Genomic DNA, 71,255 nt, shown 5'->3' with positions numbered 1-71,255 from the left:
AGGCAAGATGGGCTCAAAGCAAATCGATTTTTCTAGAAGTCAGGCTTTGGTAAGTATTGGGGTTTACAGGGAAAGGAGAAAGGAAAAAGGTCCCAAATCAGGCGTAAAGTAGCCTGTTTAGGGTCCACAAGTTTTGGGCAACCTACAGAGGCAGCATAAAACTTTGATCTTTGGTCCTCCATATGAAGTTTTCCATAAAGCAGGACAGAAATGTCAACATAAGCAGCCTTCTTGTGGCCCACCATGGGGCTTTTACAGGGTTGTAATGATGGGAGATCATTTCGGTATGAGGGTCCGTCCTACTTGCTGCTGAGGAAGGTGTTGCATGTAGCACACACAAACACAGTCTCTCTCTGGGCATCAGGTGCTGAAAAATCAGAGAAGTAGAAAACAGGTGTGTAAACATGCTCAAAACTTTATTTGTACTTTTTTTTTTTTTTTTTAAATCAAACGTTGTGCTTTTCCCACCTGTGGCTCCCATAGTGGACCGGAACACTTTATAAGAGCAACAGCGGGAACAGAAGCTGACACCACAGTTACTGCAGTTTCTCTGGATGAAATAAAACAATCAACAGTGATTACACATGACTGGAACGGAAAAGCACATGTTGAATAAAGATTAGAAGCCGTACCCTTTTCTTTAAAACAGAAAATGCTGAATTACACTGGAAACAGTTTCCTGTGGAGGAAGAAAGAGGAAATGTGGTTATAAATACAAGAATAAACAGAGGGATATGTAGAAAACGAATAGGATAAAGAGATCTAAAGTGACCGGTGTTGTTGGAAGGAACCCGCTTGCGTAGTTTCTCGGTGAGTTTGGACACTTTACTGCGGATGGGCTCGTTTCGACTCAACAGTCCATTATCAGAGACAGTGTCAAACTCAGGAACACCCGAAGACACGTCCTCGTCATCCTACCAGAGAAAAACACATAGAAACAGAGAGAGAAAGAGATTTTAACAATCAGATTCACTGTGACACTAACAAAAGGAGAGGTCAGAGGTGACAAAGCTCAAATCACATAAAGAAACCGCCACACAACCCTTGTTTTACCCCAATTAAATCATTCTGAGGTTCTGCATTTTCCACATTTATATATGGGCCAATGATGTTTTGAGAGTTTGATTTTTTTTGTATGACATGGCAAGGTTGGTCGTCAAATGGTATAACCCAAGAAAACGACATGATATTCGTACTTCAAGATATATTTACATACTTTTTACCTTTAAAAATACTGTATGTTTGAAAACTTGAACATAAAATCAATTCAGATGTGTGCACTCAAATATAGTCAATGTGCAAGGAACATATGGTATTACTTTTTACTTGGTTACACCACTTGACATTTTTATTAAAACTTTTGTTTAAAATATTTTATAAAACCAACACAAGTACAAAGATTAACTTTCTAAGGACTTACCACATGCATTGTGAATAACGCTGTCGATTTAACACGTTAATTCCGTGCAATTAATTATTGTTTTAAATAACACTTTAAAAAATGCAACCGTAATAAGGAAGTTGATTTAATGCATTTATTCAGTGCGATTAATTATATCCAAAATAATATCATGTAAAGAAATTATGCAATTAATTACGCCACACTTTTAAGGTATTTTTCTGCAAACGGAAAGTGTTGCCTCTATATTTTTACGAGTCTCAGTCAGCAGGAGGCGGTAAGCGCAACTCCAGCTGTACAGACAACAGACAGCTGATCAAAGACATGTTTTTAATGCGTTTTTGATGCTTAAGGTTTCAAACTACATTCAACTTGACAGAGCGTCCTAAAAGCGTGACGTTTATGGCTAGAGAAGCTGAACAAGTGAAACACGATGCAACCGCGGTTGTTCAATGATATGGAAGTAAACCAAACAATATACTGCCTTCAAAGCCTCCTTTTGTATTGTCTTATCATTGCTTTACTCATCTGAAACAATAATGTAATATCTTTGAATGATCTGAATTATTATATCATTACACTGATCAGTATTTTTGATTATTAAATACTGAATGATCTTTATTTGGATGCCTTTTCAGCAAATATTGATACATCTGATTAATTTAATTATTTAAGCAGCATAACATGTAATCTTTTAATCGATTGACAGCCCTAATTGTAAAATTGATTCTTTTCAACATCTTGGATGTTCTTTTTTGCCATTGACCCATATACAAAATTCTTTACAAAAGTCATTTTACTGGTTATCTTGTCATTTAGCTGTAAAGAAGGACACATTGTGAAGGTGTGTGAAGGTTTTCTCTGTGCAGTCTGTGTTCAGCTGTGTATGTGGAGGGCTTTGAGTTTAATGGGTCTTAAATTCTGAAGTTATCAGAAACAAGAAGCCTGTGGGACACGTGTGACTTCCATCAGTGAATCTGAGCCCATGTTTGTTGTGCTGAGCTCGAATCATTTCCTGCTTTCATTTGATGACTGTTAAAATGTTCTCAGATTTCTGTGCATAATCCAACTAGAAGCCCTCTAAATACAGGCTTTAGTGAAGGATGGACACAATTCAAATCAATTCTTCAATTCAGAGTACAAATTGCTACTTTCAACCAAAAATGAAAATTCTGTCAACAAAGACCACCAAGGACATTTAGCAAAACATCCCAATTTGTGTTCCACAGAACAAATAAAGTCATATGGTTTGGAACGACATGAGGATGAGTAAATGATGTCAGAGTTTTCATTTTTGGGTGAACTATTCCTTCAAATGTACAAGAAAGAGTTGAATGCAGCCCATGTCTTCACTACACCTCAAACACATGGAAGTCAACCTTCCCAATCCTTTTTCACAATGAGTTTGAAGTTAAATCATGGCCTCATAAAAAGAAATAGATTGACAACTGACCCTGAGCTTGAGGAAGTGTTACCAAGCAACCAATTTCTGTGACATTACTGTTAATAGAAACCACCCAAATGAGGAAAGGCATGAGGGGTCATGGTTAGAACACCCAGAGATCATGATTGACAGTTTATGTGGGCACCTTACTCACTCTCCGTCTCCACTGAATCTTTCTTAGCAAATAGGCTACAGGCCACACCTACATTCAAAACATGGGCCGGACAGTTTTACAACAGTCATACCCATTATAACATAAGACATTGTTATTATTATTATCATTAAATTTGGTCTTAATCTGTTTGTCCCCGATTAACAGTATTGCTGTTTATGAGCTAAATGCATCTGAATTTATATTCAAACAGACTGAAACCTGCACTCAAGGACCAGATATACAGGTGAATATCATGAAACATGTCAAGAACATGTCCTGATCATATTTCAGCCCAAAAACTTAATTTGTGCAAAACATATGAATGTTTCTACTAATCAGTTTCATTTCCTTCTTGAATTTTTTCCAATTGCTACTGGGCCAGAATATGACCCAACATGTTCTTATGCCGTTTCTTGACATTCAGTCTTGAGATTCAAAGGCAGACAATCCAGTGATCAAACACACATTTTCACATCCTCAAAGCATTCCATTACATTAATGCAAAAAAGCACACATGCACGTACGCACACACAAAAAGATAAACAGTTCAGGCCAGGACATTTCTTTACTCATTTACATTTGGAGAACATTTACTCAAACATAACATGCTCCTGGTTACTCAATTACTCACCACTAAAACCAGATGAGGTTCCTTGGAGTGCAGAGTAGAGGTCAGACATCAGAAACTTACATACATATTACACAATTCTCTACTCAACTCAAACTATTTCTGATCAAAGGTGCTCAGTGAGACTGATATCAACACACACACACACACAGACACACACACAGACACACACACACAGACACTCACACTCACACACACTCACACACACTCACACACACTCACACACACACACACACACACTCACACACAGACACACACAGACACACACACTCACACACAGACAAACTCACACACTTTATTTGTACACCTTATTTCTATTCTAATGTTAATGCCATTTGTCTCCACTCCACTAGAGGGAGCTACTTACCGGCATCACCAGTTGAGTCTCCTTAAGTAAGCGAACAGCAGAAGTAGGAGAACATGTCAGAACAATGCAGAGAAAACAGAGAGACAGAACAACCGATAGACAGACAGAATAATTTTTCTGACCTCTATGGCGTCTTTAAACTCATCATCAGGCTCCGCCTCCTCCGCTTCTTCAACATTGCCAGGAGAAAGATCCTAAGCAGAAATACAATTCATACAGTCAATTATAAAGCTCTTCAGATTGTAGTCCAAAAATCTGGAAGACAATTAACATTTTCGAGCCAGGGGTTCACTCAGGAATTTCCTATTGGTTTTTATAATGGCAGCTTTAGATTTATGAGTAAAATAAGGTCTGTGGTGACAATTATTTCAAGACTTTCACATTTTGTTCTAGAACATAAATAACACACAGTCATACTTCAAACGTAGATTTTGGAGCTACAGTGTTTTAAAAAAAATGCATTTTGCTATAAGAATGCTAATTAAGGACTACAACTACCATCAGCATGCAAGCTACATGCTTGACAAAATGGACGAAAGTTGTAGTCCTTATTTAGCGACGGGTTAGCAATGGCTTCAAAATCCACATTTGAGGTATGACTGTGTGTAATTTATGTTCTAGAACAAAATGTAATGTTTCTTCAATTAATTTTCACCAATTCTCTTTAAAAAAACACACACAGGAAATTCTTAAGGAAACCCATGGTGAATTAGCCTTCCGGGTTGGCCTACAAATTGACGTCATGGCTGAACAGCTCTATTCTCTTCCATTTTTCATCATATGGCTCCTGCCCTCTCTTTCTTGTCTCTTCACACAAGAGGAATTCTTGACAAAATACCTCCGTCTTCTGTCTAGATATGTTTTATAGTGGTAGCAAGTGTGTACATTTGTTTGCTTGAAATTCTCAGAAGTTTTCACAAAAGACATAATGATAAAGAATTCTCAGCGATTCTCACTCACCTCCACACTGGTCGGGGTGGGCGTGCGGTCCAGCAGGTTTCCCTGATCCGGGTCATTTGGTTCAGTTTCCTCTACAGGCTGGACTTGACACGGGCGAACAAACTCCTTTAACTCCAAAAGAACTAGAGAGAGACAAAGAAGAGAAATCAGGTGAGAACAGTATCAAAATCAGCAGCAAAACTGAGTCTGGTAGTTTGAAAAAATGAGGTTTGAATATCTGTATGTGTGTTAATTGTGTTTGCTATTTACAGGTGTGTGTGTGTACTGACCTCTGCAGAAGTCTTTGTTACACAGGAAGAGGGCACTGTTGAGCATAGACAGACTCAAACCCACAGGGGCCGTATAAAGTAAACAAACCAAGGCCAGGAGAGAACCATAAAACCTACACACACACACACACACACACACACACACTATTCCATTACCATCATCTCCCATCATCACCATCATCTAATTCAAAGTTAAAAATAAACAAAACAAAATTAAGCTAGATAAAGTGCAACGAATGGAACACAATGAAGTGTCTCAAGTCGCGTTCTTAAAAGCTGAACTTGACAAGACACAACAGACAATGTCCATCTAACGCATGTTTACATAGATAAACTATTTAAAAACTGCACAGGAGCATGCAAAAACATGTTTGGTGTGAACAGCCCCTTAGGGTCATTTTCAAAATCTACGAACAGCCTTGACAATATATATATATATATATATATATATATATATATATATATATATATATATATATATATATATATATATATAGCACACATTGTCTGCTTTAAAAACATTTGTGATATTTCAATAAATATTGCTGCAAAAAAAGTTAATTGCGCATTTCTGTGCACATCTCAGATATAAAATCAAGATATATATTATGCGGGGCCTGGGTATCTCAGCGAGTATTGATGCTGACTATCACCCCTGGAGTCGTGAGTTTGAATCCAGGGCGTGCTGAGTGACTCCAGTCAGGTCTCCTAAGCAACCAAATTGGCCCGGTTGCTAGGGAGGGTAGAGTCACATGGGGTAACCTCCTCGTGGTCGCTATAATGTGTTTCTTGCTATCGGTGGGGCGCGTGGTGAGTTGTGCGTGGATGCCGCGGAGAATAGCGTGAAGCCTCCACATGCGCTATGTCTCCGCGGTAACACACTCAACAAGCCACGTGATAAGATGCACGGATTGACGGTCTCAGACGTGGAGGCAACTGAGATTCGTCCTCCGCCACCCGGACTGAGGTGAGTCACTGCGCCACCACGAGGACTTAGAGCGCATTGGGAATTGGGCATTCCAAATTGGGGAGAAAAAATAAAAGGATATATATTATGCAGTGATCAGCAATAGCCATTAAAAACACACTGATCATTAGGAAGTGACGTTTGTGTTTTTGTGTGTGTGACACTCACATGGAAGACACTGCGTGACTCTCCCAGTATAAAACCTTATACACAGACTCTGCATACAAACATGCTTGCATCAAGAGGTCATCTATGCGTTTCAGCCTGTAACACACACACAGGTTATCTCAGTCTCAGTGATGATGTCATCATTCAAATGTAACAGTTTTGTCAACTCACATGCCCTTGACCTCCAGCAGGGCTTCCTGTTTGCTCATGTGGACCGTCTGCAAGTCTCGCCGCTGAACCGCATAGTGTTTCTTCTTCTGTACTGCCATTTCGCTGGCACCGCCCTGGCAACGGTCTCCAAGGTAACCCAGCACAGCCGGAGCCGAGAGCCCAAGCAGGAGCAGAGAGACCCACGCGCCTATGAACAGAACAATAATTGTGTCTTTTTCACACGATCCACTGGAAATCTTGATTGTGATTGGACAATCGCAGCATTCTGCGGTCAAATATTAGTGTATAATGGCCAGTGTTGGGTAAGTTACTCAAAAAAAAAAAAAAAACAGTAACTAATTACTTTTTAATCAAATTACACCCAACACTGGTAATGACGGAATTGTAAAAATAATGTTTTGTTTACAATAATGTATTAAAATTAAGAAATAATTATGTTTTCAAAAACGTTTTCTGAACACTCCTCACATCTTTCATTGGTTGGAAAAACAAATAGTGTTTAGGTTGGTCAGGAAGCTCAAACAAACTAACCAATGTTTTGACAGTGCCACAAAGCCAAAAAGTTGAAGGAAATCAACCTACAAATGGCTACTTACCAAATAAGTAAATAAATAAACATGAAATATCCATTAAAGTGTCATTTTTGGGATGTTAAAATACTTTCTGCTTTTCCAGCATTTATGTACCTGTTTGTTTTCAGCTTGAAAAGTACATGTACATTTATTCATTTGGCAGACGCTTTTATCCAAAGCAACTTACAAAGAAGGAATAATACATCATTAGTGATTCACCTTAAGGAGACGGTTGTTCGAATGGTAGTACAAGTTTTGCAATAATGACCGAAAAGTATTTTAACATCCCAAAAAATTACACTTTAAATGGATATTTCAAGTCTTTTTATTTATACTTATTGGGTAAGTAGCTGAATAATAAGCAGGATAATGTACAGTGCATTCAGAAAGTATTCAGACCCCTTCAATTTTTTTTCACATTTTGTTATGTTGCAGCCTTATGCTAAAATGCTTTAATTATTTATTTTTTTCACATCAGTCTACACTCTATACCCCATAATGACAAAGCAAAAACCAGACTGTTGATAACATTGCAAATTTATTAAAAAGGAAAAACTGAAATATCACGTTGACATAAGTATTCAGACCCTTTGCTATGACACGTGAAATTTAGCTCAGGTGCATCCCATTTCTCTGAATCATCTTTGAGATGTTTCTATACTTTGATTGGAGTCCATCTGTGGAAACTTCAATTGATTGGACATGATTTGGAAAAGCACACACCTGTCTATATAAGGTCTCACAGCTGAAAATGCATATCAGAGCAAAAACCAAGCCATGAGGTCAAAGGAACTGCCTGCAGAGCTCAGAGACAGAATTGTGTCAAGGCACAGATCTGGGGAAGGTTACAAAAAAATGTCAGCTGCATTGAAGGTTCCCCAGAGTACAGTGGCCTCCATAATTCTTAAATGGAAGAAGTTTGGAACAACCAGGAATTTCCTAGAGCTGGCCGCCCGGCCAAACTGAGCAATCGGGGGAGAAGGGCCTTTGGTAAGAGAGGTGACCAAGAACCTGATGGTCACTCTGGTTGAGCTCCAGAGATCATGTGTGAAGATGGGAGAAACTTGCAGAAGGACAACCATCACTGCAACACTCCACCAATCTGGGCTTTATGGCAGAGTGGTCAGATGGAGATCTAAAGGGCTCTCAGACTGTGAGAAACAAGATTCTCTGGTCTAATTAAACGAAGATTGAACTCTTTGGCCCCAATTCTAATTGTCATGTCTGGAGGAAACCAGGCACCGCTCATCACCTGCGCAATACCATCCCAACGGTGAAGCATAGTGAAGACAGCATCATGCTGTGGGGATGTTTTTCAGTGGCAGGGACTGGGGGACTGGTCAGGGTTGAAGGAAAGCTGAACACAGACAAATACAGAGATATCCTTAATGAAAACCTGGCCCAGAGCACTCAGGACCTCAGACTGGGCCAAAGTTTCACCTTCCAACAGGACAATGACCCGATGCACACAGACAAGACAACGCAAGAGTGGCTTAAGGACAACTCTGTGAATGTCCTTGAGTGGCCCAGCCAGAGCCCGGACTTGAACCCAATCGCACATCTCTGGAGAGACCTGAAAATGGCTGTCCACCGACAGTGTCCATCCAACCTGACAGAGCTTGAGAGGATCTGCAGAGAAGAATGGCAGAAAATCCCCAAATCCAGGTGTGCAAAGCTTGTCGCATCATACCCAAATAGACTTGAGGCTGTAATCGCTGCCAAAGGTGCTTCAAATAAGTACTGAGTTAAGGGTCTGAATATTTATGTCAAAGTGATATTTCAGTTTTTTATTTTTAATAAATGTTATCACAAATCTGGTTTTTGTTTTTTCATTATGGGGTATGGAGTGTGTAGAATGATGTGAAAAAAATAATAATTTAAAGCATTTTAGCAAAAGGCTGCAACATAACAACATGCGAAAAAAAAGAAAACGAAGGGGTTTTGAATACTTTATGAATGCACCGTACATACAGCTGGTTATTGTAATAAAATAAACTTCTTTCAGTTTCATGTCGGGGTCCTGAACACTCTGTCGGTGATTTTTAGCAATAATGACTGGCTGTGTCTAAATTATCCCTTGCATCATGTTCCATCTGTCTGTCCCGTTTCTGCATTAAGGATATATAGACATGTCCTTTAAAACCATCTTATTGTCTCTCACCTTCGCTCAGCATGAAGAAGAGGATGTTGAGCAGGACACAACACAACAGAGAGCACAGCGGCATCCTCCATCTAAAAACAGACACACAAGTGTGAGAGCTGTATACATGCAAATTATCCTGCAGCATAAATAATTCAAAGATGTGTTTAGTAACTGACTGAGATAAACAAAAGCCTTCTCATGAGTCACATGATACAATCACCAACAAAAAAGATTTTTAAGCAGCCTGAATATTCTGCCAAACATCTCCTTTTGTGTTCCCCAGACTAAAACTCATGTGGGAACAACATCAGGAGGAATAAATGATGACTAAATTTTCATATTTAGGTGAACCATCCCTTTAACAGCACTTTCTGCTCACGTGCAGCTCTTTATGTAGTCAGTGTGTGGTTATTATGGGATGTTTGAGGTCAGGCTCTCACCCAAGCAGAAAGCGCAGCACCTCCACTGTGTCTGTGACGGGCTCCAGGTAGATCGCCATCCGTTTGAAGGAGATCACCATGTTCAACAGGTCAAAGGTCAGCGCTTTGGGGCTGCTCAGCTCAGAGGTGCTGTTGTCCACTGATGAGGGATCCTTCGTAGGCAGCTGGGTCAGTTCAGCCCGATCTCCGCTCGCCTGTGGGGTCTCATGAGGAGAAGAAGCAGCGCTCTGCATGCTGAGAGATCACAGAACTTCACTGTAAATGATCGGGTGTGTTTAACTCTACACACCAGGGGCAGGGCCAGAAGGGTGGCACGGGATGGCAGCTGCCACCCTAAACATTAGCTTTGTCATCCCACTTGCCACCCCAACTCGGACCCTGCTCTCGTCCTGGAGACGGAGACACCCCTTACTCAACTCTTGCCACCCCTGGCAAAAAATCCTGGACACGCCCCTGCTACACACAGGTGACTACTCAGACTTTTTTTGTGTGTGTGTGTGGAGATCCTACATAACTTAAAAGCAATTTAACACGTCAAATTCAGAATTCATCTGGGATACCTGCATAAATACTGCAAAAAAAAAAAAAAAAAAAAAAAAAACATGCATTATAAAATCAAAACAAATATTTTAAAAGCACATGAGCAGCAACTGAACAGTAATTTCACTAGATATTAAATGAATAGACATTAAAACACATCTGATGCATATGTTTAAAACAAGAATATTAATTTCGTAATGAGGACCGTAATAAAACGTTAATAAATGTTATTACACATACACACACACACACACACACACAGCATAATGTGGAATAAACAAAAGGCATTTAAACAGAAGACTTCAACATACCTTTAATCCTTAAACTAGCGTTTTACACCCGATCATTAAATTGTGACTAAAGATCGCTGAATATCAAGTTAATCTTTTATAAATTATTCGATGTATTCGACCTTCTCTTCCGGTATTCTCAGGCTGACGTGTTGACGTCAGAGCGCGATGATAGCGCGTCAGGTACAAAAGTAGAGCGCCGATCACATCGATGTGTTTGACGTTCAACACATTCATCCTGATTCTGAGAGGCTCGTTTTAAAAATGTAACACTGCAATATTTAACTTTATTTGGAAAAATAAGCATCACTATATCAACAAAAATGATTTAGTTCATAGTTACGAAGAAGGCGGATTAAATGTTATTGACTTAGAGATAATGAATAGTGTTTTAAAAACTCAATGGTTAAGATAATTTCTTTGTAATACAAACAGCCTATGGTTTACGGTCTCCTCTTCAATATTTGGGAAAGTAGGTGGCTTGGAATTTTTTATTAAATGTGACTTTGAGTTGTCCAAATTGCCTCTTAAATTATCTGCATTCCATCAGCAGGTTCTCCTTTATTGGAAATTAGCATTTTCTCACAATTTTAGTCCACATAAAACTTGTATTTGGAACAATCGTTTTATTGTACACCATAACAAGTCTTTATTTTATGAAAACTGGGTTCAATATAATATTTATTCCCTGTTGGATATGATGGACAATTATGGTAATGTGTTCAATTACAATGATTTTTGTTCAAAACATGGATTTATATGTCACCCTAAAGAATTTTATACAGTGATAAATGCCATACCAAAAAACATGATACTACTGATAAAAGGGATTCTTTCACACTATTCTGTGACATTCGCTCTCCCGTCTCTTTGTCTGGGTAATTTGTCTATTAGAGATCATAAGTGTAACAACAAATATATTAGAAGTATTTTCATTGGTAGATTTAATCCAAATCGAATTAAACGTCACCATATTTTCAAAGATATTAACCCGAAAGAGATGAAGGAAATGAGACTGAATTATCTTACTTTTCCAAGTCTCCCTAAAGTGAAAGAACTTCATTTCAAAATAATGAATGACATATACCCATCTAAAGAATTCCTTAAATCAAAGTTTGATATTGGAGAAAACACTTGTCAATTTTGTGAAACTGATATTGAAACCACTAAGCATATCTTTTTGATTGTAATTACTCCAAGCGATTTTGGTCCCAATTATATAGTAAAATGTCATGTATTATTACATGTGTAAATCCTCTTGAATACAAACAAATTAAATTAAGTTTGGTGTACTTAAGAAAGATTGTTCACAACACTATTTGATGAATAACATTTTTGAACTTGCTAAATACTTCATTCACAAATGCAGATTTTTAAAAACCCCTCCTTCCTTTCCTTACTTTGTTAATGAACTTAAAGCAGTTGCCACATCTCTTGGTACCCTTTCAAATGAAAAAGCTATTACAGTAGCCAACTTTTTCAACGAGTTAAGTACCCTATAGCTTTTTGATACCCCTTTGCAAAAATGTATCTCAATATGTTTTTTTTTTTACTTTATATTTAATTTAAACATTGCTGTCACGTATTATAATTGTTAACTATGTCTGCCTTTTGAGAACTGTAAATGGTTAACATTGTTTGTTAATGCCTTTTTTGTTTGTAAATTTGTTATTCTTTTCAATAAAAATAAATAAATAAATAAATAAATAAAAAGTTATCTGATACTTGAGATTTGAACTAAAACATGAGTTGTGGCTTTTTTTGACTCCATTGTGTTTTTTGGTTGTGTCAAGGACAGTGTCATATTTTTTATGAAAATAAAATGTGAATTTTTTTAATGTTGGCGTTTTTTATTTTTTATTTATTTTTATATATGATGTTGCTTCAATATGGCTTCAAAATCTACGTTTGGGGTATGACTGTGTGTAATTGATGTTGTAAAACAAAACGTCCACGTATCATCAAGTAATGTTTACCACAGACCTTATTTTACTCATAAGTTAAAAAAAATAAAAAAACACTATAAAAGCCCCATAGGAAAATCCAGAGGAAACCCATCGTGAATTATCTTCTGTGTTTGTGGACTACAAGCTTTACAGCTCAAACAAACTTGGAAATTAAATTGTTAAAGGTATTTATAAACACAAAATGAAACAAAGTGGCAGATTTCTCTCTCTATCTCTCTTTCACTTGACAGTTTCACATACTGGCAGGTGTGACGAGCAGTGACGTCAATGAAGGATACACATTTCTCAGTTACACACACACACACACGTTGGTTTAGCTATCCTTCTGAGGACTCTCCATAGACATAATGATTTTTATACTGTACGAACTATAGATTCTATACCCTAAACCTAACCCTCACAGAAACCTTTTTGCATTTTTACATTTTCAAAAAAACTTAATTTAATATGCCATTTCCCTTGTGGGGACCACTGGCTGGTACCCACAATGTAGGTGATCTCAGGTTTTACTATCCTTGTGGGGACATTTGGTCCCCACAATGGAGGTTAAACCTGTACACACTGTCTCTCACACACACACAGACACAAACACATACACACACACTGTCACACACACACAGACACACTGTACTGTCCATACCACACGCACACACACACACTGTACTGTCCATACTACACGACACACACAGACACACTGTACTGTCCATACCACACAACACACACAGACACACTGTACTGTCCATACCACATGACACACACACTGTACTGTCCATACTACACGACACACACAGACACACTGTACTGTCCATACCACACAACACACAGACACGCAATGTCACACACAGACACACACTGTCACACACAGACACACAGATACAGACACGTGTGTGTGTGTATGTGTGTGTGTTGTTTAGAACATTCAACACACTTCTCTGTCCTCCCCCTCCACCACCTGACACATCACTGACAGCAGATGTTTTCGCCACATTTTTTTACTAATAAGGTTACAGCCATCAGCAATACATTCTCAGCACCACATCCTGTCAAACACTCACCTCCTGTATGCAGCTCTTCTGTCTCTATGTTCTCTCCTCTGACTGACACTGAGGTCTCTAAACTCCTCCTCTCCAACCACCCCACCACCTGTCCCATTGACCTTGTTTTCCTTCCCACCTTCTCCAGGCCAGGTGTCTCCATCCAGCCTACCTGCACTCACACACATAATTAACACATCTCTACTTACAGGCATTTTTCCCACTACATTTAAGCAGGCTCGAGTAACCCCACTGCTGAAGAAACCTGCATTTAACCCCACACAAATAGAACACTACAGACCAGTCTCTCTCATTTTATTCATGGCAAAAACACTTGAAAGGGCAGTTTTAAATCAGATCTCTGCTTATCTCTCACAGAACAAGCTGCTGGATGACAATCAGTCAGGGTTCAAATGTGGACACTCCACTGAGACTGCCCTGCTGTCTGTCACTGAGTCGCTGAGACAGACAAGAGCTGGATCCAGATAATCCATCCTGATTCTGCTGGACCTTCCTACAGCCTTTGACACAGTCAACCATCAGATCTTACTCTCTACCCTCTCCTCGCTGGGCATCATAGGAACTGTGCTATACTGGTTCAATTCCTATCTCTCAGGTAGGTCCTTCAAGGTAGCCTGGAGAGGTGAGGTGTCCAAGCCACATCAGCTACTTACTGGGGTACCTCAGGGATCAGTGCTTGGGCCACTTCTCTTCTCTATATACACAGCATCACTAGGACCCATCATTCAGGCACATGGGTTCTCTTATCACTGCTACGCTGATGACATGCAACTCTACATGTCTTTCCAGCCCAACAACACCACGGTGACTGCTCGAATTTCTGCCTGCCTGGCGGACATCTCGGCCTGGATGAAGGAACACCACCTGCAACTCAACCCGGCCAAGACTGAACTCCTCGTCTTTCCAGCCAACCCTGCTGTTGAACACAACATCTCCGTGCAACTACAGTAACGCCTTCCAAAATGGTCAGAAATCTAGAGGTAACCATCGATAACCATCTCAATTTCACAGACCACATCTCAAAGACAGCACGATCATGTAGATTTACACTCTACAATATCAGGAAAATAAGACCCTTCATCTCGGAACATGCCACACAACTTCTTCAGTCACTTGTCATAACTAGACTGGACTACTGTAACGCTCTCATTGCAGGCCTCCCTGCATGCGCAATTAGACCCCTGCAAATGATCCAGAATGCAGCAGCACATCTGGTCTATAATGAACCAAAGAGAGCACATGTTACACCACTCCTCGTCTCTCTCCACTGGCTGCCGGTTGATGCACGTATCAAATTCAAGTCTCTGTTGCTGGCATACAGAACAGTCACTGGGTCTGCTCCAGCATACCTAAAATCATTTCTGCAGAGCTACGCGCCCACTAGAAGCCTGCGGTCGGCTAAGGAACATCGCCTTGTTGTACCAACACAAAGAGGCTCCAAAACACTTTCCCGAACTTTCGGTTTCATCGTACCACATTGGTGGAATGACCTTCCCAACTCCATACGTGAAGCTGACTCACTTTCTGTCTTCAAAAAATGACAAAAAAACACATCTTTTCCACGAGCACTTAACCAGTTTCTTAAAAAAAAAAAAAAAAAAAAACTTTGCACTTGTTGCACTTTAATCTGTTTTGAATACTATTCTGACGCTACTGAAACTTTGTACTGCAGCGCTTTTCGTACCACTGTCTCCTTAAGATGATTCGCTTATAATGTATTCCTCTTTTGTAAGTCGCTTTGGATAAAAGCGTCCGCCAAATGAATAAATGTACATGTAAATATGATTGGCTATCAGGGGTTTGAAGGCGGGGCTAAACGGTTGTTTCCAGTCCTTTCATTGGTCAGAGCGGGACAGTAAGTGACACGTTCCGCGCGCTTGACACAGACACAGACAGCCAGCCAGGCTGTTTACTACGCCTGTATATCGCTTTATCTAAAGCAACTCCAAATATTCAACATGCACATGATACCAAGACACTAGTTCACAGAAAAGGTGAGTGGAGTTCTGTATTTGTGCTTTATTTTTATTTTATTTCAGACTGCTCTGTTTTTTTCCCTGAAGGACAACAAAGCGATCCCCGAACCCTTCATATCGTCATTGATAAGCGACCATTTATTCTTAAGCTTTTAGTCTTTTGTTATTTGCTATAATTGATCATTTATAGATGTGTCTGGAAATGTATATTTAGTCGCGTTTTTGCTGTCACTGTGGACGTCATGCGCTCGTGCGTCACTGCATGTCGTGACGTCACGTGACATAACGTGTCGCAAACAAAAAATGAACCAAACCAAGAACCAAAAGTCAGTCATCATTGCTGATGTGAAGAAAATCAAGCAGTATATCTAAACAACACCTAGCGAGCACAACGACACTGTAAAACTGTTTTAATATTCCATACAGAAATCTGATATATATGGCAATATATGCAGAACACACATATGAAATATGTTTATATGTAGTTTTCACTAATATAAAAATATTAGTACATAAATGCAACATATATTTCAAAATGGTCCCTTTTAATACATGCGATGTGACATGTTTTTTCCAAATAGTGGAATGTGAATAAACATGTAAGCTCAAATATATAAATTATAATTTTATAAATATGTTCATATGTAGCCTTATATCAGATTTATGTACCCCTGTACTTCATACGACAGATGTAGGGGCATTTTAATGTATAGAAATTTGCATTTTCACCGCGTTATGAGATTGTTACTACATTTGCTGTTGTCAAAATAGACCAGTTGTTCAAAGTAATCCGTTAACTGATAACATTACAGTATTAGTAGTAGAAAGATAGAGATAACGTTCAAATATGAGACTGCAGTGTTGTCTTTTTATATTTCTTTATCATGATTCGCCATTCTGAATGAAAATTAGGCCAGTCATTTACATGAAATCTGAATAACCTGCATTTTTAGCACTTAGTGGTGTTTTTATTTAAATTACGGCTTACATCATTCGTATATGCTATTTTTCTTTTTTTTAATCCACTTTTCTCCCAATGTTGGAATGCCCAGTTCCCACTACTTAGTAGGTCCTCATGGGGTGGCACGGTTACTCACCTCAATCCGAGTGGTGGAGGACAAGTCTCAGTTGCCTCCGCTTCTGAGACCGTCAATCCACGCCTCTTATCACGTGACTCATTGTGCATGACACCGCGGAGACTCACAGCATGTGGAGGCTCATGCTACTCTCCGCGATCCACACACAACTTACCACAAGCCCCATTGAGAGCGAGAACCACTAATCGCGACCACGAGGAGGTTACCCCATGTGACTCTACCCTCCCTAGCAACCGGACCAATTTGGTTGCTTAGGAGATCTGGCTGGAGTCACTCAGCACACCCTGGATTCGAACTCGCGACTCCAGGGGTGGTAGTATTTTTCATATTTAAAAAAAAAGTTATTGGTATTATTTTTCATGGCGTAAAGGTTACCCTCAGAAAACATGCCTCCAGTCAGACCCGGGTTTGCGCGCTTATCAAATCAGTTTAACGTTTGTTGCGCGAGCGACGAGAAATGTCTTGTGCGCTTCAAGCATTTCTTACTTTTCATAAAGTTGAAATTACACGAATTCTCACCATTTGTTTAAGTGAATGTCTGGAAGTTGTGGTAAATTTCACAATGTAAAGGATGGGCAAGGAGGAGGCGGGAACTGGCTGAACAGTAAATATAAAGTTTTAATGTCAAACGTAAAACAAACGTGCACAAACACAGACACGAATGCAGTGCGGCCACGTGCGTCTCTCTCTCTCTCGTACTGGCGTCTCCGGCTCCCCTTTATCTCGCTTTCCCGCTGATCAGCTGATTCAGCGCCGGCCATGCATCATCACGGCCCGGCCACACCCTCCTCCTCATCACACACAACAGTTTACATTTTATGTGTGGTATAAAAATAAATCCTGCAGCATTCCCACATTGACTGCAGATTGTCTTAATAACTGGCAGTGGTGACTCAGTGGCACTAATAGCCTTTAGCTGCTCTTTCCAGGTTAAATACTCTGGCAGCATGTGGAGGTCAGTAGGCTTATGTCTGAACCTGCAGGGCTTTTTAAATACTCTTTTTCCATTGACGTACCCATTCAAAGCTCTCTTAGACTTGAAAATGATACGTGAAACAAATACATGAAAATGACTTATTCACACTTGGACTCATCCTTGCAGTTCGTCGATCTGCTGCATAGAATGTAGAAAAAGTAGACTGGGTTGTATTTTATCTTGCATAGATTTGTTAATGGTTTTCGAGGATGAGTACATGTTACGCAACTTGTCTGTGTTGGCATCTGTCTAATTAGCAAGCTTCTACAATGTTACAGATGAATTCATGCCAAAACAGCTAAATTGAACGGATGCACAACCATTGACTTCCACAACAAAAGATATTGGATATGTTTTCTCCTCGCTTTTAAAAGCTGAAAATCCTCTTTATTTTGATATCCTAATTGTGCACAATTAAATAGTTATTTGCAATTTGTGACTATTCTTTTTTTTTTTTTTTCGGTCACGACCCACCAGTTGAAAACTGGTGCTTTAGAAAATCTTAGAGTAGTCATACTGCCAATATTTATACAACAATCACTTATCGATGTCTCAAAACTCCTACATTGCATATATATATAACTAGATAGGAAAAGACAAACAAGCCAAACTTTGATATTGGCTTGGCAAAGACTTGTCTTAAAGTTAAAGATAATTTTAAAAGTTTATTGTTTATACAGACATTACAGTAAGACATACAGCCAGCTAGACAGATAGTCAGACAGACTGTAAGATAGATGGATGGATGGATAGAGCAACTTTAAGGGTTAGTTCACTCAAAAATGAAAATCCTCATGATTTACTCACCTTTAAGCCATCTCAGATGTGTATGTCTTTCTTTCTTCAGCAGAACCAAAGTGAAGATTTTTATCTGCAGATTTCATCTCTGTTTGTTCATACAATGCAAGTAAATGGGTGCCATCAGTCTGTTGGCTGTTTGACGGTCCTAAAGTCATATTTAGGCAACATAAAAGTAATCCACATGACTCCAGTTGATCAATAAATGTCTTCTGAAGCAAATCAAAAGGTTTGTGTAAGAAACAAATCGATAATTAAAACGCTTTTAACAGTCTAATGGCATCCATTTGCTTGCATTGTATGAACAAACAGAGCTGAAATGTGCTGATAAAAATCTTCACTTCGGTTCTGCCTAAGAAGGAAAGTCATACACATCTGGGATGGCTTAAAGGTAAGTAAATCATGAGGGAATTCTCATTTTTGGGTGAACTAGCCCTTTAAACCAGATTAAAGGCTGTGTGTGTGTGTGTGTTTAGATTTAAAGTTTTGAGTTGGAGTGTCAATTCACGAACATTCCATTGGCTTGTTTGGACATTCCGTCAGTTTATATCTATGGGAGTTTTCCCATTTTTGATCCAATCAGTTTTAAAAGACAGCACATTAAGTTAGAACAGTCTGAAAGTCTGTTTGATGTAGCTTGACATAATGACCCCTTTGTACTTTTTTTCTCCTCTTGATCCATAGATGGAGGACGTGGCCTCAGCCCCTGTTCTCGCAGACCCGTCCCAGCCTGCATTTTCCCACCCATCAGTCTCCTTGTGTCGCAACCGCAAGTCTGGAACAGCCAACATCTTTCAGGGGGTGAACCTGAGGCAGCTCAGACGGCTCTTCCACGCAGCTGGGGAACCGGATGCTGACCAGAAAGCTCGGATGGTGTGGGGGAACCGGAGAGTAGGGGCCAGTGAGGATGGGGTGGACGGGGAAGAAGAGGATGGAGGGATGACGGAGGTAGAGACGGGGCTGGCACAGGCGTTGGTGGGACTAAGGGTTCGAGCTCGGAACAGAAGTGGACTCAGGGTGGAGTCTCATAAGGACACTGCAGGAACGAGATGGGTCCGAGCATTTGGTCATCTCAGGTGAGAGAAAAAGAGTGAAGAGGCTGACAAAAAGTAAAGTAAATAATAAATTAGTTTTATTAGCTATTTACTGGAATTTAAACATGTATATTAACTTTACTGATTGTTTTCAAACAAGCATATTTATGGGTGAATATCACAAAACATGTCAAGAACATGTCTAGTTCACTTTTCGTCCCAGAAAAAAAGATTGGAATATACTTCAGTACCTTGCACAATAATATTAATAACAGTATTAATTAAATTGAATGCATTTGCATTTAAATAAATGCATTATGTTAGGTGAATTTTGAATTTTTTTACATCTACTTATTCATGCGATTATCTAATTAGCCATATGTGTGTCAGCAGTGTTATCTGTAAAATCATGCAGATACGGGTCAGGAGCTTCAGTTAATGTTCACATCAACCATCAGAATGGGAAAAAAATGTGATCTCAGTGATTTTGACCGTGGCATGATTGTTGGTGCCAGATGGGCTGGTTTGAGTATTTCTGTAACTGCTGATCTCCTGGGATTTTCACACACAACAGTCTCTAGAATTTACTCCGAATGGTGCCAAAAACAAAAAAACATCCAGTGAGCGGCAGTTCTGTGGACGTAAACGCCTTGTTGATGAGAGAGGTCAACAGTATATATACTGTACATTTTCTTTTATTATTATTATTATTTATGGAATGAAATGTTACATGGACATGCTTTGATGAGATTCACCCTTATTGACTGACTTTGAAGTCTAAATAATGCTGAATTCTGATGCAAATGGCAACTATACACAACCTTTCTTTACACTGTGTTTGTGTTAATGGAAACATGCTAATCTGAACAAATGTAGGTCATGAGAAAGATTACCCACAAACTCACCGACAGGAATATCCAAGCACAGGTCACACACAAACATAGTCACAACATTTGTGTACATAATATTCAAGCACAGGATTGTGAATGAGAATATAGATCAAGATTATAATTGCATGCATTATTTTTTAATGTTTCATAAGAATCAACGAGGGGTCACTAGGCCAATCGTCTGATGTCATAACCAGAGAAGGTGATGATGATGCATCTGCTTTGGGAGCCTGTGGAGGGCCGGGCACGTTTGAGGCTGGATCATGTGACCAAGCTGACTTCCTGCCCCCAGACGAAGAGACTCAGGGGGCGTCTGGTGGTCCCAGATGGAGTTGGAATGCTGTTCAGCAGAAAGACCCAGAACGCTACCTGCACCGGATCCGACACTGATACCGCTAGCGGAAAATGGAACCGTGCGGGATTAACACTAATTTAAAGCATGGAATTAAATTACTGCCCAGAATAAGATGTTAGGCAGAATTTTAGTCTCAGTCACCATTCGCTTTTATTGTATGGAAAAAGGATGCATTGAAAGTAGATGGTGACTGAGACTAAAATTCTGCCTAACATCTTATTCTAGTGTTCCACAGAAAAAAGTAATACGGGTTTGGAACGAGTCAGAATTGTCATTTTTGAGTGAACTACTCCTTTAAACGAGCAATGAACAACACTACAGCCCTGCGTGGCTGGGAACGGACATGAACAATAATCCCACAGGATGTGAGTTCTGTTATACCTGGGAATTGAGGCACAGAGTTGTTGGGAAATCCTCAAACTCTACAGATTTGTGCCATTCTCACGACCTCTTACCTCAAGCACACTACCAGATCACACAACAGCAGTGGAACACTATTAAAGGGATAGTTCGCACAAAATGACACTTCTTTGATCATTTATGCACACTAATATCGTTTCAAACCCGTAAAACTTTCTTCTGTTGAACACAAAATGTTAGACAGAATATCCAAGTTGTTCTATTACATACAATGAAAGCGAATGGGGACTAATGACTAAAAGCATCATAAATGTAATTGTATGACTTCAGAAGTCATGGTATTTGGCACACGAGTTGTATGGACTTCTTTTATGGTGCTTTTTGGAGCTTAACTGCTAAAGTCACCATTTACTTTCATTGTATGAAAAAGAGTAGTCTGAACATTCTGCTAAATTGACATGAGTGGTGAGTAAATGATAACAGAACTAGGATTTTTGTGAACTATTCCTCCAATTTTAAACACAACAGTGACTCAAATCTCATTGAAGCTTCCAGAGCCCTGCCTCTTTTTCTTCTTTTCTAGAATGAATGTATGGGGGCTGGAAATTGATGGTTTTCTATTATTTAATGTTATGTGCTGTAGTCCTTCTTCAGGGAGAGTTCTGACTCCGGGTGGTGTTTAATAGTCAATATATATAATGTGTGTTCGCATTTACTGCAACAGTGCAGTTCTCTTCTAATCATTAGTGTGGATTTAGATACTGTCTGTGGTAATATGTAAATTATGCATTAGCATTATGCACCAGTAGGTGACGTTATATGGAGATATGCTGGACACTAATCATTCTTACTAATCATTTAATGTCTTCTTCTGTCACATAGACAGACATTTAGAAGCAATACGGCTTGACTAATCAAATGTAGCTAAATGTAGTCTTTATGAAGCCTCAGAAATCAACTGTTGGCATTTTGCATAAAGGTGGTTTGAAAGTGAGAACACTAAATGTGCAAGAGGAGTTGTTATTTTTCACATTGTCTTTAAGTTGGAACTTCCGATTAAAATGTTTTTGAAGTAAAACTCAAGTCTGTTCTTTTATTGAGTACTGCACTGTTATAGTCTTAACATCTTTCATTAAATACATTACATACAAATTATACAGTCCATTTTCATGTTTTAAGGTCAGTTTTGTTGACACCGGTAAAAAAAAAAAAAAAAAAATTGCAATATATTTTGATTTTCAAAATCAAACAAAAAGAATGTCACTGTGAGATTGGAACGTTCCAGTGTTTCCGCACATTACGCACTGGGTTATGAATGTCAGACGTGCGTGTAAAGATAAAAAGTAGAAAAATATTATAATTAAAAAAAACAATCATATGGCAGATACAATATGTGTGATATTCTGACTAAAATGTCTTTGATGTGAGAAATAATTAACAAAAAGCGAGGCAAGAAAACCCTAAAACAAGGAAATAGTGAATTATAGTTCATCCGTGATTAAATGTGAACAGCATCCGGTGCCTTGTCGTTCTTCTTCCAGACTGCTGGCGAGGGCGCTAAAGCAGACAAGCATAGAGGTTTTACTGCAGAAGAAAGTCTCTCATGCAAGTCGCTGTGAATGTAGTTTGTGTGTGTCCATACAGTGTTTTTTACAAGGCAATGCTTTCTTTCAGAGTTTTAAAAAACACTGTTTTCCAATAATGATTCCATTACATCATTTTCTCATTTGATTCATTTCTGCTTTGTTGCTTCTTGTCATTCATTCATCCACCCCTTCCTACTCCGTTGTTCTCAGAATTGGTGTCCTGATGCCGATAAACTAAAAACAAAACAAGGGAATGAGTTTAAAATCAGACCGTACATGCACACGCACACTCTCATAAAAGCTCCCGTCACCACCAGGTGAAGAACGGCCTTCTGCTTTGGAAGCTTTGCGTGTAAGATTCGCTGTTGGCACGCTGCGGCGCCCGGGCCGTCTCCACGATAACCGGTGCCATTTGCACCAGCTGCAACGGGGATTTTTCATCCTTCAGCGCCTGACTGAGATTCAGGATCTAATGGGACACAGCACAGGAAATGGGCTGAGGACAGAATGATGACACTGCAAAGCAAAACCTTTCAACCTTCCATCTTTTTCAAGATATGATTAATGCTTTGAATGATTTGGCCAAAATCCTAAAAGGCACGAAGGGGACACCATCAAGTTATTAGTAGTAAAAATAATAATAATAATAATAATAATACAATATTTATTACACCTTTGCTGAAAGACTATCAAAAACGCTATGGCAAGCCGAACTGACATTTAATCAAGTAGAGGCTTTTTATAGATGTGTAATTCAATCTTCACTAGTTAAAAATGCTACTTCTTGACATCAGTAATGAAATTACTACTAGTAAAAATGCTAATTTATGATATTAGTAATTAGGTTTGCACTAGTAAAAACATTAATTCTTCATTGAAAAAAATGACATTATTACTCGAGGAAATACTTTTGATTCTTGAGATCCAAAATGGAATTTCAACTAGTAAAAATATAATTATTATATCTGCATTTTTACTAGTAGAATTTTACAATGATTTCTCATTCACTCCTGTTCAAAACATCACAAATATCTATATTAACTTATTGATATTCCTCACACATATCGGCTGTGCACTAAATAGTAAAAATGATCATTTTTTAAAACTATATTGTTGCTTGTACAGATATCAATTCCTTAGATCAACAATTGGTATCAACATATTAAAAAAAGTTCTTACTAGCTACAATCACATTTCACTACTGAAAACCAAATTACCGATATCAACAATGAGCATTTTTACTAGTTGTAATTTCAATGGTTTCAGAATGGACGTTTTCACTAGTAACAATGTGATTATTGATATCAAAAATATTTTTTTCCTTGTAAGTAGTACATCGCCGATGTGAAATTTGAATTTTAACTTAACTACAGATATCTGTAATTGCATTTTGAACACAATTTAATAACAGATCATTGTGGAATTCTACTAGTGAAAATGCTATTTTGTTTTTCCATTAATAATTATGTTTTTTCCTAGTTGAAAGTCAATTTGTTATATCAAGAATGGGTATCCCCGTAAGTTATAATGTCATTTTTGAACATTTTACTTGTGCAAACCTAATTACTGACATAAAAATGAGCACAATCACTCATAGTAATTCCACTGCTGATATCAAGAATGAGCATTTTAACTAGTAAAAACTATGATTCATATCCTGCACGATTAAATGTTGAAATGTTAATGTCATAGTGGGAAAACATGCATCATATATATATATATATATATATATATATATATATATATTGATGTTTTCGAAATCATGAAAAAAATCTATATTTATAACGTTAATAAATAAAAGAATAAAAATGCACAAAATATTTAAAGAGTATTTCATTTTCAGAATATTTAAACACAATTAAAATCTAGTGACTGTTAATGACTCACCTGCCCCCTCATTACTGATATCTGTTTTTTAAACTGTCCTCTGTCGAAACCCGGGTCTTTCTGTGAATGAAAAAAGAAGAAGCACCGAGCACTAATTTCCAATGTTTCAAAATATTTTGGTAATTTCCACTCTACTGTTTTAAGCTTCGTCTCAGAGTTATCTATAAGTGAAATTCAAATAAAACTCCAGGTCTCTCACCTTAAAAAGCTCATACAGATCTTCTTCGAGGTCTTTGACGAAGTTCGGGTCAGATAATTTGGGCAGAACTAAATCTCGGATCTCTTGAGAGAACAGCACTTTAGCCTGTGGCAGCCACGCCCAATAAAAAGGGTCTAAAAGAAATAAAAATCAACCAAAAGACAACCGAATTAATACATTACAAGAGTATACAAAACTAGCAATCAACACTGCTGAAAAACTAGAATATGACTGGTTAGTGGTTGGTCATGTGTTCATGAGGTGGATGGTGACTGGCTTACAGGCTCTCCATGAGTCTGGGTGTTTAAGAGGGAATGCTAATCCGTTATCAATGGCTGCCAGTTTAATGATGGGGTCCTTCACTACTACCCAGTCAGAGTCCTGGATGAGAAAACAAACAATTCGATTAAAAAAAGCCCACGCTATAGAAAAATAAACAAGATAGGTTAAGTCTGTCAAGACGATCTTTGATGTTGGTTTGACAAAGCCAACATAATAAGTGTCAATAAGCAAAATGTACAATCACTCACCCTGTTGCTTGGCGTATCCATCGGATAGTCATATTTTAGAAGCCAGTTGTCATTTCCTCGATCTACAAATCCCCACAAAAATAACACTTATAAAAGCAATTGTTTAACAACATTGAAATAACTATATTACAATATTGTAAATGGATTTGAAATGTTGACCTTTACACCATTTATGAGTTTCCGTGGTTACCTGTGTTTCTGATGATGTAATCCAACACCACCAGTCTCTCGAACTGCAGCTGGAGTTGGCGATTGGTGTTTTCGGGTAAAGGCTCTGCTTCAAACCGCCGCAGCCAGAAATCTGCATCTTTATATCCGTCTACAAAGAGCTGGAATGAGCCGATCTACAAAAGCCAGTAGAGACGAGTTTATAGACCTACACCAGATGCCCTCTCTACATAAGAAACAAGATGGAGCAATATGCTGTGCTCGCATGCGAGCTGCGGGTCTGGTTTAATACTGTTTTTTATAGCTCCATAATTCAATAACAGCCTGTTTGAGAGGTCTGCATTACTTTGGGACAAATTCACATCCAATAAATGAGACACATAAACTCTTAAGATCAGACAGAAATGATCAGTGATCATATAAAAAAGAAACTTTTGCCGCTCATTTCTAAAATTGGGAAAATGCAGAACAATATGCGGTGAATATAAGTGTTGTTGTGCGTTAATGAAGTCAGAAATTGCATTTTGCATTAGTTTTGAAAGTTACATTAAACTCTTATCTCATCAAGGATCGTTTGATTCATCATGATATGACCTATTCGTATTACTCCAGGCAGATACGTGACACAATCTTAAACCACACTTACCTTAGGTGGCAAGCCAATCCGGTGAAAGCGCTGGCCCACTTTGGGCACCTTTTCTAGAGCTAACCTCTTCCCTCTGGACTTTACACGATCAATAGCGCTGTAATTAAACGTCTCACTTGCTAAATGCACGACCTAAGAGAAAGAGAAATGTATGCAATCTCTTCATATCTGAAATGTCTTCTACATCAATAGTCAGCTAGAATGACAGCAGACTGCTGACTGTGTATATGTAAGTAGGTGTTGTGTTTAGGTGTGTGTGGTTGAATGTTTGTTTTCATGCATACGAGCAACAGGAAGTGAAAGGGGTTGACTATCAAATATGAAACCATCACAACTACCACTCTGCTTTCTCACGTCCTCATTAATCTTGGTTTTGGTTTCACATTACTGAGCTAACATTCACACAAATACACAAACTGTTGTGTGTGTGTGCAGTGTCACTTGTCTGAACACAGTTAAAGGGATAGTTCACCCAAAAATGAAAACTGACAGCTGCTGTTGTTTGGGGAAAAAAACAGCATGAAGATTCTTCAAACACTCTCCTTCTGTATTCCTTGGAAACAACCACATATTGGTTTGGAACAACATGACGATGAGTAAATATAGAACTACTATTTTGGGTGAACTACTCCTTAAAAGTTTGTTCAGACTTCACATGTGAAAATACACGAGTGTGTGTGTTGATCTCGTACTTTGGTACGTGGTACGATGTTGAGTTCTAGTTTCTGGTCCACTAAACTGGCCCCAGCCTCTGACAGGTAACCCTGATTCAGAACCAGACAGTCCCTGCCGAAACAGCACGGACAGCAGAGCTTCTGCAGCCATTTGGTCCACTTTGGGTTCAGCTGTCCGTACGGTTCCTCGTTCTTTGGTTTAAAGACCCCGATGATCTTCTGTTGGAACGGAGAGGAGAGATACATGCTTAGCACCTGCTAACATCACACTCATTTGGAATCAACTGTTTGTGTTTATGGAATCAAATTGTTGGCTTAGCAACATGCTAACATAAAACTACTGAAAGCAACTGCATTTGTGCTTATAAGACTACATAAGAGTTAGCTTAGCAACATGGTAACATCAAGCTCTATTGGAATCAACTGTGTGTTTATTACAGTATCAAATTGTTAGTTTAACAACATGTTAATATCAAACTTGATTGTAATCTACGGTGTTTGTGTTTATTATAGTATCAAATTGTTAGCTTAGCAACATGCTAACATGAAGCTCCATTGGAATCAACTTTATTATAGTATCAAACTTTATCTGAGCAACATGCTAATATCAAGTTCAATTGAAATTTATTCAATTAAATTTTTTTATTAAATTTAAGTTTTTAGAGTAACACGGTAACATCAACTTCTATTGGAATAAGCTGCATTTTTGCTTAGACTAGAATTGTTAGCTTAGCAGCTTGCTAACATAACGCTCCATTGGAATCACCTTTATTAAAGTATCAAACTTTTAACTTAGCAACATGCTAAAATCAAGTTAAATTGGAATTAACTGCATTTTTGCTTATTAGACTGTATTATTGTTAGCTTAGCAACAACATGCTAATATCAAGTTCAACTGGAATTTATTACATGTAAAATTTGTATTAAATTAAGTTTTTAGAATAACACGATAACATCAAGCTCTATTGGAATCAGCTGCATTTTTGCTTAGACTAGAATTGTTAGCATAGCAACATGCTAACAACAGACTCTATTGGAATCAACTGTTTGTTATAGAATGAATATTGTTTGTTTAACAACATGTTAATATCAAACTCAATTGTAATCTATGGTGTTTGTGTTTATTATAATATCAAATTGTTAGCTTAGCAACATGCTAACAAAGCTTCATTGGAATCACCTTTAAGTATCAAACTTTTAACTTAGCAACATGCTAAAATCAAGTTAAATTGGAATTAACTGCATTTTTGCTTGTTAGACTGTATTATTGTTAGCTTAGCAACATGCTAATATCAAGTTCAACTGGAATTTATTACATGTAAAAATGTTATTAAATTAGTTTTTAGAATAGCACGGTAACATCAAGCTCTATTGGAATCAACTGTGCGTTTATTATAGTTTCAAAGTGTTGGCTTAGCAACATGCTAAGAGACTTTGATCAAACACAGCTGGAATCAACTATGTGATTATTATAGTATCAAACTGTTAACTTAGGAACATGCTAACATCAAACTCTATTGGATTCAACTGTGTTGCTGCTCATGAAGAGCTACTCACCAGCTGGTCTCGCAGCCTGACCAGCTGAAAATACCCCTTTAAAACCAGCTTGACCAGGCTATGAAAACATAAGACCAGCAAACCAGCTTAGGCTGCTTTAAGTTGTATTTTTCTACCAGCAGGATAGAGAGCGGGCGAGAAATGGGAGGTGTTGTAATGTTCATAACTTCTGACTTCCCACAAAATTATGCCATCAACTACAAAGATACTAAATGTGGATATCAAAGCTTTTCAAAGACAGAAGTCTCCTGAGAGCCCATTCTTATGATACAGAAGAACTAAAAATGGCTTCTTCTTTTCTCTGTGACCCATGTCTGATTTCATTTGAATGAGAAACTGCCCACCACACCACCTGATTACACATGTGGTCATGTGAGATGCCTCTCTGTTCAACATATGAACTTTCCAGTGTGTTCACATCTGTGTGGCAGTAAAGTTCTATATGCAGGCTCAGATAAATGAGGATTATACTCTGGATCTCTCTCCGCACTGACCATATAGTAAAATATACAGCAACCAGAATGAGAAACCCCTCATGAGAAACTCTGAAAGCAAAACTGTATCCTAAAATCACCTTTACCCTTAGCTCAACTAAGTTATCTCCCATATAAGTTGCTGTAATGCCTAAATTCTAAAATGTCTCATTCATTCTCTCTTTATGTCTCACTCAGTCATACCATACTTATTCACACCACATGGGATTTTATCATGCAAGTGTCCTAAAGCTGTAACACACACACACATACATACACAGGTCAGGGCATGAACAGAGAAGAGTGATGTTTAGGATTAACACAAATCAAACTAAACTGAAGCACTACTGAAGAACTAGTGACTATGTGATACTGTTAACACACACCTGTAAAGACTTTGACTGTCAAAGCACCATCCTAATTAGGATAACAATGGGAGGAGCATGAGAAGTAAGCTTTATCATGACCAAACAAGAAAACCAAACAATAATGCCCATGCTTAACATTTAGCAAAGCTAGAATTATATTTCATTGTAATATATCACCCAAAATGAAACTTCTGTCATCATTTACTCACTCTCATGTTGTTCCAAACCTGCATGAGATGATCTTTAAAGAAATGATAGGCAGTATGTTAATCTCAGTCACCATTCACTTTCATTGAATCTCCTTTTCCATGAAAAAGTAATTCTGCCTAATATCTCTTTTTCAAGAAGAAAGTCATACGGGTTTGGAGTAAATCATTTTTGGGTGAACTATCCCTTTAAAGGAATATTCCAAGTTCAATACAAGCTCATCTTAATCGACAGCATTTGTGGCATAATGTTGATTACCACAAAAATGAATTTCGACTCGTTCTTCCTTTATTTAAAAAAAAAAGAAAAAAGCAGAAATTGAGGTTACAATGGAAGTGAATGGAGCCAATTTTTGGAGGGATTAATGGCACAAATGTTGATATAATGTTATAAAAGCACTAACATAAATGTTTCTGTTAAAACTCAGGTATTATTTGAGCTGAAAAGTTGTTTAAATCATAGTTTTTACGTTTGTTTTAGGGTTTAAGGCATAAAGGCAACAAAGTTGGAAATTGGCTATAACGTTACACAGAAAAGGTTAGTAAGTGATTTTATCCCACTAAAATCATGTTAACGCTCATATTGTTTATGGCTATACTTTTGAAACGGTGAGTATTTTAACATTTATGGATTGCCCCCATTTACTTCCATTGTAAGTGCCTCACTGGAACCAAGATTTTTGCTTCTTTGTTTTTAAGAAAAGAAAGGACAGATTGAAATTAGTTTTTCAGGTAATCAACATTATGCCACAAATGCTGTCAATTGAGCTTAACTTGTACTGAATCCGGAATATTCCTTTAAAAAACAATGAATCGTACGAACTAAGAAATCGAAGTCACTCAGATCTGCTGAACAGAAGAAGAGGAACGTCAGTCAATCTGTGATAAATACATCACTCATATATTATCAATAATACCTTTATTTTATTTTATTTTTATACTTTATTTTTATTTTTTATTCCCTTTTCTCCCCAATTTGGAATGCCCAATTCCCACTACTTACTAGGTCCTCGTGGTGGCGCGGTTACTCACCTCAATCGCTGTGCATGACATTGCAGAGACTCACAGCATGTGGAGGCTCATGCTACTCTCTGCGATCCACACACATCTCACCACACACCCCATTGAGAGCGAGAACCACTAATCGCGACCACGAGGAGGTTACCCCATGTGACTCTACCCTCCCTAGCAACCGGGCCAATTTGTTTGCTTAGGAGACCCGACTTGAACTCGTGACTCCAGGGGTGGAAGTTAGCGTCAATACTCGCTAAACTACCCAGGCCCCTGCCAATAATGCCTTTTAACCTTGTTTTAACATCACAAGACAGCAAAAACTATGAATCTCTGAAACAGGTGTTCTGATTCGGGGAAAACTGACCGGTTCCACAGCCGAGAGTTACGGAGTTGTGGAATTCCGTGGCTGAATAAAAGTGAGCCGAAAGAAAGAATAAACGTACTCACCAAACACACTGGCTTCAGTTCAACGCTATGTTAATCACAGCTGTGCACACTGCTAGAACTCATAGAACTGAAGCTGCTTAACACATGTGACAGGTCTTAAACCATGTCAAACTGACTTTCATGAGGGATTTTGAACTTGTTGAATGGGTTCATTTAAAGAATAAGTGGGTAAGTGTTGTGTAATTGAGCAGGTACTGATATGAGAACTGTTAATTAATTATAATACATGGTTGAAAGTGTCACTAAGTATTTTCTTTACTAATGAAAGTATGAAATGTATTGTTTTGTACTGTTGTACACTGGAAGCTCAAGTCACCAAGACAAATCCCTTGTATGTGTAAGCATACTTGGCAATAAAGCTCATTCTGATTCTGAAAGACTATGTCTGCATTTCAAAACCTTGCCAAATGATCATGCTAAATGCGCCAATGATGGGTCAAAAATGCTGTTTAGGTTGGCAGCTCATTAGGGTTTGGGACAGCTTGTAAATCCTGGTGCCAGCTGCAGTTCCACTTTCAGTTGCTGGATGATCAATGACACAGCAATGTGTACGGACACCCAAACCAGGCGTCCATAAAGGTACTACAGAGGGTGCATGGACTCATATATAGAAAGCATCTTTGAAAATATTGCCTATATTTCAAAATGTGGTTAATGTGCATTGTGCGTTCTTTTAATTTAATCATTAAACAAAAATCTCTATCGGTCTGACAAAACAGTGGTGTGATAAATCAATACTAGTTCAGCATAATGTAATGATGATTTAATGATATTAATAATAGCAATATTGGAATTATTTATATTAGGAAGTCCATCTGGGTAAGTTGGATAAAGACACAAAACTTCCAAGACTGCCCTGTCAAACCAAAATCAAACATATTAGATTAGAAATATAGAAAGTTCAGACATTTCAGGAACTAGGCCGGACCTTATGACACAGCTGTTGCTGTGACCCCTCAATAATATCTGAGGCTGAGTGCACATTTAACTGATTAGATGGGCTTATGTAACGAGCTCAGAGCTCAAATAAACTCTCACCCCCGTTGAATCTTTCACGAAGTAGCTGCCGCTGGATCCCTGATAGATGCGCTCCGGGTAGATGCCCTCCTCGATGGCCTGCTCCGCCTTCCGGATGATCTCCCTGAACTCCGGGTCCTCCGGGAACTCGTTCCTGTGTGGATCCCGGGGAGACGCACCTCGATCTCGGTCCAGCAGCGGCTGCCGCTCCCGGCTGCGCCCGGGACTCCCCGCCGGCAGACGCACCACGGAGCCCGGCGTGCCTCCAAATCCACCCCGGGGACTGGTCGGCTCAGCGGGTCCGTAGCTGAAATCGTTGGATTCGCGGAGAGGAGACACCAGCGGGCTCGTTTCGTCCATGTCGGAGAAAGGAGAGAGCTGGAGGACAGCGGGAGAAAGGGGGAAATACTCGAGACAACAGTCTGTTTGTTGCAGTAATGAAATGATGCGGCAACAAACAAATCACATGACAAACAGCTTCCGGAAAGAGGAGGGACTAATGGGTGATCGCAGAGCTACTGGCCAATCAGCGCTCGTAAATTATCTTGTTTTCCCACATGCGCACTGTGATTGGCTAGAATTATCCCACCCACTTCGGCCATGTGACAAAACACAACATCCCTGCAGCGTGACTAGTTAATCCACTTGATGAGAATTCAGGACATTTAGTGTGAAATATTAAATAGTTGAGTGTAGCGATAACATAGTATATTATTAGTTTTATCTCAAATCTAAATATATAAAAATAATTGATTACATTTATAAATTTGAAATAATAAATTGAGAATTGATTCCTTCATTTTGTTAAAACTTCTAGTCTTCCACGAAAGCCTGATCTAAAGGAATAGTTCACCTAATTAACTTGTCATCATCTGCTCACCCTGATGTCGTTTAAAACCCATATGACTATATATATATATATATATATATATATATATTCTATGGAACAAAAAAGAATGCAGTGTAATGCCGAGGTTGCTCCATTTTTCTCTACAACAAAAGACTATGGAGGATACTTTTATATTGACTCATTTATGGTAGTCCACTTTTGTAGTATGGAAAAGAGCATTCTGCTGAACATTATTATTTAATGCAAATAAAATACACATCTTCAATGCCGGGTCAGAATTACTTCATTGTTTAATGTTGATGGGCAATGACTCCTGACATGTGATCCAAAGCTCCAAAAAAATAAATAAAAATACTGGTCATCAGCAGGTGAGAAAAAAATAAAAAATAAAAAAAATAAAATAAAAAAAATTCACAAAGTGTTTTGCCGGCATGCAAATGTTTGCTCCTGGTGTGAAAGGCTTTGTAGGAATCCATTGTTTCTATGCAAAATCTTCTTTGCTGCAAGAAATCGTGGTAAAAATTCATGCTGTTTGGTGTGAAAGGGCCTTTGGTGTGAAGTTAAGCTCAATCAGCACCATTTGTGGAATAATGTTGATTACCACAAAAATTATACCTTATCTTTAAAAAATTAGAGGTTACAGCGAGACACTTACAATGGAAGTGAATGAGGCCAATTTTTGGAGGGTTTAAAGGCAGAAATGTGAAGCTTATAATTTTATAAAAGCACTTACATTAATTCTCCTGTTAAAGCTCATGTATTATTTGAACTGTAAAGTTGTTTAAATCGTCATTTTTACAGCCATTTCTGGGGTTTTAGTGTTTGTTGACATTGTCATGGCAATGAAGTTGTAAAATTGGCTTTAACTTTACACAGAAAAGGTTAGTAAATCTTGTGGCTATACGTTTGAAAAAGTGAGTATTTTAATGTTCGGAAATTGGCCTCATTCACTTCCATTATAAGTGCCACACTGTCACCTTGATTTTTGCTTTTTTTAAAGAAAAATTGGGATGAGTCAAAACATTTTTTTTTTTTTTTTTGTGGTAATCAATATTATGCCACAAATGCTGTCGATTGAGCTGAACTTGAATTGAAAACTCCTTTAAGTGTGAAAAACAAAAACTCATAGGGGTACCCTCCCTCAGTGTCATGAAGGTACTGAGAAAGACTTTATTTTAATTTTTTTGGTGAACTATGCCTTTAAGAACAGACTTTTTGCACTTTTCAACATCTCCATCAGTAAATAATCATTATTTAATCGTTAATGTAATGTATGCCCTCAGCTTTCTCTAATACAACCAAATAGCTCACTTTGTGGAAGCAGTCGCTGTGTGTTCTTGAAAAGGGCAGATTTTCCGCTGCATGACTTGTGTCTGAGCACTGGCGTAGCCAGGAAATAACTTTTGGGTGGGCCTCAATAAAAATGTATGGGTCAAGTTTTCGCCCAACTTTTATTTTTTACCAAATGTTTCTTAACAACAGAGAAGAGATGCATTAAAACAGTTCTTCACACTTTCAGAATTCTGATTTTATGTATTTTTTAAAACTATTTTATAAATATATATTTGAAGACAAAGAATGTCTCTGATATCTCCGATATTCTGGGTGGGCCTGGGTCTAATTCAGGTGGGCCCAGGCCCACCCCGGCCCACCCTTGGCTACACTGGTCTGAAGGGTGATTACTGATGACAGAGTGGCATGACTGGCATGACTGGCCTCACTGGCAGGACCACAGATCACATGAGCTTGTTGTAGCTATGGGGAAGAGATCAGAGACCCCTCAGTGGACAGAAGATGAGATATTCACAACATCCATCACTGGATATCAGCCAAAAACAACTGACTTTTATTCCAGGGAGCGAGCAATTAAGCACTTTATGTGATTTGTAAACGCCATTAGTGTTTAATTTATTATGATGCACAGTTAATTTGACATTTGTTACTGGCAAATCGTATCAAAGCAATAGAGTTACATTTTTGTTGTTTAGTTTTCATACAGCCCTGATCAGATAAATGGCTAGAGATGTATTGGATGCAGTTTGGGATCTGTCTGCAGCTGAAGTATTTTCCCCAGTGCCAGAACTCTCATTCGGTCTGCAGAACCTCCAGTGTCAGGATGGGAGATCGAACAGCACGTGCCTTTATTTAGACGTTATTAAAATGATTCTATTTGCAGTTTGAGATACATAGTTTGACAATAGTAAAGGTATTCTATTCTTAAGCATGAATTTATGATGTTTTACATTCATATTTTTTCTTAACATTTAGGCCTAAGATAAACACTGCTTATTTTGTATTAATATAAAATGATTAATAATAATAATAATAATACATAAATTAATAATCTTAATAAAGCCTCCTCGTTAGTGTGCCCGCCTCCCATGCCGGCTGATGCCGGTTCGAATCCCGCTCGGAGCGGGTCGAGCAGGACCAGTTGCAATTGGACAGACTTTTTAAGGTAACTCTATCGCCCCCTTGAGGACTGCGGTTTGTTACCGCCACAGTAACGCAAGAGCACACATTGCAGTAAGGTGCTGTGGCCAGTTGCTCGCATTTGCATCTGCGTACTTGTGTAAAGGATGTTTCTGGCCACATGCTACGTCCACATTACAATGCAGAGCATTTTTAGAGTGCTCTATTACAACAAGGGATGTGCACGCTAACTGTTTGTATAATTCGGATAACACATTTTTTTCGGGACTTGGAAATAAAGAATGTTTATTGCGTGGATATGCATCAAACACTTCTCAAAATAGATTTTCAAATGATATAATCACTGCGCTCAAAAATCTACACGCAGTGCAAAATTCCAGCAAAAGTTACTGCATTTTGCCTTTGCACATCAGTACAGTATAGCATCAAAATCACAGTCTCTCTGTTTTAGGACCTGTGTGATCCCTGTGGTTATGTTCCCATGCGGCACTGTGAGTTCCAGGAGCAGCTTCACGGGTTCCACAGAAAAAGACCCACTTGGCAAGGCAACGGCCAGTCAGAACACACCAAAGAATTACACGTTAAAATGACATTACCTCTAGAAATTGGCTGCATTGCAATTTGCATACTATTACTATACTCTAAAGTAGGCCATGTACTGCATTGGTAATGGGATTGCACATCTTTTTGAGTATGTACATTTGAGTTTATGTATATCATGTATTGTGACCACAGGTTTTACGTCAACCCTGTTACCATCATATTTCCCGCTTTTAAGTAACAGATTATTCCATACTGACATTAACTTCCTTTCATCTTTTCACTTTTACTTTATAAATTGAAAGATAATCTGTAGACCACCATAGTTGTTCCAGCATTAATAAACTATTTCAAAAGCAGACTGTGATTTCAGTTGTTTGTTTTTGCACAGTTGATTGTGGGCTTTCCAGATTGGAAGTTTTTGAACCATCATAGTTCACCAAAGTCTTATTGTTGGGGTCTATTAGAATTTGTACTGAGAGTGACTCTAGCTTGCATTGATATTTTTTAACAACACATTTCGCATTTGTTCCTTAACGACAGCTAAATGATTCACCCTGCATTATGTAAAATAAACAACATTAGTTAGTTAGCCTGACAGGCCTCGTTGTTGTATCACGCTGTAATCTCAAGAGCGGAAGCGCGCGTGCTCTTCCTCCCCCACGCACGCGAGAGCGGCGTCTTATTGGTCGCGCGTGCAGCAGGAAGCGTCTCTCCTCGCATTGCGCAACTGTCACATTCACAAGCGACAACCTTCAGAAGCACGGTTGCAATATTACCGCTCTGTTCCGCCTCCATTATTTGTTGCATTTGAAAGCGTTTGTGTGCAGACCGCGCGAGATGGCCGCGTATAAGCTGGTGCTGATCCGCCACGGCGAGAGCTGCTGGAACCAGGAGAACCGATTCTGCGGCTGGTTCGATGCCGATCTGAGCGAAACCGGAGTCCAGGAGGCCAAGAGGGGCGGACAGGCCCTGAAAGGTGATGCTGTTTTAAATGCATGCGTTTAAATCGATCTTCTCGTGTTCTTTTGCATTGCATTGGATTAGTACGTGACCCTGCTGGGTCATTATACACAGATCCGACAGGAGACAACCAGACAACACTGCTGCGGCATTACAGGCCAGTGCAGACATGGATTTTCTCTCATGCATTATTATTACTGGTGAAAAAAAGCATATTTTTCAACATGTTCTCTTTTAATAATTGCCTTGCATGCACTAGTTTACACAAGTATTTCATTTTGCACATGCAGAGCATCTTTCTAGAGCCTGCTTTTGCATTGAATGTATGATTGATTGATTGATTTATTGATTGATTGAGACTGTTGCATCATCACCCAGAGGCATATCTGCCCAAGGATAGATTGTCTGCTGTCCCTGTGCTCACTATAAACTTGCTTTTACCTGACTAACATACTGCAAACACATTTATCACACTGTAAAAATCTTATTGGTACGGTTAACACAAATGTTCCTTATGCCACTTCAAATGCCTTTTATTTACAGGTTTCATTGATTTTGCCTGATACACATTTTCCATTATAAAAATACAAATAATTATATGTTTAACACTTTGATAATCTTAGCAAAAAGTTAAATAAATGAGCCATTTCAGTATTTATTATGTGAAAATTATTTATGTAAATTTGTCAAAAATGATGCCTATCCCACAGTTGTGGCATCATTTCCACCACAATAAACTATTTTTCCCCTACAGTTTTTTTTTTTAAGTTAGTGTACTTGTTAACCAAGATGACAATAGTGTCAGTATGAGACAAGTGATGCTTGAACTAAACAAAGAAAATTAAAGGTACATTTTTATTGGCTGTATTGTTATTTTGCCAAATTTTGCAAAGAAGTGTGACCATATATTTTAAACTGTGTATTTAGGATGCAGAAAATGTTAGCTAAGAAATTAGCCTCTGCAAAACAAAGTCGACCACTTAAAAAAATATTAAAGGTGCACTCAGTAATTTTCTCCCCATTAAAGCTGCACCACGTAACTTTGTGCTCTCTAGCGACATCTGTGGTTGAAATGTAAAATTGCAAGCAATCTGTGGAAGAACACATTACGTCCGTCGTGTTTTGACTCAACTGCTCTGGTGGATGAATCTCGTGATGTGAGGTTACCTGGACATCGCCTGTTTGTGATCATAACTGGAAGATATTCAGAGCCGGAGTTATTATGAGCTATTTTCATGTTGATATAATTATGTTATACAATTAAACATTTAAAAATGAAATATTACTTGCTTTGATGAAGATAAACAACACTCTTATTTACAAACGAATTGTACACTTTTCTGACACTACATTCAAAGCAATTTTATATAGAAAACGGGGGACTCTCCTGAATCACCACCAGTTACAAGTATATTTTTTATGATTATTAAAATGTTTTATCGACTGTTAATATTTGTATTATATTATCAATTTAAGAGGTGAAACTTGTGATCCTGCTGATTTGAGTTCAATGTAAGACTTCATAATTTTTACATTATTAATCTTTTCAACGAAATCGGTGATGAAAATGTTTGTTGACGAAAGGCTTTTTGATTTCATCAACGATAACGAAGACGAAAAAGGCGCATCTTGAAGATGATGAAACTATGACGATAAAAATTATACTGCCAGATATTAACAGTGCAGGATTTAAACAGAAGTAAATAGAAGAAGATATTAAACATGCTTTCATTTAATCCATTAATCCAGTGTGTTGGAGATTTCTCCGCTTGAGCTGCGCGAGCTGAACTTGCTAACACCGGCAAAATTAACTGCTTTATAATGGGGTAAATACCTCATTCAAACGCATCCTATTTATACATGAGATTCATCAATATATCCACAACATTTATGGAACAACTTGCATCTGCACAACGAAACAAATGAACGTGAACTGGAATTAAATGATGTGCTAGTCAGACAAAACGCGTTGCGTAACTTGCGTTGTGACTACTCGGTTTCCATAAGAAACATGCTACATGCACTGTAATATTCTTTCAAAGAAAATTAATAAATCTCTAAAGCATGAAGATTTCAGAATACAGGCTAACTTCTAAACAGTAGCTAATACTTCAGTCTATTCATTATTATTTCAAGAGCTCAGGTTTTTCACAACAAGGACAGTATGTACATTTATAGTGTTTGTTTGATACTTGTTTACATTAGAAAATGTTTATACATTTTTGTTTTGTAAATATTTGAATATTTGATAAGTTTTTTTTTTTGTCCTTTTTGCACGTCGTCATCAAGTAAAATTTTTTATTTTCGTTGACTAAAATTTTATGTCATTTATGTCAAAACTGACTAAAATTAATGAATATAACATGACGAAATATTGACTATTTTTAAAGGAAATTTTCATCAAAAAACGAAAACTGTGACTAAAACGCTTGAGCGCGTTGCCACGGAGACATAGCGCGTGTGGAGGCTTCACGCCATCCACCGCTGCATCCGCGCTCAACTCACCTCGTGCCCCACCGAGAACAAACCACATTATAGCGACCACGAGGAGGTTACCCCATGTGACTCTACCCTCCCTAGCAACCGGGCCAATTTGGTTGCTTAGGAGACCTGACTGGAGTCACCCAGCACGCCCTGAGATTCAAACTAGCGAACTCCAGGGGTGGTAGCCAGTGTATTTTACCACTGAGCTACCCAGGCCCCTAGTCATACGTATTAGTAAACATGCACAGTAACTTCCCCTGACAACGAATCGTGATTGGTAAACACACAAGTAATGTTCGATTCATAAAAGCATTACTCCCACCAGACAACATACTGTATCCAATTCCAAGCAGGTAATTATAGCAGGTAAACGGATAACAGATAAACATCCATCCAGACTGCAGCGATGCCATGCTGAACTGTGTGATTGTGACTGACTGAACTGAGCAGCGTCCTCAGCCGAAACACGTGACAGCCGGTACTTCTTTCCTATGTTTGTGGACATGACATCATGACATAAAGAGGAACGACATAAGCCAGCGATTTCACGCCAAATCCGACCTGACCTAATTATTTTTATATAGGCTTACCGAAATGAATTGGGGTAAGGACATTGTTTCGATTGTTTATGTACTTGATCAGTAATGGCAATTTGATCATTTTTAAACAAAAACTCTTACATGGTGCAGCTTTTAAAAAAGTTTTACTCCTAAAGAAATTAATTGTAATTTTGAAACCTATGTAATAAATAATGAGCACTCACATGAGATGAGGACTCTAGTCATATCAGTAACCTTATAAAAGCTGTTTTATTCTACATGGGGAGGGGTGCCCTCATGGGGGCTGCCATTTTAGAATCACATGACCAGCTTTATACTACTCGCTTAATCTCAGTAACCGTCTTGTTATTAGTCACTTTCACTCTTTGGATTAAATTAATCATGGCTGATTGTGAATAGTGAATTTCTACAATGGCATCTGTAACTGAAAACTATTGAATTTGATTGATACTGCATCCACACCACTAGGTGTCACTGTAAGTCCAAGATGACACGAGCAAAAACTTACTGAGCGCACCTTTAAAAATGTCAACACCTTACCTTAAAAAAAAAAAAAAAAGAGGAAATGAACCTCATTTCTACCACATGATTTGACCGATATTTTTAACCGATATTTATACTTTTCCACTAAATCGGTTCTCGTCCTTTTAATATCAGGTTTACCAATAAAGTTGCATACAAAAGACTATATTTTTTCATTAAATAATAATTAAATGAGGGGCCTTGAGCAACTGTATATTGCAACTTAAACTAGTCAAATTAATTATTTGTAGACCAGTATTAGTTTTATAATGCAGTTCACTAGAGTTTAGTGATAAATTGTTAATATGCTTAAAAGCAGATAAAAAAACAAGGATTAAAAATCAGTTGCATACCAGTTATTGGACACTTAAACATAGAAATAATCAGTATCGATCGATCTCTAGAATTTTCATGACATTAAATCTCCAGTTAGTAATGTAGATGCTTTGTTGGACATTGTTATTAGACAAATTAAATAAATTAGTGGGTGTATGAAAAATATTTTAACACTATTTTACTTTTTAGAAACTCACATAAAGTTCCAGAGTTTGAGGAAACACCCATTAGCAGCGGCATATATCTGTTAAATTATAGGGAAGCACTGATACGAAATATCTGGGCTAATACTGATAACAGGTCATTTTACTCTGTGGCTTAATGAATAATAATAATGGCCAGGGATTAAAAACATAATGTTTCTCATGTTCTGTGTAGAAACATTTTTTTTTTTCAGCTTCAACGTTCCAGTGCTTCCTTTCCAAATGGTAACCAGTTACAAAGAAATCTATTATCATTCCCTTTAAAATGGCATTATACTGTGCCAGGGGTGGGTGATATACCAGCTGCAGTGTTGCCAGATATCGCAATAGAAACAAGCAACCTGTTCTGAAAAAAAAAAAACAAGCCCAAAATAAGCAACTTGTCTCACCAACTTAAGCAAGAATAAGTTAAGAAATATAAACTAATAATTGAAAATAAATAACATAAAATTTTTTTCTTCAGAGGCGGGTTATGAGTTTGACATATGCTACACATCTGTGCTGAAGCGTGCCATCAGGACCCTCTGGCTGGTGCTGGACAGCATCGATCAGATGTGGCTGCCCGTGCATCGCACCTGGCGTCTGAACGAGCGCCACTACGGCGGCCTCACGGGCCTCAACAAAGCCGAGACGGCAGCCAAACATGGCGAGGCTCAGGTGAAGATCTGGAGGCGCTCCTATGACATCCCACCTCCTTCCATGGATCCAGACCATGACTTCTACACCGCCATCAGCAAGGTGAGGAACAAGGAGGACTGAGCACAAAGTACTTAGCTAATCCATTTACACATGACGCCCTTTTCCACCTACAGTCCTGGTACTTTCCCTTAGTAACTTCCTAGATGAGAACTCTTACGAGGAACGGGAAACCTGAGGAGACTTTTCCCCTGTTGCATTCGCACTCACAAAATAACCACCGTAGTGACGTCATCAAGTATCGACCATTTTTATTCTGACATTATTTCCATTCGCGGTTCACTAGCAACAACACCGACGGAGGACGCCAGGATCGGAGCTACACTTTTGTTTGTTTAGGGCTGTTTTATAAGAACTTTGGCTGCATTGGAAAATGTAGGCAGATCCATTATCATTTAATGGTGTTAAACAACAGTGTTTTTGAATTAATTGAACTATCTGAACTGTTAAAAAAACACCTTATTTCATCCTACCTTCATCCATCCTTATACAGCCTTCGAAGGCAGCATTTTCCAGTTTTCGGACACAGCCTGTTGGGTTACAGTTTAAAATGGGCTCATGAGCCGCGTGTGAGGTGCTCCGTGCTGCAGCCGGAGTGAGAGATGAGACAAGGTGGCGAAAGTGCTGTTTAACCTCGCAGCACTCAGCGGACGATATGTTGAAAATGCACTATGGGGGGCCTGGGTAGCTCAGCAAGTAAAGACGCTGACTATCACCCCTGGAGTCGCATGTTCGAATCCAGGGCATGCTGAGTGACTCCAGCCAGGTCTCCTAAGCAACCAAATGGCCCGGTTGCTAGGGAGGGTAGAGTCACATGGGGTAACCTCCTCATGGTTGCTATAATGTGGTTCTCGCTCTCGGTGGGGTGCGTGGTGAGTTGTGCGTGGATGCCACGGAGAATAGCATGAAGCCTCCACACGCACTACGTCTCCACGGTAACACGCTCAACAAGCCACGTGATAAGATGCGCGGATTGACGGTCTCAGACGTGGAGGCAACTGAGATTCATGCTCCGCCACCTGGATTGAGGCGAATCACTACACCACCACGAGGACTTAGAGCGCATTGGGAAGTGGGCATTCCAAATTGGGGAGAAAAGGGGAGAAAATCCCCCAAAAATAAAGAAAATGCACAATAAACCTGTTTGTCAACACAGTCTTTTACAGTAAAGTCCTTTATGAATCAACATAAATTACTGTACTGAAATACTCACTCACTTAAGAGTCTTGATGCAAGTTAACCATGCAGTAACAGGCACGCAATACTCCCCTCATGTAAACTAGATTTAATGGTGGTTTAGTGTATAATAAAGTTCAGTTACCCACTCTCGATAAACATCTGATTATTTATATCTGTCATCCCAGGAAAAAGTCAATGTAGTAATCCAGAATTCACTTTATTTTCTTTATAGTCACACAGTACATGTGCGATGAAAACTCAAATCATGCCTCCCCATGAAGTCACACACATACACGCATTATTTCTGTTAAGGGAATTGTAAAATTAGCGCAATCCTCTCAGTAGCAGACTAGCAGCTAGTTGTTTACTATTGGTAGCTATGGAGCTCCTCACCTTTCTCAGTGCAGGGTTTTGTCCAATCACAGGCTGCAACATCTCCCACTGTTCCTATACGCCCATAAAGTATCTATCCCAGAATAGGAGCTAAAAATGTCCCCTAAAACGTCTTTGAGGAACTATATAGTTCCTTAGGTGCGAAAGCGACGAAAAGCACTAGTCTTGGGGAAAAGTACCTAAAACAGGCTTTAGTACCGCCAGTGGGAAAGGCCCTATGGTGTTATAGGCAATGTATTCCTTAAAACCCCATGAAATCAAAATTGGGAGTTTTAGTCCATGTCTGTTTGCAGGACCGCCGCTATGCTGACTTGACGGAGGACCAGCTTCCCTCGTGTGAGAGCCTGAAAGACACTATCGCTCGTGCGCTGCCTTTCTGGAATGAAGAAATTGTTCCTCAAATCAAGGAGGGCAAGAGAGTTCTTATCGCTGCCCACGGCAACAGCCTGCGAGGCATCGTCAAACACCTGGAGGGTGAGAAACCATTTCAGATCATATCCGAATGCTCTGACGCTGAAATTATGTATTATTTTTAAAGGCAGTGAATATGATATCGTTTTCTAAGCGATCAGATTTCACATTTTTACCTGGCAGACAGTTTTACACCCAAAATCCCATAGACTTATATTGATGGAGGGACCTGAGCCATCAGAATACATGATCAGAGATCACAGTATCATAGAGACTTGGATGTGGGCAGATGCCACTGTTGGGCCCTTGAGCAAGGCCCTTGACCCTATCTGCTCCAGGGGCGCCGTATCATGGCTGACCCTGCACTCTGACCCCAGCTTAGCTGGGATATGTGAAAAAAAGAATTTCACTGTATATATGCAAATGTATTATGTGTGATAAATAAATATAATTATTTATTATTTTTAAGCAACCACCCAAAAAAACCTAGCAACTAGCAATGCCCTAACAACCACCTAGAACACCCTAGCAACACACTTAAAGACCAGTCAGAACATCTGCATAGCAGAAACTGCATAGCAACGCCTTGGCAACCACAAACGAAACACTAACAACACCTTAAAAGCCAGTCAGAACATCTTAGAAACTGCATAGCAACGCCTCAGCAACCACCTACAACACCCTAACAGTGTGCTAAAAACCAGTCAGAACATCTTAGAAACTGCATAGCAATGACCCTGCAATCATGCACAAATTATGGGCCGCAACGTTAGGTGCTGGGTTTGTCATTTGACCTGTGTGTGTTTTCTAGGTATGTCAGAGGAAGCGATTATGGAGCTGAACTTGCCCACAGGAATCCCCATCCTCTATGAACTGGACAAGAACCTGAAGCCCATTAAGCCCATGCAGTTCCTGGGAGATGAAGAGACCGTCCGCAAAGCCATGGAAGCCGTCGCTGCTCAGGGCAAAGCCAAGAAGTAGACGGAGACATTGTGCATAGATGGTCTCTTTTTTTTTTTTTTTCCCACAAGTCTCCTTAAAAATGCAATTTGTGTTGTACCATGAACCTAGAACCAAACCAGTGACCAATCATTTATTTGTTAATACTCCTGAGTACCGGGACCATTTTAAGGGGATATTTCACCCAAAAATGAAATTCTTCCTCATGTCAGCACAAACCCTTCGTTCTTCTATGGAACACATGAGACATTTTGATCAATGCTGAGATGCTGCTCTTTACCATACAATGAAAGTGAACGGTGACTGAGGTTGAAAGTTCCTAACATCTCCTTTTGTGTTCTGCAGAAATACGAATGTTATACAGGTTTGGAACAGCATGAGGATCAGATTGTTGGGTGAAATTTCCCTTTAATGAAAGTAAAAAAAAATAAAAAAAAATTTTCCCCAGAAAAAAAATACTTACAGACTTCACTGTCACTTTAACTGCTTGAATATGTAAATAATACATGAAACTGAGCCAGATTCACATATTTGAACTTTATTTAGTCTCTGTGCTGAAAATAAACAACCTCACATTTCAAATTAGGGCACTTGTGTTTAATTTGTAATGGTATTGCTTTGACAACAGTATCCAGGCAATAGTTTATTAGTGATTGGGAGGGCATCTGAAATTGTGCATTTTACTGATGCCCTATATCTCTAGTTGCCCATAGAAATGCTATGTATATTCTGTGCTTTTAAAGGCACTGAGAAGAAATTCTATAAAACGGTTTGCATTCAGGATGTTCGTTATTCAAGAGTCGAGATGTGAGTTTGATTGGTGATCAGAATCAGATCATATTCCAATGAGATTTTTGGAGATGTTTGTGAAGCGAGATGGGGTTTTTTGTCCTGTGTGTGTGTGGTAAATGTCACTGTAATCCTGCTGTAGTCTGTGTCATATTCACTGTATTTTAGCCCAAGTTTTGACGTCTTCCACAAACAGTCACCCCTATTGAATGTGAAATGATATTTGAATGTTTTGCTCCAGAAAATGGTATTTTCGCGTATCGTCTGTTCCTTCGCATAGTAATTTGGACTGAAAATGTTGAGATTATTTTTGCTTGACTGAAAGATGCTGTTCTGTGTACACTTAAGCGAGTTTAATGTGCAATCCCTAATAAATGTTGGTTAACTTAAGCAGAAAGTAATGTTGCATGGTGTTTGTTTTTTTAGTTGGTTCCTTTAGCATATTGATTATATACATATATACATATATATATATATATATATATATATATATATATATATATATATATATATATAATAGATAGATATAGATATATACATTTACACCGATCAGGCATAACTTTAAAACCACCTGCCTAATATTGTGTAGGTCCCCCTCGTGCCACCAAAACAGCGCCAACCCGCATCTCACAATAGCATTCTGATATTATATTCTTCTCAGCACAATTGTACAGAGTGGTTATCTGAGTTACCGTAGACTTTATCAGTTTGAACCAGTCTGGCCATTCTCTGTTGACCTCTCTCATCAACAAGGTGTTTCCATCCACAGAACTGCCGCTCACTGGATGATTTTTGTTTTTGGCTGCATTCTGAGTAAATTCTAGAGACTGTTGTGCGTGAAAATCCCAGAAATACTCAAACCAGCCCATCTGGCACCAACAATCATGTCATGCTCCAAATCAATGAGATCACATTTTTCCCCCATTCTGATGGTTGATGTGAACATTAACTGAAGCTCCTGACCCGTATCTGCATGATTTTATGCACTGCACTGCTGCCACACGATTGGCTGATTAGATAATCGCATGGATGATTGTTGGTGCCAGATGGGCTGGTTGAGTATTGACCTGTACATCTCCAGAGTGAGGAAACGTGCAGGTAGAATCACTCTGGACCCCACACACCCTGCCCACTCCCTCTTTGAACTGTTGCCCTCTGGCCGGCGCTACAGAGCACTGAGCACCAGGATATCTAGGCACAAGAACAGTTTTTACCCTCAGGCCATTTTCCACATGAACAATTAAACTGCCTTCAGGACTCCCATAGGGCAATAATGTATAAATATCTTAAGGAGATATGTAAATTCACATAATTCAATAATTGCACATACATTAGCGCTTACAAAAAAATAGGACATATAACATAATGGCGTATGTACATGTGCATGTCTATTTATACTCTTACCTTGTTTTATATTCTGTGTCTCACTGTAATGTTCAGTGTCCATTAGCTTGTTTCTCTTATCACCAAAAAAAAATTCCTTGTGTACGTGAGCACACTTGGCATTAAAGCTCATTCTGATTTTGATTACTTCCGCACTGGAATTTCATAAGATGCAACTAGCTGTCAAACACATATTGAGCTACACAGAACACATAACATGCACATCCAGTATTTTCTCGGTCACATTTTGATTCAAAATAGCCACACAACTTACATAATTTCAGTAGTACACACAAATGACAATAGCCAAATCATACTGTTCATGCGTTACACTTGCTATAGTTTACTTCCATGTTGTTTCTTTATCAGTTAGCCATGTCAAATGTAATTCAAGTCAACCACTGAAACATCTGTGCCACCTTGAGTAAGAAATAGTATGTATAATGTGTATGTGTACACGCAGATGTAATACTGATAATTCACCATCATCACAGAGAAAATCAACGTGATATAGTAGTAATTTGTATGAATACAGTACTCATTTGTCTTAAAGAAAAATCCTGTAATGGTAAACTTAAATAGATAAAATGATTAATTGAAACGCAAAAAAAAAATATCTTGGGTCTTTAATGACCCTATGCACTTTCGGTAATGAAGCAGTTATATAAAAAACGTTTTTTTTGTTGCAATTTCGACATTATTATTATTATTTAGTTGTTTTTTGTTTTGTTTTGTTACACTGTTCAAAAGAAAGAGGTTGAGAAATACTAAAGAGGTGTGAAATAGTTGAGAAATAACTCCAAAAATGGATGAGGTACAGGGGGTGGAATGAAGTCCCAAGACCCGAGCAATGCATTAAACTTTAAATGCATTAAAGTGTGTCATGATTAAAGGGTGTAATGAATATGCGGGCGTAGATTTTGGTCAGGTGGTTGAGACAGGGGAATGTGTCTCCCTCGTATATAAACATAAACTTGAACATCAACTTTTGTAATATAAAAAATAAAAAGATACATTAAATTTCCCTACTTCTGTAAACACTTTCACTGCCACAACAAAGATGGCGCATCACATGCTCCACACGTCATGAGCTGACCAATCAGAGGGCGACTTGGCCTCTGTCTAATAACCAATCACAACGCTGTTCCCGTTTCTTAAAAGCATGTCGCCCATGAAGCTGTGTGTTCCAGGTGGGTTGCTATTATTAACTTGTTATATTCGCTTGATTTCGGTTTTTTTGATATAATAATTTGTAGGGCGTGGTTATTTACTTTGCTTATGCTCGGTTTGTCATTTCGTGAGCTTTAGTTCAAGTTCAAAGCAGTTTGATCACAGTGTTCACGTGCAGTACAGTGTGTGTAGCATTGCTTGAGGGCTGCTTCATCCGCACGCGCAAAACAATTATACGTGAAATTATGAACATCAAAACATTTTAGACCGCAGTCAACATTTATCAAAAGTGATATTGATAATTTTTTGATCATATTGACATACTTTGAATAAGTGTAGTTATGGAGGTGTTTTGGGGTTTAAAGACTCGTTTGGCGAGCCCTGCCCACCGCCCGGGGCGCGGAACGCTGCTGTCATGCATACCTGCCCTGAAACAAATGTAAAAACACTCACAAATGTGCCTGTACACGTACTACAGCTGATGTCACTCGAGCTCTGTGCATATGTGCCATCGGGGGGGGAGGGGGGCAGTGTGAAGTTTTTTTTTTTTTTTTATGTACAGTAAGTTTAAATCAGATGATTGCAACACGCTCCAAAAAACTTGAGACAGGGCAAGAGTTGAAATAACAAGGCGATGTGAAACAGGAAATGTTAAACAGGTGTGGCAATCGGAGCCTCCAAAAACAGCCTAATCCTTCAAGTGCAAAGATCATTCAAGACTTGTCAATTTGCCAACAGATGCTTCAGCAAATAATCCAGCACTTTGAGAACAATGTTCCCCAAAGACAATTGGAAGGATTTTGTGCATTTCACCCTCTACAGTGCACAAAATAGTTAAAAGATTGAAGGAATCCGGTCAAATCTCGGTGCGTAAAGGGCAAAGACGAAAACCACTTCTGAATTTGTGTGATCTCCGATCCCTTAGACGTCACTGTCTTAAAAAACATCATTCATCTGTAATAGATATTATGAACATGGGCTTGGGAATACTTCTGTAAACCGTTGTTAGTCAACACCACTCACCGCTGCATCCACAGATGCAAGTTAAGACTTTACTATGTAAAGGAGAAGCCATACATCAACACTGTCCAGAAGCGCTGCCAACTTCTCTGGGCTCGGTCTCATCTTAGATGGAAAGTAGAACAGTGGAACCGTGTTTTTTGGTCCGATGAGACCACATTTCAAATAGTTTTCGAAAAGCACAGCCATTGTGTTATCCGGGCCAAAGCTGAAAAGGACCATCCAAGCTGTTATTAGCGTCAGGTCCAAAAGCCAGTGTCTGTATGGGCCAGGGGTGTGTCAGTGCCCATGGCATGGGTAACTCACACATCTGTGAGGGCACCATTGATGCAGACAGATATGTACAAATTTTGGAGCAACATATGCTGCCATCCAGCACCGCCTTTTCCACCGACGTCCCTGCATTTTCCAGCAGGACAACTTCAAAGAACATACTGGCCGAATAAGCAGAGTGCGCGGGTGTTAGATTGGCCTGTCTGCAGTCCTGACCATCTCCAATTGAAAATGTGTTCATTATGAAGCGCACAATACGGCAACGAAGACCCTGTACAATTATGCAGCTATAAGACCTACATAATGGATGAATGGGGGAAAACTCCACTTTCTAAACTTAAACTGGTGTCTTCAGTGCCCAGATGCTTAATAAGTGTTATTAGAAGAAATGGTGACGTTTCACAGTGGTAAACACTCGACTGTCCCAACTTTTTTGGAGCATGTTGCACTCATCTGATTTGAAATGACTGTACCTAAGAAAAAAAATGAAATTCACAAGGAAAAACATCATATAATGTGTAGTCGTAGTTCTTTCAATATAACAAAGTGTGAATATAATTTTCAAATCATCCCTTTTTGTTTTTATTTGCATTTTTCATACTGTTCCAACTTTTTGGAATTGGGGTTGTACTACTAGTGAAAAAGTTACTTTTTTATTCCAGTATTTAGTTTTTCACTAGTAAAAACATTAATTCTTTATCCAAAATTATGTCATTACAGGCGGAAATACACATTCTTGATATCAAAAATTGAATTTCAACTAGTAATTATTTTTCTGTAACTGCTTTTTCACTAATAGAATTTCATGCACTCCTTTCAAAACACAATTACAGAAATTAATTAATTTTGTACTAGTTAAAATTCCAGTTTTATATGTACTATCTTTTAAAAACAATCATTTGTGATATTATTAATTACATTGTTACTAGTGCAAATGTCTGTTCCTTATATAAAAAATATAAATACAAATAGTAAAAATGCTCATTATTGATATCGGTAATTTGGATTCTGCTAGTGGCAGTGTTCATTTCAGAAAGTTATAATGTTACTGTAACTAGTAAGAAAGCCCTTTAAGATATCTTAAATTACTCTTCAATTTATTAACATCTGAAATCTGTTTCCAAATATCTGAAATACCAAATCTAACTTGTCAAACTACATTTACAGATTTTAAAAACAAGCGTTTTCACTTGCTGGAACTACGCTTAATGTAAAACGTCTTTCGCAACACTTTTTACTTTCACAATGTGAAGTATTTCCGAGTGAAAGTATATTCAATGAGAAAAGCTGTAGGGAGGGACTTTATATATCGAGAATTGATTGGATAATGATAAATGGCATCTATATAAAACATGGAAATTCACTGTTGTTTGTGCAGGTGAAAGGCTGTGCAGTACGGAGGACTGTATCCCCGGTACCGGCACGTACCTACGGCACGGCTACATCTTCGCCTCGCTCGTGGGATATGTGCTGAGAAAGAACGAGGGAGAGGAGGTGAGTGTTTATTTAGCTATTGCGCAATCACACTTTGGAGACTTTGAGCCAAATTCAGTCTTCATGACAATCCAATGGAAATAAATGTTATCCAAACGTTTCTTTTTAAGCTCCCGGTTATATCAGTGGTTAGAGAAACAGAAGCACAACTTTTGCCTGATGTTGGAGCCATCGTCACCTGCAAGGTAAGCCACATGAAACATGACGTCATTGGGGGTTTTTACTCATGTTTACTGTAATTCGGACTGACACGAGCACTGCGGCTTATATTTTGTGTGTGACTGTACCTGTACAGGTGACAAGTATCAACCCACGGTTTGCTAAAGTGCACATATTATACGTTGGGTCAACACCGCTGAAAGATCGGTTTAGAGGCACAATCAGGTATGTGCATTTTCTATTCGCAGAAGTCAGCCCTTAATTATGACATTTCTGTCCATCAAAGGACTTGAATAAAGTATGTTTTAAAAGCGTGTGAATATAATAAAAAATGAAATATCAACAACAACAATAATTTTATTTATTTGTTTTAATTTTTCCAGGAGAGAAGATGTGAGAGCAACAGAGAAAGATAAGGTGAGTTCATGACAAATTAGGCCTATTAGTTTTCATAAAACTGTCATGGTCTTTAATTACAGAAAATCTGTTTTTCTCTTCAGGTGGAGACGTACAAAAGCTTTAGGCCAGGTGATATCGTCCTTGCTAAAGTGGTATCCTTTAAATCAAATGTCAAATAAGACTAGACATTAAAGGAATATTCCGGGTTCAATACAAGTTAAACTCAGTCGACAGCATTTGTGGCATAATATTGATTACCATAAAAATAAATTTTGACTTGTCCCTCCTTTTGTTAAAAAAAAGAAGCAATTATCTGGGTTACAGTAACTACGTTTCCATCCAAGGATTTATTGCGGAAAAGGTTTTAGCGCATTAAAATAAAGCTGATGGAAACGCAAATTATCACTAACATTTCACAAGTGTCGACGTAATATTTTTCCGTTTAACTCTAGTGCATAAACTCCATGTCGATACATCAAATGTCGCGAAAAACTTGTTTGGAAACACTTTTTGTCGAGAAAATTGGTAAAAATGTAGTCACATGACAGAATTTACCCCAATTGCCTGTGTTAATCATGACGACAAGGTATAGGATCCTTGAAAGCCAATTTATTGTACGTGATTATGGATTGATCTGAACGGCATAAAGATCCGATCACTGCAAACACAATTATCTCGTTTCAAGACATGCACATTCTGACAAGTGCACGGAGTACAAATGAATGGCCACTGTTTGTGATTCATTTAATCACGGTAGACATCCGTTTATTTATTAAAGCTGCTTTTTCACACCAATCAAAATAATAGACGGCAGTCACGGAATTAGCCCACAATACAAAAAACATCATTTATGTGCACAAAGATGTTTTAAATGAAAAATAATACACAATACTAGGAGAAAAGCTTCGGTGTGCTTTTTTGGAACAATAACAAATAGCCCAATTTTATTAAATTATTGTTTATACTTTTGAAAAAATGCTGGCAAAATTCCCTATATTAAATTAAATAAAATTGCCAAACGAAAAACGCATTAAATTAAAAAAAATAAATTACCAAACGAAAAAAATTATATTTTTAGACCTATGCCTTTTCTTTACACAAACTTAAATTAGCTGTACCCTGTTCTGTAGACGAATAAATTCAGCTGAATGATATTTTCTACACTTCAAGACTATAAACTATCAGAACTATTTGTCTAATGAGTTCACTTTCAGAAAACGAGCTTTTGAACATTTTAAAACGTTTAAATATTTTAAATATAACCCTCTTTACCTCGGATCGCATTTGCTTCTTCAGAAAATGTAAATTGCATTATGACACTAAAAATAATTTGAGATGACAATCAAGTTCAGTTGGTCGTTAAAAGTTGCGGGACATAATGCAGTTGTGATGGCGATGCTTTAGATGATTGTTCAAAATAGTCTATTGATTATCAGGAATGTATCATAAACCCTGAGATTACACCGCATCAGTTTTTCTTTAATAGCTGTGCACACAGTATATACACATCGATGGATGATCCTTATACTAAGACTGAAAATTTCCCCTCTACTTGGTGCAGGATGCCAGCTTGAACAGGGCCATGACGATTCGCTTTCGGGTCGGAACCGGTGGAAACCTGCGATAGGATTATCATCAGGACCGATATTACAGTCCTATCAGAAGGGCAACAGCTCCATTTTGATTGCAATTCCTCATCTTCTGATTGCGTTTATTTGTGAAATTAAAATAGTAAGCTGGCTAATTTCAAAGAATTGTCTCAATACTCTCCCCATTTTACCAAAACTTCGGAGGAAAAAAGATTAGGGACATCTGGGAAGCGAATTAGCGATAAACACACATTTCTGTATGGAAACGGCTTCAGGGCAGATTTCTTTTGCGCTAAACCAAAACTTATGTGACAAAGTGGTTTTTTAGGCATGATGTCATCGCGCACACCATTTTTATCGATAAAAGGCCATTTGAATGGAAACAGGCAGAAGACAGCAAATTTCGCAAAAAATGTTTTTTACGCATTTTCACTTTTTCGATAACAAAATTGCGCGAAAAGTGGATGGAAACTAGGCTATTGAGGCACTTACTATGGAAGTTAATGGAGCCAATTCGTAAACGTTAAAAAATACTGTTGTAAAGTATAGCCACAAGACATAAACAATATGTGTGTAAACATGATTTTAATGTGGTAAAATCGCTTGCTAAACTCAAGTTCTATCCAATTTTACTTTTTCAACTTTGTTGCCATAATGACATAATACTGTAAACCGTAAAAAGACCATAAAAACGTCAATTGAACCCTTACTTTTCAGGTAACTTTTGACCTGAATAATTTATTTATTTATTTATTTTAAAAATACAAATAGTTTTCTTTAGTTTACAAGGCTTGGTGACTTTCCTATACTTGCCACCTGAATTTGGACTAGATTCGATGAGTCTAGGTTGTTTTATTGAACAGTACCCCGTTCGTATTGTTCGGGTCAAATTTGACCCGCCATAGGGAATGAATGGGTGAGACTATAACTGAACATTTTTTTTAATTTATCAAATAAAAATAAAGAAATCTGACACAACACAGAACACACAAACGCTTCAATGTCAGATCAAAGTCTTAGTCTGATCCTACTGTAAGAAAGTTTAATGCTTTTTCTTTTTTTTTTTTTAAGTGAATAAAATATAAAATTTACTTATTTTATATAAACATGAATGGAGTAATTTAGGGTGCTTTCACACTGGCATTTTAGTTCGAAACACAGCACGGTTCGCATGAAAATACAGTGTACAGTGTAAACAAAGATGCAAATGAATTCCTTGCAATCAGTTGTCTCCTCAAAAAAATGCCGTTTGCGAGCAGCAGCAAGCCACCTTCCCCTGGACATCTGATGAGTTACGTATACGCAGTTGTTGTTCACTCTGCTGTGCATAATGGCACCAAAATAACAAAAAAACAAAAAGTATGATGAGTCGCATTGTGTTCTCATGTGTGTTTGTGATGACGTAAGATGAATGCAAATGGAATGGATTGCTCTATTAATAAGTGAATAAGGGTTAAACAACTTTACAGCTCAAACAATACAAAAGTTTTAACAGAAGAATTAATGTGTTTTTAATAAAATTATAAGCTTCACATTTTTGCCTTTAAACCCTCCAAATAAAATTGGCCCCATTCACTTCCATTGTATGTGCCTCACTGTAACCTTGATTTATTTATTTTGTAAGAAAAGGAGGGACGAGTAAATAATTTGTTTGTAGTAATCAACATTGTCACAAATGCTGTCGATTGAGCTTAACTTGTATTGAAACCAATATATTAGTAATATACTATATGAAAAGCAGCTCTCCTGTAAACTCTAATACTCTAGTATCCAGAATGTGTAACTGATGACCCTTGACCTTGGCTGTCAGATCTCTTTGGGTGATGTGCAGTCGAACTACCTGCTAACCACAGCGGAGAATGAGTTAGGTGTGGTCGTGGCCCACAGTGAGGCAGGTGAGCGGTGTTTCTATATTTTAGAGCGTACTAGTCAAATGTCCGTTAGTTTTAACACTTTCTTAAATCTTCACTCAGGTGCACAGATGGTGCCCATCAGCTGGTGTGAGATGCAGTGTCCTCGCACACACGCAAAAGAGTTTCGCAAGGTTGCGCGGGTACAGCCGGAGTATCTGCAGGCCTGAGCCACGCCCACCACACCCTTTAACCACACCCACTGGAACACACAGCTTCGAAGACACGCCCTCCTGCTTTACTCATGCAGAGTTCTCAGCCAAATAATTGTGTTTGGAATTCTGTAGATCAGTTAAATCTCCTTGTACATTCCACACTGCCTTGTAATGCCTTTGAATTATTCATTATTCAAAATATAGTATTTTGGCATTTGTGACGCTCTCGGTGCTCCAACACACCTGCGATTGCAATACGACATGTGTTCAGCTGCTTTAGAGCCTCTAGAAGTATTGCAGAACATGAGGAATTGTGTAAACTGTCTTCTGTTACCATGAATGTACTATGTTGAGAGCTTGTGTAAACAGAGAAATTTACACTGTTGGAACAAATTTTGGGTGAATCTCAACATGTCCAAGTCCCACTTCACCCTTTTTTTGCATTGTGATAATTTCAATTGACAATTTAATAAATTTCTCACCCGAATTCTCATAACCGTTGAATTTCATTAAGCAGAATATTTCTTTTTTTCTTGCTTTTGGATTTAGTGGTGAAATGTGACCTACAGAGTTTATAATGTTTCACAACGGGATTTTGAAGTAAAGTTTGAGTGCTAACTCGTGGCAGCACTGTTTTCAAACTCTTAAAAGCGCATGATGGTCATTGAAAGCACTTGTTTTTCTCTTGCTGCTTTTATGCAGAATATTTGAAAATGTGTCTTTGATGCTTTCCTAATTCTGTCCTTTTGTCTGTAACTGTTTTGAGGTCATGTTTACAAGAGACAAAAAAAATAAAGTGTTTTATAGAATACAAATTTAGCTCCATTGTGTCATCACATTTTAGTTTGTTATAAAGACTGAGAAACCTAGCACTTAAAGGAAAATTCTGGGTTCGTTACAAGTGAAGCTCAGTCGACAGCATTGTGGCATAATATTGATTAGCACAAAAATTTAGAGTCATCCTTCTGATTCGTTAAAAAAAGCAGAAATCTGGGTTACAGTGAGCCACTTACAATAGAAGTGAATGGGGGCCAATTTTTGAACTTTAAAATACTATTCCAAAAGTACAACCACACGACATAATATGTGTGTTAACATGATTTTAGTGTGATGAAATCTCTAATCGTCTCTGTGTAAAGTTATAGCCAATTTTACAACTTCGTTGCCATAACGATGTTGTCAGCAAACCCTAAAATTACTGTAAAAATTATGATTTAAATAACTTTACAGCTCAAGTAATACATGAGTTTTAACAGAAGAATGAATGCAGTGCTTTTATAAAATTATAAGCTTCAAATTTCTGCCTTTAAACTTTCCAACATTTGACCCCCATTCACTTCCATTGTAAGTGCCTCATTGTGACTCGATTTTTTATTTTTTTTATAGAAAAGGACGGATGAGTAGAAATAAATTTTTGTGGTAATCAACATTATGCCAAAAATGCTGTCGACTGAGCTTAACATATATTGAACACTGAATATTCCTTTAAGAATTTACCTCATATCAAATGACATCTACAGCACTTTCACAAATCTCAAATGTATAATGAATATGATTATATAACTCTTTGTGATTGAGTGCCTTTTTAACTATGTCTACAGTTGTTACATGAACAACAGGAATTATAGATTTAAAATTGCTGTACGTGATTTTAGCCGTTAATTGGGACTTCGACCGTTTAGCCACGTTGAATTTTAGCGCCCATTATACAAAGGTGCCTCAATTGGTTCCTGGCAGGCAGCAGACTGTCTAACCCCGCCCCCACCCTAATTCTAATCAAATGGTGCCTGTAAGACTGAGAAGCCTGCCAGGAACAACGTAAGGCACCTGTCTCCCATCGCGAATTTTTAGCAGGTTGAATTAGCCACCCCCTCTTGATTAGCTAAACAAACGTTCTGACATTTCGCCGCTGTTTACTAAGCCTAGGGCAGTTAAAGAGACAGGTGTGATATTTCATGCCATCTGTTTCAATTATATCTGACAGGTAATAAGGACGTTTTCAGCATGTAATTTAATAATAATATTTAAAAAAAAAAAATCACTAACACATTTAAGTCCCACAAACGACTTTTCATTGTGTATCAAAGATAAACAGTACAAATAACAGGCAACAGTTCTTGGTTCATTTTGAGTCAGACATAATTTGATGACTTGCAGTACAGTAAATACTCGTACTGAAATTCAGTAAACGCTTTGACGGATTAAATTAGTGATTCTGATTCTGGAGTTTGTGCGTCTTTGTGACCAATTCATTAAAAGAACCGGTTCATTGGAGTCTTTCGTTCGGGAATCAGACGACAGTGGTCGCGAATCGCGCATGTTAGTTTTCACGTGCAGCCAACGAATCCTACGCAATAGTTTTGTTTTATTTTGCAGTACCGGACCTTTAACTCATTACATTCAATTCAGATTGCAAATTGACAAATAAAATATGATGCCTTTCAAAGTATACTCTTGACCGCGAGTGAATATGAACGCGTTCAACGCATGTGCACTACAACTGCTTTGTGATACTCTTTTAGTACAGTCAACGGCAGGCACATGTGTTGACAGTCCGCACAGACTAGAAAATAAGTGTTCATGTCTTCAGAAGTGATATGATAGGTGTGGGTGAGAAACAGATCAATATTTATGTCTTTTTCCTTCACTTTCACTTTATCCTTCTGTTTTTGGTGATTCACATTCTTCATGCATATCGCCCCCTACTGGGCAGGGAGGAGAATTTGACAAAAATCACCCACACCTATCATATCGTGTCTGAACACATGGATTTTACCACTGGAGTCGTATAGATTACTTTTATGCTGCCTTTATTTGGATTTTGGAGCTTCCAAATTTTGGCACCCATTCACTTGCATTGTATGGACCAACAGAGCTAAAATATTCTTCTAAAAATCTTCATTTATGTTCTGCAGAAGAAAGATCTGGGATGCCAGGAGGGTGAGTAAATCATGAGAGAATTTAAATTTTTGAGGTCCCTTTATTTCTCCATTTGTTCTGAACTTGTATTGAACCCGGAACATTCAATAAAACCTGGTGCCTGGGCCAGACACAAAGCAATAAAGCACCAAGCAATGAATTGTAACCAGTGTTAATGTTTCTAAGTTATCCTTACAAATAAGTTCACCTTTGGAGAAAATAAATGGGACTTTCACTTACGGAAACAGACTGTTACAATCAATAGAGGCCCAGTGATCTTATAGATGTCATATCCACAATGAAGGGCAGGTTAACGACCAATACTTTGATGTCACATTGTTAACAGCTAAACCTCTTATGTGACTTATCAAAAACAAATTAAAATTACACACCTTTCTATCCTTATACTCTTCTGTGTTATCTTTTCAAACTTGTCTTTGGACTTATTCCTGTCTTTTTAACCCTTCTTTTCCACCAGCTCCTCTGCTTGAGATGAAGATTTCTTCTTCTTCTTCTTCTTTATTTTTATCTTCTCTTCATCCACGTCAACACATTCGACATCATGTTGCGTCTTCATGCTGGCAATTTATTTTCTTCTTGATCTCTCCATCATCTAATAATTTTTTTTCTTTTGCAGTCACATCATCTTCAGTTTTCCTCTTCTTTTTTTTTTCTCTTCATTGTGTCCCAAATTCACTCTTTCTTCTTCTTTGGTCTCTACCACCTTTTTCTTATTTTTTCTCTCTTCAGCCTCTCCGAAATGTGTTTCCAACTCTTCATGTCTTTTTATCTCTTCGGACACCTCTAAATGATCTCCAGCCATCTTTTCTCCATCCTCAGTGATGTGAATTTCAGCCACTTCCTTCTTTATCTTCTTCTTTTTCAAAAGTTGTGTCTGTTTACCTGGACAAAATTACAACATTGCAACGTTTCGACCAGTTAGGTCTTCGCACTGATGAAGACCTAACTGGTTGAAACGTTGCTTTGTTGTAGTAATCATTTTGGAGTTTTAATTTCAGCATGCGGACATCTACCTTCTTTATCCACATTTTAATATTGACATTTTATGACTATTGTGTTTACATTAGTAAATCTAATCGTGTTAAAGTCACTATGAATGAAGCGCCTTCTGCTGTTGTTTTGAATGAGTTCAACAATTAGCATGAAATGTTCAAGGAACAACAACATCTGGGGCCTGAGTACTTCAGCGAGTATTGATGATGACTACCAACCCTGGAGTCACAAGTTCGAATCTAGGGTGTGCTGAGTGACTCCAGCCAGGTCTCCTAAGCAACCAAATTGGCCCGGTTGCTAGGGAGGGTAAAGTCACACGGGGTAACCTCCTCGTGGTCGCGATTAGTGGTTCTCGCGTAATAAGTTGTGTGTGGATCGTGGAGAGTAGCATGAGCCTCCACATGCTGTGAGTCTCCGCGGTGTCATGCACAGCGAGCCACGTGATAAGATTCACGGATTGACGCTTTCAGAAGCGGAGGCAACTGGGACTTGTCCTCCACCACTCGGATTGAGATGAGTAACCGCACCACCACAAGGACCTAGTAAGTAGTGGGAACTGGGTATTCCAAATTGGGAGAAAAGGGATAAAAAAAAGGAACAACAACATCACTTCCTTAAACCGTCTTTAAATTGTCTATAGTCAACACTTTCTGTTTTCAAAGTTTTTTTCTTTTTATGCAAATTTATTTATGAAAATCTGAGTAAATATTGCATAAAACAAGTGTTTGTTTCACTTTAGAAATGTTGTGTACATCTGATTTGCTGTTGTTAAATTGTATTATGTTTATAAGCATTTATATCGGCCATCCTGCTCTATACATATAGCCATTAAAAAACCCATCTCGGCTGACCACTAGTTGTAATGACTTATTGTCTGGAATCTTATAATACAAAAATGTCAATTGCTGTTGATTTGTTTTTTTGTTCTGCGTGAATTGTGATTTTCATTATTCAGTAGACTGGTTGGTTAGAGAAGTAAACACATCAATAATGTGCCGGATTTAATAAACAGACAACAATTACCTCTGAAATAACCACTTTAACATCTGAACTTTAACTTTGAAGATTTGCATGCATCCTATTAACTCCTGTTTTAACAATTCATGAAATAGTATGTAGCCTACCATCTGCAGTTGAAACTATTTAGGTTGCTTATAACATGAACACGTGCAACTCAGTGCGTGCTTCACAACAGAAAGTTTAAACTCTGAAACGCTAATCTATAAAACTCTTTTATGGCACTTCATAATTTGTATAATGTATTTGTTTTGTTACTTGTGTGACACAGCAATGAAGAGACACTTGAATATTTCTTATAATTTATTTTGAAATATAAACATTAAATATAGCCAGAAATACAACCATTTCAAGTCTGTGCAAATCATGAAATCTCCACTTGATAAAGCAAAATGCAAACACATCTTTCCACTCACCCTGTTCAGAACACTCCAAATGCTCAACCAGCTGCAGCACCTTCAGACCAGCAGTTCTTGACATGTGCATTGTGCACTATAGCAACATTAAATCAAAGAACACAGTATTTCGTTGCAAGATCAAACATGGCATAAACATTACAATAGTGATGCTATGTGTATACCTTAAACTGTGTAAAGTATTATGGTCAATAAGCGTGCAAAGTTTGGTGAAAGAGTCACATTTTTTTGTTATATCAAAACAAACAAACAATCAAACAAACAAAAAAGATGCAATTTAAAAAGTTTAAAAAGAGACCAATTTAACAATTTCATACAAGTTTAAATACACAAATTTAGTTATTTAAAGGGATAGTTCACCCATTCACAAAATCATGTAAAGGCATATTAAAAGTAATCCATAAGACTCCAGTGGTTTAATCCATGTCTTCAGAAGTGATATGATAGGTGTGGGTGAGAAACAGATCAATATTTAAGTCCTTTTTTACTATAAATCTCCACCTATGACCAGGCCCGACCAGTAGGTGGCGATATGCACAAAGAATGCTAATGGCCAAAAAGCAAAAGAAGAATGTGAAAATGAAAGTGGATATTTATAGTAAAAAAGGACTTAAATATTGATCTGTTTCTCACCCACACCTATCATATCACACCTTCGGGAGAGGGTGTAAGAACCAGGCCCTCTGTCGAACCGGCTGAGGCCGAGAGGATGCACCCTGGTGGGCATAAATCAGCTCAGTGTAGTGCCTGGAGGTCCAAAAAGTGATGCAGAAAAATTTTTTGGTTGAAAAAATGACTAAACCACAGATTACCTTTATGCTGCATTTATGTGCTTTTTGGAGATTCAAAGTTTTGGTCACCATTCACTTGCACTGTATGGACCAACAGAGCTGAAATATTCTCTAAAAATCTTCGTTTGTGTTCTGCAGAAGAAAGAAAGTTATACACATCTGGGATGGCATGAAGGGGAGTAAATTATGAGAGAAGTTTTATTTTGGGGTGAACTATCCCTTTAAATAAAGAGGTATAGAAAGTAATAGACTCTGATTATATTTTTAAAAGTGGAAAGCAGGAATATTTGCATTAACTATAAGGCTAGGAATTAATTAGTACTCTTTCTCGTTGTATCACACACACTTTTTTACTCCTACACTGTTGTTCTCTTTCCCTCTTTTATTCACTTCTCTCTTTGATTATGTAAATAAATACAGGCCCTCATCAGTGTATGATTTCAACACTTTCTGTCATTTGTCCAAAGTGCTTTGAAGGTGAGCCACTTAACAGCCGAAGTGATTCATTCTTTGCGTTAAACAAAATTGCGAAAATACTGCAGGTTCTGGCCCGCCCTTGTCTGTATAGTCCCGTCCCAAACTCATGCTATTAGCTGAGCCAGAATTTGAATGTCAGACTGCTCAAACAAATAGAGCAATGTTTTGATAGCACCACAGTGTTTACACTTTTTGTGGGCTTTTCCTACAAATAGTTAACTTATTACAGTTGACTGAACATTTAAGTGGCTTAGCAGAAAATATTTTTAACATTGAAAAGAATTTCACACATCAATTTTAAACACCTTGTGCAAAATTAGCCTACCCCCACATTGAGAACCTTTAACTTTTATAACAAAAGCATTTCCAAATGATCAATATGAAACCTCATTAAAGTGCCTTTTGACTCTGTTAAGTCACCCAAAGTGACTCCTTCATGAGGGAGAAGAGATTGTTATTGCCACGGCGAACATTCTCACCACAGATGCCTCCCTGTGAAGTTTGGAGGGGCAGTTGGGATCTGAAACACAAAATGTGAGGTGAATTATAAATGGGTGTTCGTGTCTATGTGCAGTTTCACTGACACAAACAGAAGATGTCACTGTTCCAGGGATAAGTCCTTTTTGGCATAGTGTTGATTACCACAGAAAATAATTTCAACTCATCCCTCAGATTGTAATTAAACAAAAATCTTACAGTAATGTGCATAAAATAGAAGTCTATGCGGCCAGCTTATATTCTGTTAAAACACTTGAATTATTCAGTAAAAACCTGTTTATTCTTTAAGCTTTAAAGTTGTCTGAATTGTACTTTTTGAGATTGGACTACTTTTCTAGAAAGTTGAACCTCTGTTTATGCATTATAGACATAATTTCTGTGGGTGGAGTTTACTCCATTCCCTTTCTGGTATCCTTATGCACATCATGTAAAACATATTAGATTTACCGGTGTTTGTGGTCAAGCTTAAAGGAGCAGCTCAAATGAATATTTTTAGAAGAATATTTTAACTCTGTAGGTCCATACAAGACAAGTGAATGGTGACCAGAACTTTGAAGCTCCAAAAATCACATAAAGGCAGCATTAAAGTAATCCATACGACTCCAGTGGTCTTCAGAAGCGATATGATAGGTGTGGGTGAGAAACAGTTCAATTTTTAAGTCCTTTTTTACTATAAATTCTCCTCCCTGCCCAGTAAGTGGTGATATGCACAAAGAATGTGAATCTGCAAAAACACAAGAAGAAAAATGTGAAAGTGAAAGTGGAGATTTATAGTAAAAGAGGACTTAAATATTGAACTGTTTCTCACCCACACCTATAATATCGCTTCTGAAGGCATGGATTTAACCACTGGAGTCGTATGGATTACTTTAATGCCCCCTTTATGTGCTTTTTCGAGCTTTAAAGTTCTGGTCACCATTCACTTGCACTGAATGGACCAACAGAGCTGAGATATTCTTCTAAAAATCTTAATTTGTGTTCTGCAGAAGAAAGAAAGTCATACACATCTGAGATGGCATGAGAATGAGTAAATGATGAGGGAATTTTCATTTTTGGGTGAACTATTCCTTTAAGCCTTGTGGCAAAACATTTGAAAGTGTGTATTTACCTTCCCACATGCTAATCAACATATACCAAAAATGCTGTTTTAAAGAGCTTAGCTTGTTCTGAACCAGGAGCATTCCTTTAACTTAAGATCTTAAATACATCTGCCAGTTTCTGAAAAATATATGTAGGAAATCCTGAAATCACCCCCATTGTGGGGATTAACAACCATGCTAATTAATGTATAAAAGAAGAAATGTGCACAAAGTTTTCTGTAAGGGTTAGGGGTAGGGTCAAGGTTAGGTGATAGAAAATATTATAAGCTCAGTATAAAAACAATCAAAGTCAATGGAGCATCCCAACCATGATAGAAAAAAAAAAAAAAATGTATGTGTGTGCATGTTTTCACCATAACACACACTCACCGTTCCTGCATTCATGAGCAAGGCCATCTCAGTGGGTTGATAAACATGACTGCGAAATGGCACAGCAGGTCGTATCAATCCGTTATGAAAACCTCCAGCCTGCAGAACTGCAAAAAACACCATAAACTAGTGAGACTAACACGCACAAATATACACACATGCACACTCAAATAAACGCATGTGTTTGTCAGTACCTGCACTATGCTCCTCTACAGAGAACGCCTGACTGTCTGTGTATGGAACTCTGGGATTGGTTGGCCGCTCGTCGTCATGGTAACCCTGCAGTGTTGGAAGCTGAGGGGCATCGTAGTAGTTTTGCCCCGCGTCTGCATTCCTCTGAGCGGCTGGACGCAAACACAGGTGGGCTTCTGGAATGGCATGAAATAACAACAGCACCCATCCCTCTGTCACCAAGGCAACTGCCAGTGCTGGCTCATCCCAGTCCTTTGCAATGGTCACGATGGCAGCGTTGCCATAGAGATACAGCCCGAGCCAGGCGACCCAGAGGAGAAGAGATGAAAGACACGAAAGAAAAAGCCAGACGCCATTACACCTCCATTTCATCCTTTTCCGGTTTGACTCCTCCCTGTTGCCGCCTCCGCACAGCACAACGGCCAACGACAACACAGTAGCCACCAGCAACAATGCTAGAGCATAGCTACACACTAACACAAAGTCAAAAGGCAGGTAATCACATGCTGCATGTCCCTCCCGGAGCACCGTAAGCAACAGCCACTCTCCAGCGATGACACCCTGGACCGTGGTGAGTGCGAATGCCACCCCGGCGAGACAGCTCCCAGTTGGGCTCTGCCTTCCCATGGCTAGCTTCTTCAGTCGCACCCCCTGCACCAACAAACATGAGAAACATAGCGCAAACAGCGCCCCCCAGAGCCCACGTCGAACCACGCAGAGTACCTCGCCACGCCCCACCAGGAAAACCAGCGATAGACTGAAAAGACCCACCGTTCCGGCCAATAGGAGGAGGAGGGGGCCGACGCCACATCGCTTCTTCGGTTCCGTTACCGTTTTTAGTTTGGCAAGGAGAATCGCAATTAAAATCAATGCCGATACAGTACCACCACATGCTATGGCCTCTAAAACTATGCCCCAAACAGACTCCAGGTCGCACAGAACTCTGTAGGGCGGGTCGACTGCAGTGCCACACCCTCGAGGAGGGGGCAGAGCTGTAACTTTGGGTTGCTCCTCAAAAGCGCAGCAGCCAATCAGAGAGAGAATGAAGATAAGGGTGGGCCATAGAGCCATGCTGTAAAAGAAAAGAGAAAATCAGTGCTGAATGCAATGAATAAAACACATATTTTTATTGAGACACTCAACGCTTCCTTTAAAATGCCCCTGTGCAACAGAGCGCAACATAGCTCACGCGGGTTGCCAGGTTGAGGACACGCAACAGGAACGAGCAAACTGACACTGGCAAGCGACTAGCTTTAGCTAATTTATATGTTTGCGATGTTTTTATTGTTTGTAAATTATAAACCATCTCATGTGGATTTTTTATAACTCTGTCAATGTTAGCTAAATGTATTGCTGGCTTCCATGGCTGCAGCATGCTGTGTTTTCCCGCTAACTTGTTTCAAATCTGGCAACCTGAGGTGTCGAAATACTATTGGGAAATGGGCAGTGGGCGGGATCACACAGGCCAAAACACAAACAGAAATTCCGGCCCGGAACGGACATTTCAAAGTTGAATATTCTGGTTTTAGCATTGTTTTCGGAGAAGCCAGTATTTCAACTTAGCATGTTTTACATATATTACATATTGCACATTAAATAGAGCAATGTCTGGTGAAGAACTACGCTACCATGATTCTGAAGGGAAATAATCCACCAATCAGAGAATCGCGGGAAACGAAGCTCACCAAAAGAGCTCTGCAGCGACCGTGATGCACTGCGAATGATGCAATTAAGTCAGTCTCCTGACTACTTAAATATTTGTATTTTGCAATAAACTTACAGTAAAATCTATAGTTTCTTTGCTTATAATGAACAACTTTAAATCAATAGTTTTCTATTTTTCCACCATTTTTCATTTGATTACGTCATTCACAATGCTTCATGGGATTGTAGTTCATTTCTTCATTAAGTCGTTAAGTGCACAGTCTTGTACCTTTGTCTTTTTGTCCGATTTTTTGTGCACTTTGAACACTTTTGTGCTTCAAATCAAAGTTTGTAATGTTGTGATTCACCTTGGTACTGATTGGCTTTGTTCATGGCTTAGAACCACTGATATACAGTGGTGTGAAAAAGTGTTTGCCCCCTTCCTGATTTCTTATTTTTTTGCATGTTTGTCACACTTAAATGTTTCAGATCATCAAACAAGTTTAAATATTAGTCAAAGATAACACAAGTAAACACAAAATGCAGTTTTTAAATGAAGGTTGTTATTATTAAGGGAAAACAAAATCCAAATATATATATATATAGAACCGGATCGCTGACGCAACGTTAAACTGCCAACAGGAGGTGAAGTGTTCGAGTGGCCATCTTAGTATGCCCAAACTGCCATAGAGAATCAATGACTGACAGGTGAAAACACCCACGATTCACTGTCTCTGACCTGCAGATATGACAGTTGCATTTCACCCTCTAGTGACAATCATGTTTAATGTTTAATTAGCTTGTTATGGATAATATTCAAGCTACGAGGGAGAAGGTATATGCCGATCACGATGTCAGAGAATTCACCAAAACTAGTCCACAAGTTGTAATGTAAGAAGGAAAAGCTGTAATATCTGTTTGTTTAGGGTGACAATACATCCTTACCCCCGAAAGGGACTTTAAAAAAGTCAGACCAGGATTTCTAAATCGCCTTAAATGCCCGGGATTTGCTTGTTTTCATATTGAAGTGCTCATATCATACATGCCATAAATACGTGTTCGTTTGCCATTTAAATTTAAGCATACCAGTTTAATTTTAACCAGCATGGTCTGGCAGCCCATCAACTTTGAAAACAAATGTTTAGATATGCTTGAATATGTGGCCCCCACAGCTGTCAGCTTATACAAGGCCCCCTCAATAAGGCCCTGTGACTATGAGAGCCCCCATCTCGCTTATAGGACCCTTTTGCCTTCCTGTTTCTAATTACATTTTTTTTTTTTTTTTTTGAGACACTATTATTTCATCCTTTAGGCTTTATAGGTTTAAGCTTTATGCTTTGTATGAAAAGTGCTGTAGAACAAAAACATTTATTATACTATTTATTTCTATAACTGTATTTCTCCCCAATATTACAAAAAAATAAAAAATAAAAATAACTGAGCTTAGGTGGTTGGGAAAAAGAAGATACTGATATTTTATTTTGTGTGGTAAAAAAGTACTGACCTAGAAACGTAAAGTTTGTCGAGACAAACTATAATGTTGGTTTGACAAAACTTATCTGAAAGCTTAAAATAGTTTTAAAAGCTTGAAGTGAGAAATTTTAACAGGTCTTACAGTAAGAGAAATAAATAAAGAAAGAAGAGAGCATCTGAAAGCAGATTAAAGGGCTGGTGTGTAAGTTTTGACCGCTGAAGATTGAAATCATGAACATTTAAAAACAGACTCTTAGATCATTTAAAAATTCTGTTAATATAATCTACTCTAAGGGGCAAGTCTAAGGGCTTACATGATGCCTTCACAGGGCTTTTCGATGGGAAAATAATAATGGTAGCCAAGCTGTAAGGTCATTGCAAACAAAATAATATGACCAAATGACTGCTATTTTTGAGCCCCACACCTTTCAGCCCTTCGAAGCTCTCACAATGGCGGGTAAAGTCTTTGAAGGAAATAGGGATGATCACTTCTGAATGGAACGCACCCCATCATTCAGATGAGTTACAAAAGATATAGCAGCGTGAGCCAGAACTGTCTGAACTCTTTGCCAAGTTTCACTAAACCCATATGTACATGCTGTAGAAGTCTATTAGTTAATTTCTTTATATTTAAAGTGTTTGATGAAGTTAAAATATGTCATAATGTATCATTGCCCCTTTAAATATATGCATGTTTACACATTTATTACACATTTTGTTACATTCTTGTTTTTTGTATGCATCATTTGTAGTAATTACATTGAGTTTACATTATGTATAACAAACGTTAAAATGCTACTGTCTCTTTAAGAACAGGGGCTGTTCAGCAAACCTGTTTCCGTTGAGCGGTTTCACAACTGTGCTGTATGTTTGAGTTAATCTGACTGTAAATAACAGAATGGGTATTAAAAGAGACTTAAATCAATTAAAATGTATTGTGTGGATCTCAACTTTGAAAGGGGGGGCCCTAGAAGAAAATTGGCCCCGGGGCCCTTGCTAGTCATAATCCGGCCCTGTATATATATATATATATATATATATCAGTGCTTAAAAAATACTTCCAGAAACAACAGGCACTGTTGCGCTCTATTTTCTCTGTAATGATAAAAATAATAATAATAAATAAAAAATAAAAAAACACCCAGAACACTAAAGCTAAACAACAACACGCTAAAAACACTCCTTGGCAACTGTTTAGCAACGTCCTGGAAACAACCCTCAAAAAGTTGTCTTTGTGACCATTGAATTTATACATTATTTTCAACAATAATTTTCTTAAAGGTGCCTTTTAAAGAGCCATTTAAACATCACATTGTCCTGTCAGGTCACTCCCCAGACGTACTGTACTGTGCAAGTTTTAGGCACATAAGATGTTTCACAAAAGCATTTGTCTTAAGATGATTATTTATATCTTCAACTTTAGTGTGTCAATAGGAAATATAAATGTTAGACTCCCGAACATTACTTTTGCAAATAGAAAAGATTAGAATAGAAGAACAGGGAGCCCTGCAACAGATGTCATGGTCCCCACAGAGACCCCCACTGAACATCGTGTCAGTCTGAGATTACATAAAGAGACAGAAGCAATTGAGACAGCCGAAATAGATAGAAGAACTGTGGTGAATTCTCCAAGAAGCTTAAAACATCCTATCTGCCAACAACCAAGAAAAACTGTGTCCAGGTGTAACTAGAAGAATTGGAGCTGTTTTAAAGGCAAATATTGATTTAGCTTTTTTATGTTTTAAAAAATTTGTATGACATTAAGTGATAAATGAAAACAATTTATGGCACTATATTTGAAGACATCCTCACTATGCAACATTTTTCACAAGTGCCTAAAACTTTTGCACAGTACTGTATAATCTCCGAGATGTCTGTTTTAAATCTTTTTCATCTGGAAAGCATCACAATCTGATTAACATCTGCTAAACATCTTAAAATGATCAGATTTACAAACTAACCAAATCATAAACGTCTCAAAGACATCTGCTGAATATCTTATTGACATCTGAAAGGAGACGTCTTTTAGATGAGCAAACGACCTAAACAAGACGTCTTCCAGATGTAAAGACGCACATCAAACAGATGTCCTTTAGTTGCTATGGCAACCAGAGGCGCGCGTGGGCTGGCCTAGATGGAGCTGCGCGTAATTTATATAAAGAACAGAAACACACGCACACACTCACAGACACACAACTTTAGGGCTGAATGCATTTAATCGTTATAGCACAATCACCACTAACTACAGGCAAAACAAAAATGAGCAGACAGCGCGTAAATATCATGATAACAGTGCTTTTACGCGCATCCAGACTTTATATAAACCACATCAAAACATTGACAACAGTGGATAAAATACGTGTTACTCACCTTGCAAGTGCAGATTTTGTTAGATAAAGCCTTAAAAGCACAAGTCTGGATTTATGTATTCAAATGGCTTCTTCACGTTTTTTGACGTATACGCACTCCTTTAACGACATGGCAACCAAACGCAGTCTTTCCCCGTGCGTCTTCCCGTTTATTAGTCGAAAAACAGTGACAGCAAATCCAGAAATTGTCCTTGATGTGCACCAGGCAGTTTCACACCTACACACTACCATGCATCTGTAAGAGAGCCTTTTTCTTTTCTTTTCTTTTCTTTTCTTTTCTTTTCTTTTCACACCTCTTTGTGATAGTGTTAAATGTGCTGATAGTGTCTCTTGTATTGGAGAGCTCTGTTGTCGCTGTATTTGTCCCCTGCTGTCTCCTCTTGTGGTTGTCCCCTCTCAAGATCAGGAAGCACTAGAGGGTAAAATTCACATCTGATTCAATATAGACTGCACTGGACCATTGTGGTCTACCGTTGGATGTTTCATGCATCCATCACTGAGTTACTTCTGTCATACAGAACCTATAATTAAACAACAGCAAACTCCACAAACTCTTCAGGACAAAAGAATCGTGCTGGTCACACTGTCCAGATGATCCAGATATCTTCTGGCCTAACGATTTCCATTCATACTTCTATGAGTCCTGTGGGTCCTGTAGCCCAAACACACACATGCAGCCAGGTGTGTGTCCACGTGGAGTGTCTTAAGGGAGTCTTATGCAATGAAGATCTCAGCGTTTCAGGTCATCCATGTGTCTTACTGTAGTGTGTGTGTGTGTGGTTGTGTCTCTTTAAGTAGCCTTCAGATAATCCTGTCCAGTGGAGCAGTGAGCCATCAGAGTATTAACGATACTTTCCTCCACACAGAAACTCATGCAGGGGTGCAACTACCCATTTCTGGGGATGTATGCAAAATCAAAATTTGCGCTCCCTTGACCAGTGTTTGTGGGTTGGGGGAGCTATGCGTTGCATTCATTGTATATACACCGATCAGCCACAACATTAAAACCACCTGCCTAATATTGTGTAGGTCCCCCTCGTGCCGCCAAAACAGCACCAACCCAGGTTAGTCTTTGTCTGGCACCAACAATCATCCATGCGATTATCTAATCAGCCAATCGTGTGGCAGCAGTGCAGTGAATAAAATCATGCAGATACGGGTCAGGAGCTTCAGTTAATGTTCACATCAACCATCAGAATGGGGAAAAAAATGTGACCTCAGTGATTTGGACTGTGGCATGATTGTTGGTGTCAGATGGGCTGGTTTGAGTATTTCTGTAACTGCTGATCTCCTGGGATTTTCACACACAACAGTCTCTAGAATTTACTCAGAATGGTGCCAAAAACAAAAATCATCCAGTGAGTGGCAGTTCTGCGGATGGAAACACCTTGTTGATGAGAGAGGTCAACAGAGAATGGCCAGACTGGTTCGAACTGACAAAGTCTACGGTAACTCAGATAACCACTCTGTACAATTGTGGTGAGAAGAATATAATATCAGAATGCTATTCTGAGATGCGGGTTGGCGCTGTTTTGGCAGCACGAGGGGGACCTACACAATATTAGACAGGTGATTTTAATGTTGTGGCTGATCGGTGTATGTGTTGCACCCCTACACACATATTTACTTTGCTATTTAAATGAAGACATTTTAGTATTTCATTTATAGGATCTACATCAACTTTCCAAAATCAGTGGTTTTCAACAGGTCACAACTCTGGGTCACAGGTCTGTTCTGAAGGGTCGCGGACAGTAGAGATAAAACAATGCTAATGAACATAATTCTCGGCTATTAAAAGGGAGGAGAAAAGGCGTCCCATATATTTTGGGTTGCCACTTGATGTTCAGTGTCCAAAAACCAAAGTGCATAGGACTTTGTGTGACATTTATGTCAATTAAAAAAATATTGATTAAGCTGGAAGCAGTATAAATTGATGCCAGGAACATTCAACGTGTGTAACACTTCAGCCAGGAATGTATGCAGAGCAGTAAAGATGCTGAGGTGGTAAAGCCTGTAGTGTCTTAATTTTACACTTAAGAGATTATCCTCACTGCTGTCCTTCATACTGAAGGGTCATTAGGACACAGACTGATCTAATCTAAGACCAGCTGTCATAACCCCAAAAACAAACAAACAAACAACATAATAAAACAACATAAAACAACATAAAATAAAATAACAAAGTAAAACTTAAAATAATATAAAATAAAAAAACATATAATAAAAGAACATAAAATAAAAAGCATACAATAACAACAATAATATATAAAATAACATAAACAATATAAAATAAAACATAATAAAAACATAATA

The 71,255-nt window shown here is 38.4% G+C and overlaps 6 protein-coding genes across 12 annotated transcripts in view; 3 read left to right on the top strand and 3 right to left on the bottom strand.

Moving 5' to 3' along the window:
* Nucleotides 1-10,689, bottom strand: part of LOC127444508 (protrudin-like) — a 10,828-nt gene extending 139 nt beyond the window's left edge. Inside the window, exons 1-14 of one of the 5 annotated variants that reach the window (XM_051703891.1) lie at nt 10,534-10,689; nt 9,683-9,916; nt 9,261-9,331; nt 6,528-6,714; nt 6,357-6,452; nt 5,222-5,334; nt 4,953-5,074; nt 4,115-4,186; nt 3,993-4,013; nt 3,629-3,649; nt 773-914; nt 633-679; nt 469-550; nt 1-367 (exon numbers count right to left, since the gene is read on the bottom strand). The exon at nt 1-367 is cut by the window's left edge and continues 139 nt beyond it. In XM_051703891.1, the coding sequence (XP_051559851.1) occupies nt 300-367; nt 469-550; nt 633-679; nt 773-914; nt 3,629-3,649; nt 3,993-4,013; nt 4,115-4,186; nt 4,953-5,074; nt 5,222-5,334; nt 6,357-6,452; nt 6,528-6,714; nt 9,261-9,331; nt 9,683-9,915 (1,275 nt within the window). In that variant the 5' untranslated portion in view covers nt 9,916; nt 10,534-10,689 and the 3' untranslated portion in view covers nt 1-299. Of the gene's footprint in view, nt 368-468; nt 551-632; nt 680-772; nt 915-2,988; nt 3,046-3,628; nt 3,650-3,992; nt 4,014-4,114; nt 4,187-4,952; nt 5,075-5,221; nt 5,335-6,356; nt 6,453-6,527; nt 6,715-9,260; nt 9,332-9,682; nt 9,917-10,533 lie in introns of all 5 variants that reach the window. The other 4 variants (XM_051703892.1, XM_051703889.1, XM_051703890.1 and 1 more) reach the window with 4 other exon arrangements.
* A 4,674-nt stretch (nt 10,690-15,363) lies between these two features.
* Nucleotides 15,364-22,082, top strand: LOC127444513 (uncharacterized). The gene is made up of 3 exons (XM_051703899.1): nt 15,364-15,528; nt 19,066-19,457; nt 20,458-22,082. The coding sequence occupies exons 2-3, from the start codon at nt 19,066-19,068 to the stop codon at nt 20,693-20,695; spliced, it is 630 nt and encodes a 209-aa protein (XP_051559859.1). The 5' UTR covers nt 15,364-15,528; the 3' UTR covers nt 20,696-22,082.
* Nucleotides 22,083-22,093: 11 nt separating this feature from the next.
* pi4k2a (phosphatidylinositol 4-kinase type 2 alpha) lies at nt 22,094-32,280 on the bottom strand. 2 transcript variants are annotated; one of them, XM_051703887.1, is made up of 9 exons: nt 31,814-32,277; nt 26,729-26,929; nt 26,037-26,168; nt 25,413-25,566; nt 25,223-25,284; nt 24,974-25,073; nt 24,693-24,826; nt 24,494-24,553; nt 22,094-23,075 (listed from the first exon to the last, which is right to left on the bottom strand). In XM_051703887.1, exons 1-9 carry the CDS (start codon nt 32,150-32,152, stop codon nt 22,914-22,916), a joined length of 1,344 nt encoding a protein of 447 aa, XP_051559847.1. In that variant the 5' UTR covers nt 32,153-32,277; the 3' UTR covers nt 22,094-22,913. The 2 variants fall into 2 exon arrangements, with proteins under 2 accessions (XP_051559847.1, XP_051559848.1); XM_051703888.1 differs by lacking the exon at nt 26,037-26,168 and having other exon boundaries at nt 31,814-32,280.
* A 4,041-nt stretch (nt 32,281-36,321) lies between these two features.
* LOC127444511 (phosphoglycerate mutase 1) lies at nt 36,322-45,508 on the top strand. The gene is made up of 4 exons (XM_051703895.1): nt 36,322-36,594; nt 41,147-41,421; nt 43,245-43,425; nt 44,174-45,508. The coding sequence occupies exons 1-4, from the start codon at nt 36,456-36,458 to the stop codon at nt 44,341-44,343; spliced, it is 765 nt and encodes a 254-aa protein (XP_051559855.1). The 5' UTR covers nt 36,322-36,455; the 3' UTR covers nt 44,344-45,508.
* Nucleotides 45,509-47,639: 2,131 nt separating this feature from the next.
* On the top strand, nt 47,640-55,478 carry LOC127444512 (exosome complex component CSL4-like). 2 transcript variants are annotated; one of them, XM_051703896.1, is made up of 8 exons: nt 47,640-47,684; nt 50,336-50,451; nt 50,562-50,636; nt 50,747-50,835; nt 50,994-51,027; nt 51,111-51,161; nt 54,409-54,489; nt 54,572-55,478. In XM_051703896.1, exons 1-8 carry the CDS (start codon nt 47,657-47,659, stop codon nt 54,773-54,775), a joined length of 678 nt encoding a protein of 225 aa, XP_051559856.1. In that variant the 5' UTR covers nt 47,640-47,656; the 3' UTR covers nt 54,776-55,478. The 2 variants fall into 2 exon arrangements, with proteins under 2 accessions (XP_051559856.1, XP_051559857.1); XM_051703897.1 differs by having other exon boundaries at nt 54,409-54,493.
* Nucleotides 55,479-59,950: 4,472 nt separating this feature from the next.
* On the bottom strand, nt 59,951-69,648 carry LOC127444509 (G-protein coupled receptor family C group 5 member B-like). Its single transcript, XM_051703894.1, has 4 exons — nt 68,944-69,648; nt 63,459-64,528; nt 63,265-63,371; nt 59,951-61,817 (listed from the first exon to the last, which is right to left on the bottom strand). The coding sequence occupies exons 2-4, from the start codon at nt 64,525-64,527 to the stop codon at nt 61,773-61,775; spliced, it is 1,221 nt and encodes a 406-aa protein (XP_051559854.1). The 5' UTR covers nt 64,528; nt 68,944-69,648; the 3' UTR covers nt 59,951-61,772.
* Between the last annotated feature and the right edge of the window lie 1,607 nt (nt 69,649-71,255).

This window comes from Myxocyprinus asiaticus, chromosome 8 (genome assembly GCF_019703515.2).
Source record: "Myxocyprinus asiaticus isolate MX2 ecotype Aquarium Trade chromosome 8, UBuf_Myxa_2, whole genome shotgun sequence".
Taxonomy (NCBI): Eukaryota; Metazoa; Chordata; class Actinopteri; order Cypriniformes; family Catostomidae; genus Myxocyprinus; species Myxocyprinus asiaticus.
This window is presented reverse-complemented; position numbering and strand designations above follow the sequence as displayed.

Excerpts from the sequence above, each read along its gene's own strand:
- LOC127444513 (XM_051703899.1), top strand. The coding sequence starts at position 19,066 with ATGGAGGACGTGGCCTCAGCCCCTGTTCTCGCAGACCCGTCCCAGCCT. Across the intron at positions 19,458-20,457 it reads CGAGCATTTGGTCATCTCAG|AATCAACGAGGGGTCACTAG; the intron begins GTGAGAGAAAAA and ends ATGTTTCATAAG.
- pi4k2a (XM_051703887.1), bottom strand. The coding sequence starts at position 32,152 with ATGGACGAAACGAGCCCGCTGGTGTCTCCTCTCCGCGAATCCAACGAT. Across the intron at positions 25,567-26,036 it reads GGATTGGCTTGCCACCTAAG|ATCGGCTCATTCCAGCTCTT; the intron begins GTAAGTGTGGTT and ends TGGCTTTTGTAG. Across the intron at positions 25,285-25,412 it reads TTACATCATCAGAAACACAG|ATCGAGGAAATGACAACTGG; the intron begins GTAACCACGGAA and ends GGGGATTTGTAG.
- LOC127444511 (XM_051703895.1), top strand. The coding sequence starts at position 36,456 with ATGGCCGCGTATAAGCTGGTGCTGATCCGCCACGGCGAGAGCTGCTGG. Across the intron at positions 36,595-41,146 it reads GGGCGGACAGGCCCTGAAAG|AGGCGGGTTATGAGTTTGAC; the intron begins GTGATGCTGTTT and ends TTTTTTCTTCAG. Across the intron at positions 41,422-43,244 it reads TCTACACCGCCATCAGCAAG|GACCGCCGCTATGCTGACTT; the intron begins GTGAGGAACAAG and ends GTCTGTTTGCAG.
- LOC127444512 (XM_051703896.1), top strand. The coding sequence starts at position 47,657 with ATGTCGCCCATGAAGCTGTGTGTTCCAG. Across the intron at positions 50,637-50,746 it reads GAGCCATCGTCACCTGCAAG|GTGACAAGTATCAACCCACG; the intron begins GTAAGCCACATG and ends GTACCTGTACAG. Across the intron at positions 51,028-51,110 it reads GAGCAACAGAGAAAGATAAG|GTGGAGACGTACAAAAGCTT; the intron begins GTGAGTTCATGA and ends TTTTCTCTTCAG.
- LOC127444509 (XM_051703894.1), bottom strand. The coding sequence starts at position 64,527 with ATGGCTCTATGGCCCACCCTTATCTTCATTCTCTCTCTGATTGGCTGC. Across the intron at positions 63,372-63,458 it reads TGTAGAGGAGCATAGTGCAG|TTCTGCAGGCTGGAGGTTTT; the intron begins GTACTGACAAAC and ends TGTTTTTTGCAG. Across the intron at positions 61,818-63,264 it reads TGCTCATGAATGCAGGAACG|ATCCCAACTGCCCCTCCAAA; the intron begins GTGAGTGTGTGT and ends TTTGTGTTTCAG.